The sequence below is a fragment of the Macaca thibetana genome, chromosome 16 (genome assembly GCF_024542745.1).
Source record: "Macaca thibetana thibetana isolate TM-01 chromosome 16, ASM2454274v1, whole genome shotgun sequence".
Lineage (NCBI taxonomy): Eukaryota > Metazoa > Chordata > Mammalia > Primates > Cercopithecidae > Macaca > Macaca thibetana.
Genome location: NC_065593.1, coordinates 2503989 through 2573365, shown reverse-complemented (window position 1 = coordinate 2573365; position 69377 = coordinate 2503989). Strand labels below are relative to the sequence as shown.

The following is a 69377-nucleotide window of genomic DNA, read 5'->3' as shown; positions in this document are numbered from 1 at the left end:
GATCCGGCCACTGCACTCCAGCCTGGGCGACAGAGCAAGACTCCGTCTCAAAAAAAAAAAAAAAAAAATACAAAAATTAGCCAGGCATGGTGGTGCATGTCTGTAATCCTAGCTACTTGGGAGGCTGAGGCAGGAGAAGCTCTTGATTCAGTGAGACAAGATCGCACCACCGCACTCCAGCTGGGACACAGAGCAAGACTCTGTCTTTAAGAGAAAAAAAAAAAAAATTAATTAGTAGAATTTTCTGGGAGGAGCGGTTATAGGTTTACAGAAGAATTGAGCCCAAAGAACAGAATCCCCATACATCCTCTCTCTCACACCCCTACACTCATTTCCCTATTAGTAACATTTTGCATTATAGCGTGATACTTCTGTTACAACTGATGCGCCAATGTGCACAAGGAGTTCCATAGTTCACATTACAGCTCATTCCTGGTGTTGTACATTCTGTGGGTTTGGACAAATGCGTAATGCCGTATCCACCATTGTCATGTCATAGAGAGTAGTTTCGTGGCCCTGAAAGTCCCCTGTGCTCTGCCGGTTCATCCCTCCCTCCCCCAACCCCTGCCAACCACTGAGCCTTTTACTGTCTCCATAGTTTTGCTTTTCCAGAATGTCATGTGTATGGAATCATACAGTATATGGCCTTTTCACAGTGGCTTCTTTTTCTTAGTAATATGCATTTAAGGTTCTTGAATGTTTTTTCATGGCTTGATAGCTCATTTGTTTTTAGCGCTGAATAATATCTAATTCTCTGGATGTACCACAGTTTATTTATCCATTCATCTATGTAGGACATTTTTTTCTCTTTTTTTTTTTTTGAGACGGAGTCTCACTCTGTCTCCCAGGCTGGAGTGCAGTGGCGCAATCTCAGCTCACTGCAACCTCTGCCTCCCAGGTTTAAGCGATTCTCCTACCTCAGCCTCCTGAGTCGCTGCGATTACAGGCGCGCGCCACCGTGCCCGGCTAATTTTTGTTGTTGTTGTTGTTGTTGTTGTTGTTTTCTGAAATGGGGTCTCCTGTCACCCAGGCTGGAGTGCAGTGGCGCCATCTCGGCTCACTGCAAGCTCCACCTCCAGGGTTCACGCCATTCTCCTGCCTCAGCCTCCCGAGTAGCTGGGACTACAGGTGCCTGCCACCACGCCCGGCTAATTTTTTGTATTTTTAATTTTTTTTAGTAGAGATGGCATTTCACCGTGTTAGCCAGGATGGTCTCGATCTCCTGACCTCGTGATCCGCTCGCTTCGGCCTCCCAAAGTGCTGGGATGACAGGCGTGAGCCACTGCGCCCGGCCTAATTTTTGTATTTTTAGTAGAGATGGGGTTTTGCCATGTTGGCCAGGCTGGTCCTGAACTCCTGACCTCAGGAGATCCACCTGCCTCAGACTCCCAAAGGGAACACATATTTTTTATTTTATTTTATTTTATTTTACTTTTTTAGAGACAGGGTCTCCCTCTGTTGCCCAGGAAGCTATTAAACCCCTGATCTCAAGTGACTGCCTGCCTCAGCTGCCCAAGTAGCAGGGATTACAGACACAAGCCACCTCCCCTGGCTCTATTTAGCAACATCTTAGTTCCAAGTTTTGGCAATTATGGGTAAAGCTGCTATAAACATATGTGTGCAGGCTTGTGTGGACATACGTTTTCAACTCATTTGGGTAGACACCAAGAGCTGCGTTCCAGCCTGGGCAACAAGAGTGAAACTCCATCTCAAAAAAAAAAAAAAACAGAAATGTAGGCCGGGCATGATGGCTTGCACCTATAATCCCCGAACTTTTTGGGAGGCCAAGGCAGGCAGATCACTTGAGGTCAGGAGTTCAAGACCAGCCTGCCTAACATGGAGAAACCCCATCTCTACTAAAAATACAAAAATCAGCCACGCGTGGTGGCGCAGCCTGTAATCCCAGCTACTCAGGAGGCTGCGGCACAAGAATCACTTGAACCCAGGAGGCAGAGGTTGCAGTGAGCCCAGATTGTGCCACTGCACGCCAGCCTGGGTGATGAAGTGAAACTCTACCAAAACAGAAATTACTCTCTTGCAGTTCTGAAGGCTCCAAGTCAGGAATCAAAGTGTTGAAGCCTCGAAGGGGGATCTTTCCTGGACTCCACCAGCGTCTGGAGGCTACTGGCCATCCCGGTGTTACCAAAACACCAGGGGTTCCATCTAGGGCCTGCTGCTCACCTCACAGAAAGCCAATCACTGAGACAAACGATTATTGTCAAGGACGAAGGCTTTAATCAGGTGCTGCAGCTGAGGGGATGGGAGGGATTTACCCCAGGAATGCAGGGGCTGGTTCAACATAAGAAAATCAATTAAAGTCTTATACCGCATTAGTAGAACAAAGGGAAAAACAGGTATTCCAGCTGACACAGAAAAAGCATCTAAGAAATTTTAACATTTCATGATTAAAACACAGAGAAAACTATGAAACGAGGGGATTTGTCTCAACATGATAAAAGATATTTGTGAAAAACCCACAGTTATCATCATACTTAATGGTGAAAGACTAAAAGCTTTTCCTCTAAGTCCAGGAACAAGACACAGATGTTCATCTTTACCACTGCTACTCAATGTTTTGTTTTGTTTTGTTTTTGAGAGGGAGTCTTGCTCTGTCGCCCAGGCTGGAATGCGGTGGCGCGATCTTGGCTCACTGCAGCCTCTGCCTCCCGGGTTCAAGCCATTCTCCTGCCTCAGCCTCCCCAGTAGCTGGAACTACAGGTGCACACTGCCACGCCTGGCTAATTTTTGTGTTTTTAGTAGAGACGGGGTTTCACCATGTTGGCCAGGATGGTCTTGATCTCCTGACCTTGTGATCTGCCTGCCTCGGTCTCCCAAAATGCTGGGATTACAGGTGTGAGCCACCGCGCCCGGCCTAGTCAATATTTTACTAGAAGTTATAGCCAGTGCCTTTAGGTAAGAAAAAGCACTAAGAGGCACCAAATTGAGAAGGAAGAAATAAAACCATCTGTATAAATACAGAAAATCCCAAAGAATACAAACGCACAAATTACTAGAGCTAATAAGCAAATTCAGGAAAGTTTCTGGACACAAGATCAACTCACAAAAAACAGTTGTGTGGTTTCTTGTTTGTTTTTTTGAGGAGTTACGCTCTTGTCACCCAGGCCTGAGTGCAATGGCACGATCTTGGCTCACTGCAGCCTCTGCCTCCCGGGTTCAAGCCATTCTCCTGCCTCAGCCTCCCCAGTAGCTGGGACTACAGGCACGCGCCACCACGCCCAGTCAATTTTTGTATTTTTAGTAGAGACGGGGTTTCACCACGTTGGCCAGGATGGTCTTGATCTCCTGACCTCGTGATCCACCCGCCTTGGCCTCCCAAAGGGGTGGGATGACAGGTGTGTGCCACTGCACCCGGTCCAGTTGTGTTGTTATACACTAGCGAGGAGCAACTCAAAAATGTAATTAAGAAAACCGCTGGGCGTGGTAGCTCACACCTCTAGTCCCACACTTTGAGAGGCCTAGGCGGGTGGATCCCTTGAGCCCAGAAGTTCAAGACTTTCCTGGGCAATGTGGTGAAACCCCCTCCCTACAAAAAATACAAAAATTAGCCGAGCGTGATGGCATGTGCCTGTAATCCCAGCTACTCAGGAGGCTGACGTGGGAGGATCACCTGAGCCCTGGAAGTCAAGGCTGCAGTGAGCGGTCACGTCATGCATCATTGCACTCCAGCCTGAAAAAGGAGTGATGCAACATGTTACAACATGAACAAACCTTGAAAACGTCATTCTAAGTGAAATAAGCCAGATACAAAAGGACAATATTGCATGTTTCCACTTATAGAGATATCTACAAGAATCAAATTCGTAGTGTAAACGTAATCTGAGGCTGGAGCCAAACCGGGAACGAAGACACAAGGCAAATGGCAGTGAGAATATCCTTTATTAGGACTCGCGGGCGAGGTTCCTCCGTCCAAAGGTGCAGGCAGAGGAAGTCGCGCTGAGGGAGGAGGGTAGGGGCTTCTTATAGCACCAGAGGTAGGGAAGCGTCTGTAATCACAGCTACAGGCAAACAGGGCCTGGGGGGTCTTGAAACTACTAGGGCAGGAGTCAAGTAAGGGTCCTGAGGAAGGGGTCTTTGGAAACTGTCAACTGAAATTGCTGTTTACGAACTTGTGGAATGCAGGTGAGCTGCAGGTCATGGGGGAGTGTGGTTGCCCAGCCAGAACTGATGCATGTAAGTCTTCGGGTGTGTACAAGGGTGAAGGGAGTCTTTAACAAAAGGCCTGCTACGCCGGGTAATGCCGCCATGTTGGGTCTAGATTCCTGCCTAACACATAGAGACGGAAAATAGAAGAGTGCTTACAAGGGTCTGGGCAGAGGGAGGAAAGGGAAGTTTGTTTTATGGGTAGAGTTTCAGTTTGGGATGTCGAAAAAGTTCTGGAGATAAATAATGCTGATGGTTACATACCAATGGCTACATGAATGTACTTAATGCCCCTGAATTGTATGTGTGAGAAATGGTTAAGATGGTACGTTTTACGTCTATTTTATACCATCCCCCCTAAAAAAAATTGTTTTTAAGAGTCAAGATCTCACTCTGTCTCCCAGGCTGGGGTGCAGTGGAGCAATCAAAGCTCACTGCAGCTTCGAACTCAGCCAGCTTCCCTGGCGCAAGCGATCATCCCGCTTCAGCGTCCGGAGTAGCTGGGTCTACAGGCGGTGCCACCACAGCCAGCTCATTTTTAATTTATTTCATTTTATTTATTTATTTATTTATTTATTTATTTATTTATTTATTGAGGTGGAGTTTTGCTCTTATTGCCCAGACTGGAGTGCAATGGCGCAGTCTCGGCTCAGGCAACCTCTGCCTCCTGGCTTCAAGGGATTCTCCTGCCTCAGCCTCCTAAGTAGCTGAGATTACAGACATGCACCACAACGCCCAGCTAATTTTGTATTTTTAGCAGAGAGGATGTTTCTCCACTTTGGGCTGGTGGAACTCCCGACCTCAGGTGATCCGCCCGCCTTGGCCTTCCAAAGTGCTGGGATGACAGGCGTGAGCCACCGCGCCCAGCCTGATTTTTACTTTTATTATTATTTTTGTTTTCCCCTTGGTAGGGACCGGATTCCGCTATGTTGCCTGAGCTGGTCTCCAATTCATAGAACAAAGGATCCTCCCGCCTGGGCCTGGGCGTGGGAGCCCAGAACGCTGAGATTACCGGATTACAGGCGGGCACAGCACACCAGGAACAAACACGTCCCACTTTAAAACTTCAGGTTGTGATTGGCTGTCATTCAGTATTATGCTAATTAAGCATTCCTTAAATTAAATTAATTTAGTTTAATTTAAATACATTTTTAAAACAAGTTTTAAAAATTACGTTTCCACCTAAAACGTTAATTTAACTTTTAAAAGTTTTTTAAAATTACGTTTCCACCTGAAACGTTAATATGATGTCGTTAAGTCATGATATTGGAAAAGGTGTTACTGCCAAACGATTTTCCTATTTATTTCCTAATGGAATCGGAAATAGCGAAAGTATCTTGCCGTCAGTTAAAAGTGTGTGGCGAAGGCCGGGCGCGGTGGCTCAAGCCAGTAATCCCAGCACTTCGGGAGGCCGAGACGGGCGGATCACAAGGTCAGGAGATCGAGACCATCCTGGCTAACACGGCGAAACCCCGTCTCTACTAAAAACACAAAAAAAATTAGCGGGGCGAGGTGGCGGCGCCTGTGGTCCCAGCTACTCGGGAGGCTGAGGCAGGAGAATGGCGGGAACCCGGAAGGCGGAGCTTGCAGTGAGCTGAGATCCGGCCACTGCACTCCAGCCTGGGCGACAGAGCGAGACTCCCTCTCAAAAAAAAAAAAAAAAAAAAAAAAAAAAGTGCGTGGCGGATGTAGACCCAGCAGAGGCTGGGCGTAAAAGCTTAAGACTGGAGTTCCAGGGATCGTTTCTGTAGTTTATTATTACGGAAGTTTCTCTCAATATGTAGAGCAGCGGAAAACCGGGAGGAAGAGGCGTAGTGTTCTGTTCTGAGGCCGAAGCGGTGTTTTGGCGTGGCTTCGGTGCGACTGCTGTCTGCGGTAGATGGTCGTTCTTCTCTCCACTTTGGAGAGCAAAAGGGAGAGGACGCGGTCTGAGCGGTTTCCTTTCTTAATGGTCTGACGACAGATAATAATTTAGTAGCTGTTGGTTTCTTTCACCTCATTAATGAGCTCATTTCATCTATGGGCAAGTTCTGTTCCCTTTTTTTGCGTTGGTAAACCTGGTGTTTCGTCTCGGTGATTTTTCAATTTTAATCTTGACAGAGGTGATGCTGTGGTATGTTCTACCTATGTTTTCGTTTCTTCCCGCCCGCTACCTCCTCTGCCCTCGCTTTTTTTTTTTTTTTTTTTTAAAGTTGAACTTTTTCTTCTCTGCCACCAACCCTGGACGGAGTCTCGCTGTGGCGTTCAGGCTTCAAGTGCAGTGGTGCGATCTCGGCTCACTGCAACTTCTGCCTCCCGGTTTCAAGGCGAGTTTCCTACCTCAGCCTCCTGCGTAGCTGGGATTACAGGCGCGCACCACCACACCCGGCTAATTTTTTGTATTTTTAGTAGAGACGGGATTTCACCATATTGGCCAAACTGGTCTCCAACTCCTGACATCGTGATCCTCCCGCCTCGGCCTCCGAAAGTGCTGGGATTACAGGCATGAGCCACCGTGCCCGACGTGCTCCCGTTTTTTTTTTTTTTTTTTTAAACTTACCACTTTTGGAATCGGTAGCATTTGATAGTAGTAGGAGTCTGAGTTTCCCTAATTCGAAACATCTGCTGTTCCTGTGTTTTGAGCAATGCGATACAGCCAACAGTGTAGTTGGCTCTCTTTAAAGAGAGTTACAAAGGAAAGCAATTTAGTGTTCTCCTAATCACTCTTGGGTGCTATACGTACTTCTTTTATGTTTCTTTAGTAAAATTAAAAATCAGCTTTTTTTTTTTTTTTTTCAGACGGAGTCTCGCTTGGTCCCCCAGGCTGGAGTGCAGTGGTGCCATCATGGCTCACTGCAACCACCGCCTCGCGGGTTCAAGCGATTCTCCTGCCTTACCCTCCCGAGTAGCTGGGACTATAGGCGCATGCCCACCACTCCCAGCTGATTTTTGTATTTTTGGAAGAGATGGGTTTCACCACATTGGGCAGGCTGGTCTCAAACTCCTGACCTCAAGTGATCCACCTGTCTCGGCTTCCCACAGTGCTGGGATTACAGGCATGAGCCACCATGCCCAGCCTACAGATACTTTAAAAAACATTTTATTTGTCACGCCTGTAATACCATCACTTTGGGAGGCCAAGGCGGGCGAATCACGAGGTCAGGAGATCGAGACTTTCCTGGCCAACACAGTGAAACCCCGTCTCTACTAAAAATACAAAAACTTAGCCAGGCATGTTGGCACCCGCCTGTGGTCCCAGCTACTTGGAGACTGAGGCAGGAGAATCGCTTGAACTCAGGAGACAGAGATTGCAGTGAGCCCAGATCACGCCACTGCACTCCAGCCTGGGCTACAGAGCAAGACTGTGTCTCAAAAAAAAAAAAAAAAAAAGAAAGAAAGAAAGAAAGAAAGAAACACGGCCGGGCGCGGTGGCTCAAGCCTGTAATCCCAGCACTTTGGGAGGCCGAGACCGGCGGATCACGAGGTCAGAAGATCGAGACCATCCTGGCTAACCCAGTGAAACCCCGTCTCTACTAAAAAATACAAAAAATTAGCCGGGCGAAGCGGCGGGCGCCTGTAGTCCCAGCTACTCGGGAGGCTGAGGCAGGAGAATGGCGTGAACCCGGGAGGCGGAGCTTGCAGTGAGCTGAGATCCGGCCACTGCACTCCAGCCTGGGCGACAGAGCAAGACTCCGTCTCAAAAAAAAAAAAAAAAAAAAAAAAAAAAAAAAACAAAAATTAGCCAGGCATGGTGGTGCATGTCTGTAATCCTAGCTACTTGGGAGGCTGAGGCAGGAGAAGCTCTTGATTCAGTGAGACAAGATCGCACCACCGCACTCCAGCTGGGACACAGAGCAAGACTCTGTCTTTAAGAGAAAAAAAAAAAAAATTAATTAGTAGAATTTTCTGGGAGGAGCGGTTATAGGTTTACAGAAGAATTGAGCCCAAAGAACAGAATCCCCATACATCCTCTCTCTCACACCCCTACACTCATTTCCCTATTAGTAACATTTTGCATTATAGCGTGATACTTCTGTTACAACTGATGCGCCAATGTGCACAAGGAGTTCCATAGTTCACATTACAGCTCATTCCTGGTGTTGTACATTCTGTGGGTTTGGACAAATGCGTAATGCCGTATCCACCATTGTCATGTCATAGAGAGTAGTTTCGTGGCCCTGAAAGTCCCCTGTGCTCTGCCGGTTCATCCCTCCCTCCCCCAACCCCTGCCAACCACTGAGCCTTTTACTGTCTCCATAGTTTTGCTTTTCCAGAATGTCATGTGTATGGAATCATACAGTATATGGCCTTTTCACAGTGGCTTCTTTTTCTTAGTAATATGCATTTAAGGTTCTTGAATGTTTTTTCATGGCTTGATAGCTCATTTGTTTTTAGCGCTGAATAATATCTAATTCTCTGGATGTACCACAGTTTATTTATCCATTCATCTATGTAGGACATTTTTTTTTTTTTTTTTTTTTTTGAGACGGAGTCTCACTCTGTCTCCCAGGCTGGAGTGCAGTGGCGCAATCTCAGCTCACTGCAACCTCTGCCTCCCAGGTTTAAGCGATTCTCCTACCTCAGCCTCCTGAGTCGCTGCGATTACAGGCGCGCGCCACCGTGCCCGGCTAATTTTTGTTGTTGTTGTTGTTGTTGTTGTTGTTTTCTGAAATGGGGTCTCCTGTCACCCAGGCTGGAGTGCAGTGGCGCCATCTCGGCTCACTGCAAGCTCCACCTCCAGGGTTCACGCCATTCTCCTGCCTCAGCCTCCCGAGTAGCTGGGACTACAGGTGCCTGCCACCACGCCCGGCTAATTTTTTGTATTTTTAATTTTTTTTAGTAGAGATGGCATTTCACCGTGTTAGCCAGGATGGTCTCGATCTCCTGACCTCGTGATCCGCTCGCTTCGGCCTCCCAAAGTGCTGGGATGACAGGCGTGAGCCACTGCGCCCGGCCTAATTTTTGTATTTTTAGTAGAGATGGGGTTTTTGCCATGTTGGCCAGGCTGGTCCTGAACTCCTGACCTCAGGAGATCCACCTGCCTCAGACTCCCAAAGGGAACACATATTTTTTATTTTATTTTATTTTATTTTACTTTTTTAGAGACAGGGTCTCCCTCTGTTGCCCAGGAAGCTATTAAACCCCTGATCTCAAGTGACTGCCTGCCTCAGCTGCCCAAGTAGCAGGGATTACAGACACAAGCCACCTCCCCTGGCTCTATTTAGCAACATCTTAGTTCCAAGTTTTGGCAATTATGGGTAAAGCTGCTATAAACATATGTGTGCAGGCTTGTGTGGACATACGTTTTCAACTCATTTGGGTAGACACCAAGAGCTGCGTTCCAGCCTGGGCAACAAGAGTGAAACTCCATCTCAAAAAAAAAAGAAAAACAGAAATGTAGGCCGGGCATGATGGCTTGCACCTATAATCCCCGAACTTTGGGAGGCCAAGGCAGGCAGATCACTTGAGGTCAGGAGTTCAAGACCAGCCTGCCTAACATGGAGAAACCCCATCTCTACTAAAAATACAAAAATCAGCCACGCGTGGTGGCGCAGCCTGTAATCCCAGCTACTCAGGAGGCTGCGGCACAAGAATCACTTGAACCCAGGAGGCAGAGGTTGCAGTGAGCCCAGATTGTGCCACTGCACGCCAGCCTGGGTGATGAAGTGAAACTCTACCAAAACAGAAATTACTCTCTTGCAGTTCTGAAGGCTCCAAGTCAGGAATCAAAGTGTTGAAGCCTCGAAGGGGGATCTTTCCTGGACTCCACCAGCGTCTGGAGGCTACTGGCCATCCCGGTGTTACCAAAACACCAGGGGTTCCATCTAGGGCCTGCTGCTCACCTCACAGAAAGCCAATCACTGAGACAAACGATTATTGTCAAGGACGAAGGCTTTAATCAGGTGCTGCAGCTGAGGGGATGGGAGGGATTTACCCCAGGAATGCAGGGGCTGGTTCAACATAAGAAAATCAATTAAAGTCTTATACCGCATTAGTAGAACAAAGGGAAAAACAGGTATTCCAGCTGACACAGAAAAAGCATCTAAGAAATTTTAACATTTCATGATTAAAACACAGAGAAAACTATGAAACGAGGGGATTTGTCTCAACATGATAAAAGATATTTGTGAAAAACCCACAGTTATCATCATACTTAATGGTGAAAGACTAAAAGCTTTTCCTCTAAGTCCAGGAACAAGACACAGATGTTCATCTTTACCACTGCTACTCAATGTTTTGTTTTGTTTTGTTTTTGAGAGGGAGTCTTGCTCTGTCGCCCAGGCTGGAATGCGGTGGCGCGATCTTGGCTCACTGCAGCCTCTGCCTCCCGGGTTCAAGCCATTCTCCTGCCTCAGCCTCCCCAGTAGCTGGAACTACAGGTGCACACTGCCACGCCTGGCTAATTTTTGTGTTTTTAGTAGAGACGGGGTTTCACCATGTTGGCCAGGATGGTCTTGATCTCCTGACCTTGTGATCTGCCTGCCTCGGTCTCCCAAAATGCTGGGATTACAGGTGTGAGCCACCGCGCCCGGCCTAGTCAATATTTTACTAGAAGTTATAGCCAGTGCCTTTAGGTAAGAAAAAGCACTAAGAGGCACCAAATTGAGAAGGAAGAAATAAAACCATCTGTATAAATACAGAAAATCCCAAAGAATACAAACGCACAAATTACTAGAGCTAATAAGCAAATTCAGGAAAGTTTCTGGACACAAGATCAACTCACAAAAAACAGTTGTGTGGTTTCTTGTTTGTTTTTTTGAGGAGTTACGCTCTTGTCACCCAGGCCTGAGTGCAATGGCACGATCTTGGCTCACTGCAGCCTCTGCCTCCCGGGTTCAAGCCATTCTCCTGCCTCAGCCTCCCCAGTAGCTGGGACTACAGGCACGCGCCACCACGCCCAGTCAATTTTTGTATTTTTAGTAGAGACGGGGTTTCACCACGTTGGCCAGGATGGTCTTGATCTCCTGACCTCGTGATCCACCCGCCTTGGCCTCCCAAAGGGGTGGGATGACAGGTGTGTGCCACTGCACCCGGTCCAGTTGTGTTGTTATACACTAGCGAGGAGCAACTCAAAAATGTAATTAAGAAAACCGCTGGGCGTGGTAGCTCACACCTCTAGTCCCACACTTTTGAGAGGCCTAGGCGGGTGGATCCCTTGAGCCCAGAAGTTCAAGACTTTCCTGGGCAATGTGGTGAAACCCCCTCCCTACAAAAAATACAAAAATTAGCCGAGCGTGATGGCATGTGCCTGTAATCCCAGCTACTCAGGAGGCTGACGTGGGAGGATCACCTGAGCCCTGGAAGTCAAGGCTGCAGTGAGCGGTCACGTCATGCATCATTGCACTCCAGCCTGAAAAAGGAGTGATGCAACATGTTACAACATGAACAAACCTTGAAAACGTCATTCTAAGTGAAATAAGCCAGATACAAAAGGACAATATTGCATGTTTCCACTTATAGAGATATCTACAAGAATCAAATTCGTAGTGTAAACGTAATCTGAGGCTGGAGCCAAACCGGGAACGAAGACACAAGGCAAATGGCAGTGAGAATATCCTTTATTAGGACTCGCGGGCGAGGTTCCTCCGTCCAAAGGTGCAGGCAGAGGAAGTCGCGCTGAGGGAGGAGGGTAGGGGCTTCTTATAGCACCAGAGGTAGGGAAGCGTCTGTAATCACAGCTACAGGCAAACAGGGCCTGGGGGGTCTTGAAACTACTAGGGCAGGAGTCAAGTAAGGGTCCTGAGGAAGGGGTCTTTGGAAACTGTCAACTGAAATTGCTGTTTACGAACTTGTGGAATGCAGGTGAGCTGCAGGTCATGGGGGAGTGTGGTTGCCCAGCCAGAACTGATGCATGTAAGTCTTCGGGTGTGTACAAGGGTGAAGGGAGTCTTTAACAAAAGGCCTGCTACGCCGGGTAATGCCGCCATGTTGGGTCTAGATTCCTGCCTAACACATAGAGACGGAAAATAGAAGAGTGCTTACAAGGGTCTGGGCAGAGGGAGGAAAGGGAAGTTTGTTTTATGGGTAGAGTTTCAGTTTGGGATGTCGAAAAAGTTCTGGAGATAAATAATGCTGATGGTTACATACCAATGGCTACATGAATGTACTTAATGCCCCTGAATTGTATGTGTGAGAAATGGTTAAGATGGTACGTTTTACGTCTATTTTATACCATCCCCCCTAAAAAAAATTGTTTTTAAGAGTCAAGATCTCACTCTGTCTCCCAGGCTGGGGTGCAGTGGAGCAATCAAAGCTCACTGCAGCTTCGAACTCAGCCAGCTTCCCTGGCGCAAGCGATCATCCCGCTTCAGCGTCCGGAGTAGCTGGGTCTACAGGCGGTGCCACCACAGCCAGCTCATTTTTAATTTATTTCATTTTATTTATTTATTTATTTATTTATTTATTTATTTATTTATTGAGGTGGAGTTTTGCTCTTATTGCCCAGACTGGAGTGCAATGGCGCAGTCTCGGCTCAGGCAACCTCTGCCTCCTGGCTTCAAGGGATTCTCCTGCCTCAGCCTCCTAAGTAGCTGAGATTACAGACATGCACCACAACGCCCAGCTAATTTTGTATTTTTAGCAGAGAGGATGTTTCTCCACTTTGGGCTGGTGGAACTCCCGACCTCAGGTGATCCGCCCGCCTTGGCCTTCCAAAGTGCTGGGATGACAGGCGTGAGCCACCGCGCCCAGCCTGATTTTTACTTTTATTATTATTTTTGTTTTCCCCTTGGTAGGGACCGGATTCCGCTATGTTGCCTGAGCTGGTCTCCAATTCATAGAACAAAGGATCCTCCCGCCTGGGCCTGGGCGTGGGAGCCCAGAACGCTGAGATTACCGGATTACAGGCGGGCACAGCACACCAGGAACAAACACGTCCCACTTTAAAACTTCAGGTTGTGATTGGCTGTCATTCAGTATTATGCTAATCAAGCATTCCTTAAATTAAATTAATTTAGTTTAATTTAAATACATTTTTAAAACAAGTTTTAAAAATTACGTTTCCACCTAAAACGTTAATTTAACTTTTAAAAGTTTTTTAAAATTACGTTTCCACCTGAAACGTTAATATGATGTCGTTAAGTCATGATATTGGAAAAGGTGTTACTGCCAAACGATTTTCCTATTTATTTCCTAATGGAATCGGAAATAGCGAAAGTATCTTGCCGTCAGTTAAAAGTGTGTGGCGAAGGCCGGGCGCGGTGGCTCAAGCCAGTAATCCCAGCACTTCGGGAGGCCGAGACGGGCGGATCACAAGGTCAGGAGATCGAGACCATCCTGGCTAACACGGCGAAACCCCGTCTCTACTAAAAACACAAAAAAAATTAGCGGGGCGAGGTGGCGGCGCCTGTGGTCCCAGCTACTCGGGAGGCTGAGGCAGGAGAATGGCGGGAACCCGGAAGGCGGAGCTTGCAGTGAGCTGAGATCCGGCCACTGCACTCCAGCCTGGGCGACAGAGCGAGACTCCCTCTCAAAAAAAAAAAAAAAAAAAAAAAAAGTGCGTGGCGGATGTAGACCCAGCAGAGGCTGGGCGTAAAAGCTTAAGACTGGAGTTCCAGGGATCGTTTCTGTAGTTTATTATTACGGAAGTTTCTCTCAATATGTAGAGCAGCGGAAAACCGGGAGGAAGAGGCGTAGTGTTCTGTTCTGAGGCCGAAGCGGTGTTTTGGCGTGGCTTCGGTGCGACTGCTGTCTGCGGTAGATGGTCGTTCTTCTCTCCACTTTGGAGAGCAAAAGGGAGAGGACGCGGTCTGAGCGGTTTCCTTTCTTAATGGTCTGACGACAGATAATAATTTAGTAGCTGTTGGTTTCTTTCACCTCATTAATGAGCTCATTTCATCTATGGGCAAGTTCTCTTCCCTTTTTTTGTGTTGGTAAACCTGGTGTTTCGTCTCGGTGATTTTTCAATTTTAATCTTGACAGAGGTGATGCTGTGGTATGTTCTACCTATGTTTTCGTTTCTTCCCGCCCGCTACCTCCTCTGCCCTCGCTTTTTTTTTTTTTTTTTTTAAAGTTGAACTTTTTCTTCTCTGCCACCAACCCTGGACGGAGTCTCGCTGTGGCGTTCAGGCTTCAAGTGCAGTGGTGCGATCTCGGCTCACTGCAACTTCTGCCTCCCGGTTTCAAGGCGAGTTTCCTACCTCAGCCTCCTGCGTAGCTGGGATTACAGGCGCGCACCACCACACCCGGCTAATTTTTTGTATTTTTAGTAGAGACGGGATTTCACCATATTGGCCAAACTGGTCTCCAACTCCTGACATCGTGATCCTCCCGCCTCGGCCTCCGAAAGTGCTGGGATTACAGGCATGAGCCACCGTGCCCGACGTGCTCCCGTTTTTTTTTTTTTTTTAAACTTACCACTTTTGGAATCGGTAGCATTTGATAGTAGTAGGAGTCTGAGTTTCCCTAATTCGAAACATCTGCTGTTCCTGTGTTTTGAGCAATGCGATACAGCCAACAGTGTAGTTGGCTCTCTTTAAAGAGAGTTACAAAGGAAAGCAATTTAGTGTTCTCCTAATCACTCTTGGGTGCTATACGTACTTCTTTTATGTTTCTTTAGTAAAATTAAAAATCAGCTTTTTTTTTTTTTTTTCAGACGGAGTCTCGCTTGGTCCCCCAGGCTGGCTGAGTGCAGTGGTGCCATCATGGCTCACTGCAACCACCGCCTCGCGGGTTCAAGCGATTCTCCTGCCTTACCCTCCCGAGTAGCTGGGACTATAGGCGCATGCCCACCACTCCCAGCTGATTTTTGTATTTTTGGAAGAGATGGGTTTCACCACATTGGGCAGGCTGGTCTCAAACTCCTGACCTCAAGTGATCCACCTGTCTCGGCTTCCCACAGTGCTGGGATTACAGGCATGAGCCACCATGCCCAGCCTACAGATACTTTAAAAAACATTTTATTTGTCACGCCTGTAATACCATCACTTTGGGAGGCCAAGGCGGGCGAATCACGAGGTCAGGAGATCGAGACTTTCCTGGCCAACACAGTGAAACCCCGTCTCTACTAAAAATACAAAAACTTAGCCAGGCATGTTGGCACCCGCCTGTGGTCCCAGCTACTTGGAGACTGAGGCAGGAGAATCGCTTGAACTCAGGAGACAGAGATTGCAGTGAGCCCAGATCACGCCACTGCACTCCAGCCTGGGCTACAGAGCAAGACTGTGTCTCAAAAAAAAAAAAAAGAAAGAAAGAAAGAAAGAAAGAAAGAAAGAAACACGGCCGGGCGCGGTGGCTCAAGCCTGTAATCCCAGCACTTTGGGAGGCCGAGACCGGCGGATCACGAGGTCAGAAGATCGAGACCATCCTGGCTAACCCAGTGAAACCCCGTCTCTACTAAAAAATACAAAAAACTAGCCGGGCGAAGCGGCGGGCGCCTGTAGTCCCAGCTACTCGGGAGGCTGAGGCAGGAGAATGGCGTGAACCCGGGAGGCGGAGCTTGCAGTGAGCTGAGATCCGGCCACTGCACTCCAGCCTGGGCGACAGACTGAGACTCTGTCTCAAAAAAAAAAAAAAAGAAAGAAAGAAACACACACACACACACAGAGAGAGAGAGAGAGAGAGAGAGAGAGAGAGACATTTTATTTGGGCCGGGCTGGGTGGCTCACACCTGTAATCCCAGCACTTTGGGAAGCCAAGGCGGGTGGATCACCTGAGGTCAGGAGTTGGAGACCAGCCTCGCCAACATGGAGAAACCCCATCTCTACTAAAAATACAAAATTAGCCAGGCATGGTGGCGCATGCCTGTAATCCCAGCTACCCGGGAAGCTGAGGCAGGAGAATCGCTTGAACCTGGGAGGCGGAGGTTGCGGTGAGCTGAGATCGTGCCATTACACTCTAGCCTGGGCGACAAGAGCGAAACTCCATCTCAAACAATAAAAAAAAAATTTGTGTTTGGGCATGGTGACTCAGGCTCACACCTGTAATCCTAGAACTTTGGGAGGCCCAGGTAGGAGGATTGCTTGAGGCCAGGAGTTCAAGACTAGCCTGGGCAACATAGCAAGATTCCCATCTCTACAGAAAAGTAAATTTAAAAAAAATTATGACATTTTGAGGTCCATCCATGATGAAAAAAATTTTAAAAAAAGAAAGAAAATTGGCCAGGTGCACACCTGTAGTCCCAACTAGTCAGGGTGCTGAGGTGGGAGTATCTCCTGAGCCCAGGAGTTCAAGGCTGCAGTGAGCTGTGATCGTGCCACTGCTCTCCAGCTTAAGATACGGGAAAAACCAAAGTGTTTTTCTTTTCTTTTTTTTTTCTGCTGTCATTGTATGAAATAGTCTATAGGTTTCCATTATATCCAGTTATAGAGGGTGCTACTGAGTTACGGATTTTCTGCCTGCTGGATCTGTCCATTTCTGATAGAGGGACACTGAAGTCGCCAGCTATAATAGTTTCTCCTTGCAGTGCTATCGCTTTTTGCTTCACATATTTTGATGTCCTGTTGTTAGGATCATACATGTTAAGGATTGTTATGTCTTCTTTGAGCATTGACTCCTTAATAATTGTGTAATGCCCTGTACTTATCCCTGATGACTTTTCTTTTTCCTTTTCTTTTCTTTTTGAGACAGGGTCTCTGTCAACCAGGCTGGAGTGCAATGATCTCGGCTCAATGCAACCTCTGCCTCCCACGCTCAAGTGATTCCCATGCCTCAGCCTGCAGAGTAGCTGGGATTACAGGCGAGCACCACCACGCCCCGCTAATTTTTGTATTTTAGTAAAGACAGGGTTTCGTCGTGTTGGCCAGGCTGGTCTCGAACTCCCGGCCTCAGGTGATCTGCCCGCCTTGGCCTCCCAGAGTGCTGGGATTACTGGTGTGAGCCACTGTGCCTGGCCTATTCCTGATGACTTTCCTTTCTTTGAAGTTTGTACTGTCTGAAATTCATATAGAGACTCCTGCTTTCTTTTGATTAGTGTTGGCATAGTAGATCTTTCTTTATCCATTAATACATACGTCTTTAAAGTGTAGTTCTTTTTTTTTTTTTTTTTTTTTTTGAGACAGAGTCTCGCTCTGGGGCCCAGGCTGGAGTGCAGTGGCCGGATCTCAGCTCACTGCAAGCTCCGCCTCCCGGGTTTACGCCATTCTCCTGTCTCAGCCTCCCGAGTAGCTGGAACTACAGGCGCCCACCACCGCGCCCGGCTATTTTTTTGTATTTTTTTAGTAGAGACGGGGTTTCACCATGTTAGCCAGGATGGTCTCGATCTTCTGACCTCGTGATCCGCCCGTCTCGGCCTCCCTAAGTGCTGGGATTACAGGCTTGAGCCACCACGCCCGGCCTAAAGTGTAGTTCTTGCTGGGCGCGGTGGCTCATGCCTGTAATCCCAGCACTTTGGGAGGCCGAGACGGGCGGATCGTGAGGTCAGGAGATCGAGACCACCCTGGCTAACAAGGTGAAACCCCGTCTCTACTAAAAATACAAAAAATTAGCCGGGCGTGGTGGCGGGCACCTGTAGTCCCAGCTACTCGGGAGGCTGAGGCAGAAGAATGGTGTGAACCCGGGAGGCGGAGCTTGCAGTGAGCTGTGATCGTGCCACTGCATTCCAGCCTGGGTGACAGAGGGAGACTCCATCTAAAAAAAAAAAAAAAAAAAAAAAAAAATCTCCCAAGGCCACAGGCAGTGGCTGACACCTGTAATCCCAGCACTGAGAGGCCGAGGCGGGCAGGTCATGAGGTCAAGAGATCCAGACCATCCTGGATTTACCAGCATGGTAAAGCCCCATCTCTACTAATAATACAAAAATTAGACACGCGTGTTTGCGCATGCCTGTAGTCCCAGCTACTCAGAAGGCTGAGGCACGAGAATCACTTGAACCCAGGAGGCAGAGGTTGCAGTGAGCCCAGATTGTGCCACTGCACACCAGCCTGGGTGATGAAATGAAACTCTGTCAAAACAGAAATTACTCTCCCGCAGTTCTGGAGGCTCAAAGTCAGGAATCAAAGTGTTGAAGTCTCGAAGGGGGATCCTTCCTCGACTCCTCCAGTGTCTGGAGGCTACTGGCCGTCCTAGTGTTACTAAAACACCAGGGGTTCCATCTAGGGCCTGCTGCTCACCTCACAGAAAGCCAATCACTGAGACAATGATTATTGCCAAGGAAGAAGGTTTTAATCAGGTGCTGCAGCTGAGGGGATGGGGGATTTACCCCAGGAATGCAGGGGATGGTTTAATATAAGAAAATTGATTAAAGTCTTATACCGCATTAGTAGAACAAAGGGAAAAACACAGTCATTCCAGCTGACACAGAAAAAGCATCTAAGAAATTCTAACATTTCATGATTAAAACACAGAGAAAACTGTGAAACGAGGGGTATGTCTCAACATGATAAAAGGTATTTGTGAAAAACCCATAGTTATCATCACACTTAATGGTGAAAGACTAAAAGCTTCCCCCTAAGATCAGGAACAAGACACAGAGGTTCACTTTTACCACTGCTAGTCAATGTTTTTTTCTTTTTTTTTTAGACAGAGACTTCCTCCGTCGCCCAGGGTGGAGTGCAGTGGCACAATCTTGGCTCACTGCAGCCTCTGCCTCCCGGGTTCAAGCAATTCTGCCTCAGCCTCCCCAGTAGCTGGGATTACAGGCGTGCGCCACCACACCTGGCCAATTTTTGTATTTTTAGTAGAAACGGGGCTTTCACCATGTTGGCCAGGATGGTCTTGATCTCCTGACCTCGTGATCCACCTGTGTCGGCCTCCCAAAGTGCTGGGATGACAGGCGTGAGCCACCGCGCCCGGTCCAGTTGTGTTTTTATACACTAGCAAGGAGCAATTCAAAAATGTAATTAAGAAAACTGCTGGGCGTGGTAGCTCACACCTCTAGTCCCACACTTTGAGAGGCCTAGGCGGGTGGATCCCTTGAGCCCAGAAGTTCAAGACCATCCTGGGCAATGTGTTGAAACCCCCTCCCTACAGAAAATACAAAAATTAGCCGAGTGTGATGGCATGTGCCTATAATCCCAGCTACTCAGGAGGCTGACGTGGGAGGATCACCTGAGCCCTGGAGATCAAGGCTGCAGTGAGCCATCACGTCATGCATCATTGCACTCCAGCCTGAAAAAGGAGTGACATTCTGCAACATGTTACAACGTGAATGAACCTTGAAAACAAATATAAGTGAAATAAGCCAGACACAAAAAAGACAATATTGCATATTTCCACTTACAGAGGTACCTACAAGAATCAAATTCATAGAGACGGAAAGCAGAAGAGTGCTTACAAGGGTCTGGACAGAGAGAGGAAAGGGAAGTTTGTTTTATGGGTAGAGTTTCAGTTTGGGATGTCAAGAAAGTTCTGGAGATAAATAATGGCGATGGTTACATACCAATGGCTACAGGAATGTACTTAATGCCCCTGAACTGTATGTGTGAGAAATGGTTAAGATGGTACGTTTTACGTCTATTTTATACCATCCCCCCTAAAAAAAATTGTTTTTAAGAGTCAAGATCTCACTCTGTCTCCCAGGCTGGGGTGCAGTGGGGTGACCAAAGTTCACTGCGGCTTCCAACTCAGCCAGCTTCCCTGGCTCAAACGATCATCCCGCTTCAGCCTCCCGAGTAGCTGGGACTACAGACGGTGCCATCACGCCCAGCTCATTGTTGATTCCCCCCGCCCCTTGGTAGAGACGGGATTCTGCTATGTTGCCTAGGCTGGTGTCGAACTCGTGGAACAACGGATCCTCCCTCCTGGGCCTGGGCGTGGGCTCGCAAAACGCTGGGATTCCCGGATTACAGGCGGGCGCACCACGCCAGGAGCAAACACTTCCCGGTTTAAAAATTCAGTTTGTGATTGGCTGCCATTCAGCATTATGCTAATTAAGTATGCCTGTTTTTTAAACTTCTTAAAACAATTTTTTAAAATTCCGTTTCCACCTAAAACGTTAAAATTTGTCAAGTGATAATATTCGAGAAGATGTTGCCAAACTATTTTTCTATTTGTTTCCTAATGGCATCGGAAATAGCGAAAGTATCTCGCCATTAGTTAAAAGTGAGCAGCAGATGTAGACCCAGCAGAGGCTGGCACTAGAGCGTTAAGACTATACTTTCAGGGATCATTTCTATAGTTTGTGACTAGAGAAGTTTCTCTGAACGTGTAGAGCACCGAAAACCACGAGGAGGAGACGTAGTGTTCTCTCCTGAGCGTGAAGCAGGCGCTTGGTGTTGCTTCCGTGCAATTGCCATCAGCCATTGATGATCGTTCTTCTCTCCGCGTTGGAGAGTAAGAGGGAGAGAACGCTGTCTGAGTGGTTTTTCTTTATCGCTGGTTTCAAAGACAGACCGCAGAGTGGTTGCTTTCAGGCGTTTGTGGGTGTTAGCATAGGTCTGCCGTCGCAACCAACCAAGTTGTTTGCTTTCGTTTTACGAGCGACAGAACCTGTGTGCACCGCCTGTCTGGGTGGTTTTTCAATTTCAGGCTTGGTGGAGAGGATTCTGCTGTACGTCCTGTTGTCTCTCCATTTTTTCGCCTTCTCGCTGCCTCTTTTGACGTCGTTTCCCCCTGCCACTCCACCCCCAGACGGGGTCTCGGGGTCTCTTGTTCTGCCTGTCGCCCAGGCAGGAGTGCAATGGCGCGATCTCGGCTCATGGCCAACGTCCGCCTTCCGGGCTCAAGGGATCCTCCTAAGTCCTCCCGAGTAGCCGGGGTTACAGGCCAGGCTTTGCTTTTCTTTTGTAGAAACGGGGTGTCACCATGTTGTTCAGGCTGGTCTCCAACTTCTGACCTCAGGTGATCCGCCGCCTCGGCCTCCGAAAGTGCTGGGATTGCAGGCGTGAGCCGCCGTGCCCGGTCTTATTTTATTTTAGAGACAGGGTCTTCCCATATTGCCCAGGCTGATCTCAGGCTCGTGAGCTGCAAGGAATTGGCCTTGGCCAAAGTGCTAGGATTACAGGCGTGACCCACCACGCCCAGCCACGCGTTGGCTCATGCCTGTAATCCCAGCACTTTTTTTTTTTTTTTTTGGAGACGGAGTCTCGCTCTGTTGCCCAGGCTGGAATGCAGTGACGCGATCTCGGTTCACTGCAGCCTCCGCCTCTGGGCTTCAAGAAGGCTGGAGTTCGGCCGGGCGCGGTGGCTCAAGCCTTGTAATCCCAGCACTTTGGGAGGCCGAGACGGGCGGATCACGAGGTCAGGAGATCGAGAGACCATCCTGGCTAACACGGTGAAACCCCCTCTCTACTAAAAAAATACAAAAAACTAGCCGGGCGAGGTGGTGGGCGCCTGTAGTCCCAGCTACTCGGGAGGCTGAGGCAGGAGAATGGCGTAAACCCGGGAGGCGGAGCTTGCAGTGAGCTGAGATCCGGCCACTGCACTCCAGCCTGGGCGACAGAGCGAGACTCCGTCTCAAAAAAAAAAAAAAAAAAAAAAAAAAAAAAAAATACAAAAATTAGCCAGGCATGGTGGTGCATGTCTGTAATCCTAGCTACTTGGGAGGCTGAGTGGTTTTTCTTTATCGCTGGTTTCAAAGACAGACCGCAGAGTGGTTGCTTTCAGGCGTTTGTGGGTGTTAGCCCAGCCTCAGGTGCCTTCTAGCAGCTGGAATAGACTCTCGGCAGGGCGCAGTGGCTCACGCCTGTAATCCCAGCAGTTTAGGAGGCCGAGGTGTTCGAGACCAGCCTGGCCAACATGGAGAAACCCTGTCTCTAATAAAAAATATAAAATTACCTGGGCGTTGTCGCACATGCCTGTAATCCCAGCTACTCGCGAGGCTGAGGCAAGAGAATCGCTTGGACCCGGAAGGCGTAGGTTGCGGTGAGTCCAGGTTGTGCCATTGAACTCCAGCCTTTTTTTTTTTTTTTTTTGAGACGGAGTCTCGCTCTGTCGCCCAGGCTGGAGTGCAGTGGCCGGATCTCAGCTCACTGCAAGCTCCGCCTCCCGGGTTTACGCCATTCTCCTGCCTCAGCCTCCCGAGTAGCTGGGACTACAGGCGCCCACCACCTCGCCCGGCTAGTTTTTTGTATTTTTTAGTAGAGAGGGGGTTTCACCGTGTTAGCCAGGATGGTCTCGATCTCCTGACCTCGTGATCCGCCCGTCTCGGCCTCCCAAAGTGCTGGGATTACAAGGCTTGAGCCACCGCGCCCGGCCGAACTCCAGCCTTCTTGAAGCCCAGAGGCGGAGGCTGCAGTGAACCGAGATCGCGTCACTGCATTCCAGCCTGGGCAACAGAGCGAGACTCCGTCTCCAAAAAAAAAAAAAAAAGTGCTGGGATTACAGGCATGAGCCAACGCGTGGCTGGGCGTGGTGGGTCACGCCTGTAATCCTAGCACTTTGGCCAAGGCCAATTCCTTGCAGCTCACGAGCCTGAGATCAGCCTGGGCAATATGGGAAGACCCTGTCTCTAAAATAAAATAAGACCGGGCACGGCGGCTCACGCCTGCAATCCCAGCACTTTCGGAGGCCGAGGCGGCGGATCACCTGAGGTCAGAAGTTGGAGACCAGCCTGAACAACATGGTGACACCCCGTTTCTACAAAAGAAAAGCAAAGCCTGGCCTGTAACCCCGGCTACTCGGGAGGACTTAGGAGGATCCCTTGAGCCCGGAAGGCGGACGTTGGCCATGAGCCGAGATCGCGCCATTGCACTCCTGCCTGGGCGACAGGCAGAACAAGAGACCCCGAGACCCCGTCTGGGGGTGGAGTGGCAGGGAAACGACGTCAAAAGAGGCAGCGAGAAGGCGAAAAAATGGAGAGACAACAGGACGTACAGCAGAATCCTCTCCACCAAGCCTGAAATTGAAAAACCACCCAGACAGGCGGTGCACACAGGTTCTGTCGCTCGTAAAACGAAAGCAAACAACTTGGTTGGTTGCGACGGCAGACCTATGCTAACACCCACAAACGCCTGAAAGCAACCACTCTGCGGTCTGTCTTTGAAACCAGCGATAAAGAAAAACCACTCAGACAGCGTTCTCTCCCTCTTACTCTCCAACGCGGAGAGAAGAACGATCATCAATGGCTGATGGCAATTGCACGGAAGCAACACCAAGCGCCTGCTTCACGCTCAGGAGAGAACACTACGTCTCCTCCTCGTGGTTTTCGGTGCTCTACACGTTCAGAGAAACTTCTCTAGTCACAAACTATAGAAATGATCCCTGAAAGTATAGTCTTAACGCTCTAGTGCCAGCCTCTGCTGGGTCTACATCTGCTGCTCACTTTTAACTAATGGCGAGATACTTTCGCTATTTCCGATGCCATTAGGAAACAAATAGAAAAATAGTTTGGCAACATCTTCTCGAATATTATCACTTGACAAATTTTAACGTTTTAGGTGGAAACGGAATTTTAAAAAATTGTTTTAAGAAGTTTAAAAAACAGGCATACTTAATTAGCATAATGCTGAATGGCAGCCAATCACAAACTGAATTTTTAAACCGGGAAGTGTTTGCTCCTGGCGTGGTGCGCCCGCCTGTAATCCGGGAATCCCAGCGTTTTGCGAGCCCACGCCCAGGCCCAGGAGGGAGGATCCGTTGTTCCACGAGTTCGACACCAGCCTAGGCAACATAGCAGAATCCCGTCTCTACCAAGGGGCGGGGGGAATCAACAATGAGCTGGGCGTGATGGCACCGTCTGTAGTCCCAGCTACTCGGGAGGCTGAAGCGGGATGATCGTTTGAGCCAGGGAAGCTGGCTGAGTTGGAAGCCGCAGTGAACTTTGGTCACCCCACTGCACCCCAGCCTGGGAGACAGAGTGAGATCTTGACTCTTAAAAACAATTTTTTTTTTAGGGGGGATGGTATAAAATAGACGTAAAACGTACCATCTTAACCATTTCTCACACATACAGTTCAGGGGCATTAAGTACATTCCTGTAGCCATTGGTATGTAACCATCGCCATTATTTATCTCCAGAACTTTCTTGACATCCCAAACTGAAACTCTACCCATAAAACAAACTTCCCTTTCCTCTCTCTGTCCAGACCCTTGTAAGCACTCTTCTGCTTTCCGTCTCTATGAATTTGATTCTTGTAGGTACCTCTGTAAGTGGAAATATGCAATATTGTCTTTTTGTGTCTGGCTTATTTCACTTATATTTGTTTTCAAGGTTCATTCACGTTGTAACATGTTGCAGAATGTCACTCCTTTTTCAGGCTGGAGTGCAATGATGCATGACGTGATGGCTCACTGCAGCCTTGATCTCCAGGGCTCAGGTGATCCTCCCACGTCAGCCTCCTGAGTAGCTGGGATTATAGGCACATGCCATCACACTCGGCTAATTTTTGTATTTTCTGTAGGGAGGGGGTTTCAACACATTGCCCAGGATGGTCTTGAACTTCTGGGCTCAAGGGATCCACCCGCCTAGGCCTCTCAAAGTGTGGGACTAGAGGTGTGAGCTACCACGCCCAGCAGTTTTCTTAATTACATTTTTGAATTGCTCCTTGCTAGTGTATAAAAACACAACTGGACCGGGCGCGGTGGCTCACGCCTGTCATCCCAGCACTTTGGGAGGCCGACACAGGTGGATCACGAGGTCAGGAGATCAAGACCATCCTGGCCAACATGGTGAAAGCCCCGTTTCTACTAAAAATACAAAAATTGGCCAGGTGTGGTGGCGCACGCCTGTAATCCCAGCTACTGGGGAGGCTGAGGCAGAATTGCTTGAACCCGGGAGGCAGAGGCTGCAGTGAGCCAAGATTGTGCCACTGCACTCCACCCTGGGCGACGGAGGAAGTCTCTGTCTAAAAAAAAAAGAAAAAAACATTGACTAGCAGTGGTAAAAGTGAACCTCTGTGTCTTGTTCCTGATCTTAGGGGGAAGCTTTTAGTCTTTCACCATTAAGTGTGATGATAACTATGGGTTTTTCACAAATACCTTTTATCATGTTGAGACATACCCCTCGTTTCACAGTTTTCTCTGTGTTTTAATCATGAAATGTTAGAATTTCTTAGATGCTTTTTCTGTGTCAGCTGGAATGACTGTGTTTTTCCCTTTGTTCTACTAATGCGGTATAAGACTTTAATCAATTTTCTTATATTAAACCATCCCCTGCATTCCTGGGGTAAATCCCTCCCATCCCCTCAGCTGCAGCACCTGATTAAAACCTTCTTCCTTGGCAATAATCATTGTCTCAGTGATTGGCTTTCTGTGAGGTGAGCAGCAGGCCCTAGATGGAACCCCTGGTGTTTTAGTAACACTAGGACGGCCAGTAGCCTCCAGACACTGGAGGAGTCGAGGAAGGATCCCCCTTCGAGACTTCAACACTTTGATTCCTGACTTTGAGCCTCCAGAACTGCGGGAGAGTAATTTCTGTTTTGACAGAGTTTCATTTCATCACCCAGGCTGGTGTGCAGTGGCACAATCTGGGCTCACTGCAACCTCTGCCTCCTGGGTTCAAGTGATTCTCGTGCCTCAGCCTTCTGAGTAGCTGGGACTACAGGCATGCGCAAACACGCGTGTCTAATTTTTGTATTATTAGTAGAGATGGGGCTTTACCATGCTGGTAAATCCAGGATGGTCTGGATCTCTTGACCTCATGACCTGCCCGCCTCGGCCTCTCAGTGCTGGGATTACAGGTGTCAGCCACTGCCTGTGGCCTTGGGAGATTTTTTTTTTTTTTTTTTTTTTTTTTTTTGGAGTCTCCCTCTGTCACCCAGGCTGGAATGCAGTGGCACGATCACAGCTCACTGCAAGCTCCGCCTCCCGGGTTCACACCATTCTTCTGCCTCAGCCTCCCGAGTAGCTGGGACTACAGGTGCCCGCCACCACGCCCGGCTAATTTTTTGTATTTTTAGTAGAGACGGGGTTTCACCTTGTTAGCCAGGGTGGTCTCGATCTCCTGACCTCACGATCCGCCCGTCTCGGCCTCCCAAAGTGCTGGGATTACAGGCATGAGCCACCGCGCCCAGCAAGAACTACACTTTAGGCCGGGCGTGGTGGCTCAAGCCTGTAATCCCAGCACTTAGGGAGGCCGAGACGGGCGGATCACGAGGTCAGAAGATCGAGACCATCCTGGCTAACATGGTGAAACCCCCTCTCTACTAAAAAAATACAAAAAAATAGCCGGGCGCGGTGGTGGGCGCCTGTAGTTCCAGCTACTCGGGAGGCTGAGACAGGAGAATGGCGTAAACCCGGGAGGCGGAGCTTGCAGTGAGCTGAGATCCGGCCACTGCACTCCAGCCTGGGCCCCAGAGCGAGACTCTGTCTCAAAAAAAAAAAAAAAAAAAAAAAGAACTACACTTTAAAGACGTATGTATTAATGGATAAAGAAAGATCTACTATGCCAACACTAATCAAAAGAAAGCAGGAGTCTCTATATGAATTTCAGACAGTACAAACTTCAAAGAAAGGAAAGTCATCAGGAATAGGCCAGGCACAGTGGCTCACACCAGTAATCCCAGCACTCTGGGAGGCCAAGGCGGGCAGATCACCTGAGGCCGGGAGTTCGAGACCAGCCTGGCCAACACGACGAAACCCTGTCTTTACTAAAATACAAAAATTAGCGGGGCGTGGTGGTGCTCGCCTGTAATCCCAGCTACTCTGCAGGCTGAGGCATGGGAATCACTTGAGCGTGGGAGGCAGAGGTTGCATTGAGCCGAGATCATTGCACTCCAGCCTGGTTGACAGAGACCCTGTCTCAAAAAGAAAAGAAAAGGAAAAAGAAAAGTCATCAGGGATAAGTACAGGGCATTACACAATTATTAAGGAGTCAATGCTCAAAGAAGACATAACAATCCTTAACATGTATGATCCTAACAACAGGACATCAAAATATGTGAAGCAAAAAGCGATAGCACTGCAAGGAGAAACTATTATAGCTGGCGACTTCAGTGTCCCTCTATCAGAAATGGACAGATCCAGCAGGCAGAAAATCCGTAACTCAGTAGCACCCTCTATAACTGGATATAATGGAAACCTATAGACTATTTCATACAATGACAGCAGAAAAAAAAAAGAAAAGAAAAACACTTTGGTTTTTCCCGTATCTTAAGCTGGAGAGCAGTGGCACGATCACAGCTCACTGCAGCCTTGAACTCCTGGGCTCAGGAGATACTCCCACCTCAGCACCCTGACTAGTTGGGACTACAGGTGTGCACCTGGCCAATTTTCTTTCTTTTTTTTTAAAATTTTTTTCATCATGGATGGACCTCAAAATGTCATAATTTTTTTTAAATTTACTTTTCTGTAGAGATGGGAATCTTGCTATGTTGCCCAGGCTAGTCTTGAACTCCTGGCCTCAAGCAATCCTCCTACCTGGGCCTCCCAAAGTTCTAGGATTACAGGTGTGAGCCTGAGTCACCATGCCCAAACACAAATTTTTTTTTATTGTTTGAGATGGAGTTTCGCTCTTGTCGCCCAGGCTAGAGTGTAATGGCACGATCTCAGCTCACCGCAACCTCCGCCTCCCAGGTTCAAGCGATTCTCCTGCCTCAGCTTCCCGGGTAGCTGGGATTACAGGCATGCGCCACCATGCCTGGCTAATTTTGTATTTTTAGTAGAGATGGGGTTTCTCCATGTTGGCGAGGCTGGTCTCCAACTCCTGACCTCAGGTGATCCACCCGCCTTGGCTTCCCAAAGTGCTGGGATTACAGGTGTGAGCCACCCAGCCCGGCCCAAATAAAATGTTCTCTCTCTCTCTCTCTCTCTCTCTCTCTCTCTCTGTGTGTGTGTGTGTGTTTCTTTCTTTCTTTTTTTTTTTTTTTTTGAGACAGAGTCTCAGTCTGTCGCCCAGGCTGGAGTGCAGTGGCCGGATCTCAGCTCACTGCAAGCTCCGCCTCCCGGGTTCACGCCATTCTCCTGCCTCAGCCTCCCGAGTAGCTGGGACTACAGGCGCCCGCCGCTTCGCCCGGCTAGTTTTTTGTATTTTTTAGTAGAGACGGGGTTTCACTGGGTTAGCCAGGATGGTCTCGATCTTCTGACCTCGTGATCCGCCGGTCTCGGCCTCCCAAAGTGCTGGGATTACAGGCTTGAGCCACCGCGCCCGGCCGTCTTTCTTTCTTTCTTTCTTTCTTTCTTTCTTTCTTTTTTTTTTTTTTTTTGAGACACAGTCTTGCTCTGTAGCCCAGGCTGGAGTGCAGTGGCGTGATCTGGGCTCACTGCAATCTCTGTCTCCTGAGTTCAAGCGATTCTCCTGCCTCAGTCTCCAAGTAGCTGGGACCACAGGCGGGTGCCAACATGCCTGGCTAAGTTTTTGTATTTTTAGTAGAGACGGGGTTTCACTGTGTTGGCCAGGAAAGTCTCGATCTCCTGACCTCGTGATTCGCCCGCCTTGGCCTCCCAAAGTGATGGTATTACAGGCGTGACAAATAAAATGTTTTTTAAAGTATCTGTAGGCTGGGCATGGTGGCTCATGCCTGTAATCCCAGCACTGTGGGAAGCCGAGACAGGTGGATCACTTGAGGTCAGGAGTTTGAGACCAGCCTGCCCAATGTGGTGAAACCCATCTCTTCCAAAAATACAAAAATCAGCTGGGAGTGGTGGGCATGCGCCTATAGTCCCAGCTACTCGGGAGGGTAAGGCAGGAGAATCGCTTGAACCCGCGAGGCGGTGGTTGCAGTGAGCCATGATGGCACCACTGCACTCCAGCCTGGGGGACCAAGCGAGACTCCGTCTGAAAAAAAAAAAAAAAGCTGATTTTTAATTTTACTAAAGAAACATAAAAGAAGTACGTATAGCACCCAAGAGTGATTAGGAGAACACTAAATTGCTTTCCTTTGTAACTCTCTTTAAAGAGAGCCAACTACACTGTTGGCTGTATCGCATTGCTCAAAACACAGGAACAGCAGATGTTTCGAATTAGGGAAACTCAGACTCCTACTACTATCAAATGCTACCGATTCCAAAAGTGGTAAGTTTAAAAAAAAAAAAAAAAACGGGAGCACGTCGGGCACGGTGGCTCATGCCTGTAATCCCAGCACTTTCGGAGGCCGAGGCGGGAGGATCACGATGTCAGGAGTTGGAGACCAGTTTGGCCAATATGGTGAAATCCCGTCTCTACTAAAAATACAAAAAATTAGCCGGGTGTGGTGGTGCGCGCCTGTAATCCCAGCTACGCAGGAGGCTGAGGTAGGAAACTCGCCTTGAAACCGGGAGGCAGAAGTTGCAGTGAGCCGAGATCGCACCACTGCACTTGAAGCCTGAACGCCACAGCGAGACTCCGTCCAGGGTTGGTGGCAGAGAAGAAAAAGTTCAACTTTAAAAAAAAAAAAAAAAAAAAAAAGCGAGGGCAGAGGAGGTAGCGGGCGGGAAGAAACGAAAACATAGGTAGAACATACCACAGCATCACCTCTGTCAAGATTAAAATTGAAAAATCACCGAGACGAAACACCAGGTTTACCAACGCAAAAAAAGGGAACAGAACTTGCCCATAGATGAAATGAGCTCATTAATGAGGTGAAAGAAACCAACAGCTACTAAATTATTATCTGTCGTCAGACCATTAAGAAAGGAAACCGCTCAGACCGCGTCCTCTCCCTTTTGCTCTCCAAAGTGGAGAGAAGAACGACCATCTACCGCAGACAGCAGTCGCACCGAAGCCACGCCAAAACACCGCTTCGGCCTCAGAACAGAACACTACGCCTCTTCCTCCCGGTTTTCCGCTGCTCTACATATTGAGAGAAACTTCCGTAATAATAAACTACAGAAACGATCCCTGGAACTCCAGTCTTAAGCTTTTACGCCCAGCCTCTGCTGGGTCTACATCCGCCACGCACTTTTTTTTTTTTTTTTTTTTTTTGAGAGGGAGTCTCGCTCTGTCGCCCAGGCTGGAGTGCAGTGGCCGGATCTCAGCTCACTGCAAGCTCCGCCTTCCGGGTTCCCGCCATTCTCCTGCCTCAGCCTCCCGAGTAGCTGGGACCACAGGCGCCGCCACCTCGCCCCGCTAATTTTTTTTGTGTTTTTAGTAGAGACGGGGTTTCGCCGTGTTAGCCAGGATGGTCTCGATCTCCTGACCTTGTGATCCGCCCGTCTCGGCCTCCCGAAGTGCTGGGATTACTGGCTTGAGCCACCGCGCCCGGCCTTCGCCACACACTTTTAACTGACGGCAAGATACTTTCGCTATTTCCGATTCCATTAGGAAATAAATAGGAAAATCGTTTGGCAGTAACACCTTTTCCAATATCATGACTTAACGACATCATATTAACGTTTCAGGTGGAAACGTAATTTTAAAAAACTTTTAAAAGTTAAATTAACGTTTTAGGTGGAAACGTAATTTTTAAAACTTGTTTTAAAAATGTATTTAAATTAAACTAAATTAATTTAATTTAAGGAATGCTTAATTAGCATAATACTGAATGACAGCCAATCACAACCTGAAGTTTTAAAGTGGGACGTGTTTGTTCCTGGTGTGCTGTGCCCGCCTGTAATCCGGTAATCTCAGCGTTCTGGGCTCCCACGCCCAGGCCCAGGCGGGAGGATCCTTTGTTCTATGAATTGGAGACCAGCTCAGGCAACATAGCGGAATCCGGTCCCTACCAAGGGGAAAACAAAAATAATAATAAAAGTAAAAATCAGGCTGGGCGCGGTGGCTCACGCCTGTCATCCCAGCACTTTGGAAGGCCAAGGCGGGCGGATCACCTGAGGTCGGGAGTTCCACCAGCCCAAAGTGGAGAAACATCCTCTCTGCTAAAAATACAAAATTAGCTGGGCGTTGTGGTGCATGTCTGTAATCTCAGCTACTTAGGAGGCTGAGGCAGGAGAATCGCTTGAAGCCAGGAGGCAGAGGTTGCCTGAGCCAAGACTGCGCCATTGCACTCCAGTCTGGGCAATAAGAGCAAAACTCCACCTCAATAAATAAATAAATAAATAAATAAATAAATAAATAAATAAATAAATAAAATGAAATAAATTAAAAATGAGCTGGCTGTGGTGGCACCGCCTGTAGACCCAGCTACTCCGGACGCTGAAGCGGGATGATCGCTTGCGCCAGGGAAGCTGGCTGAGTTCCAAGCTGCAGTGAGCTTTGATTGCTCCACTGCACCCCAGCCTGGGAGACAGAGTGAGATCTTGACTCTTAAAAACAATTTTTTTTAGGGGGGATGGTATAAAATAGACGTAAAACGTACCATCTTAACCATTTCTCACACATACAATTCAGGGGCATTAAGTACATTCATGTAGCCATTGGTATGTAACCATCAGCATTATTTATCTCCAGAACTTTTTCGACATCCCAAACTGAAACTCTACCCATAAAACAAACTTCCCTTTCCTCCCTCTGCCCAGACCCTTGTAAGCACTATTCTACTTTCCGTCTCTATGAATTTGATTCTTGTAGGTACCTCTGTAAGTGGAAATATGCAATATTGTCTTTTTGTGTCTGGCTTATTTCACTTATATTTGTTTTCAAGGTTCATTCACGTTGTAACATGTTGCAGAATGTCACTCCTTTTTCAGGCTGGAGTGCAATGATGCATGACGTGATGGCTCACTGCAGCCTTGATCTCCAGGGCTCAGGTGATCCTCCCACGTCAGCCTCCTGAGTAGCTGGGATTATAGGCACATGCCATCACACTCGGCTAATTTTTGTATTTTCTGTAGGGAGGGGGTTTCAACACATTGCCCAGGATGGTCTTGAACTTCTGGGCTCAAGGGATCCACCCGCCTAGGCCTCTCAAAGTGTGGGACTAGAGGTGTGAGCTACCACGCCCAGCAGTTTTCTTAATTACATTTTTGAATTGCTCCTTGCTAGTGTATAAAGACACAACTGGACCAGGCGCAGTGGCTCATGCCTGTAATCCCAGCAGTTTGGGAGGCCGAGGCGGGTGGATCACGAGGTAAGGAGATCAAGACCATCCTGGCCAACATGGTGAAACCCCGTCTCTACTAAAAATACAAAAATTGACTGGGCGTGGTGGCGCGTGCCTGTAGTCCCAGCTACTGGGGAGGCTGAGGCAGGAGAATGGCTTGAACCCGGGAGGCAGAGGCTGCAGTGAGCCAAGATCGTGCCATTGCACTCAGGCCTGGGTGACAAGAGCGTAACTCCTCAAAAAAAAAAAACAAGAAACCACACAACTGGTTTTTGTGAGTTGATCTTGTGTCCTGAAACTTTCCTGAATTTGCTTATTAGCTCTAGTAATTTGTGTGTTTGTATTCTTTGGGATTTTCTGTATTTATACAGATGGTTTTATTTCTTCTTTCTCAACTTGGTGCTTCTTAGTGCTTTTTCTTACCTAAAGGCTCTGGCTACAACTTCTAGTAAAATGTTGACTAGGCCGGGCACGCTGGCTCACACCTGTAATCCCAGCATTTTGGGAGGCCGAGGCAGACAGATCACAAGGTCAGGAGATCAAGACCATCCTGGCCAACATGGTGAAACCCCGTCTCTACTAAAAATACAAAAATTAGCCAGGCGTGGCAGTGTGCACCTGTAGTTCCAGCTACTGGGGAGGCTGAGGCAGGAGAATGGCTTGAACCCAGGAGGCAGAGGCTGCAGTGAGCCAAGATCGCGCCACTGCATTCCAGCCTGGGCGACAGAGCAAGACTCCCTCTCAAAAACAAAACAAAACAAAACAAAACATTGAGTAGCAGTGGTAAAGATGAACATCTGTGTCTTGTTCCTGGACTTAGGGGAAAAGCTTTTAGTCTTTCACCATTAAGTATGATGGTAACTGTGGGTTTTTCACAAATATCTTTTATCATGTTGGGGCAAATCCCCTCGTTTCATAGTTTTCTCTTTGTTTTAATCATGAAATGTTAAAATTTCTTAGATGCTTTTTCTGTGTCAGCTGGAATGACTGTTTTTTCCCTTTGTTCTACTAATACGGTATATGACTTTAATTGATTTTCTTATGTTGAACCACCCCCTGCATTCCTGGGGTAAATCCCTCCCATCCCCTCAGCTGCAGCACCTGATTAAAGCCTTCGTCCTTGACAATAATCGTTTGTCTCAGTGATTGGCTTTCTGTGAGGTGAGCAGCAGGCCCTAGATGGAACCCCTGGTGTTTTGGTAACACCGGGATGGCCAGTAGCCTCCAGACGCTGGAGAAGTCGAGGAAGGATCCCCTTTCGAGGCTTCAACACTTTGATTCCTGACTTTGAGCCTTCAGAACTGCAAGAGAGTAATTTCTGTTTTGGTAGAGTTTCACTTCATCACCCAGGCTGGCGTGCAGTGGCACAATCTGGGCTCACTGCAACCTCTGCTTCCTGGGTTCAAGTGATTCTTGTGCTGCAGCCTCCTGAGTAGCTGGGATTACAGGCTGCGCCACCACGCGTGGCTGATTTTTGTATTTTTAGTAGAGTTGGGGTTTCTCCATGTTAGGCAGGCTGGTCTTGAACTCCTGACCTCAAGTGATCTGCCTGCCTTGGCCTCCCAAAGTTCGGGGATTATAGGTGCAAGCCATCATGCCCAGCCTACATTTCTGTTTTTCTTTTTTTTTTTTTTTTTTTGAGACGGAGTTTCACTCTTGTTGCCCAGGCTGGAACGCAGCTCTTGGTGTCTACCCAAATGAGTTGAAAACGTATGTCCACACAAGCCTGCACACATATGTTTATAGCAGCTTTACCCATAATTGCCAAAACTTGGAACTAAGATGTTGCTAAATAGAGCCGGGGGAGGTGGCTTGTGTCTGTAATCCCTGCTACTTGGGCAGCTGAGGCAGGCAGTCACTTGAGATCAGGGGTTTAATAGCTTCCTGGGCAACAGAGGGAGACCCTGTCTCTAAAAAAATAAAATAAAATAAAATAAAAAATATGTGTTCACTTTGGGAGGCTGAGGCAGGTGGATCTCCTGAGGTCAGGAGTTCAGGACCAGCCTGGCCAACATGGCGAAACCCCATCTCTACTAAAAATACAAAAATTAGGCTGGGCACAGCGGCTCATGCCTGTCATCCCAGCACTTTGGGAGGCCGAAGGGGGCGGATCACGAGGTCAGGAGATCGAGACCATCCTGGCTAACACAGTGAAACGCCATCTTTACTAAAAAAAAAGAAAAAATACAAAAAGTTAGCCGGGCGTGGTGGCAGGCGCCTGTAGTCCCAGCTACTCGGGAGACTGAGGCAGGAGAATGGCGTGAACCTGGGAGGTGGAGCTTGCAGTGAGCCAAGATGGCGCCACTGCACTCCAGCCTGGGTGACAGGAGACTCCATTTCAGAAAACAACAACAACAACAACAACAACAAAAATTAGCCGGGCACGGTGGCGCGCGCCTGTAATCGCAGCGACTCAGGAGGCTGAGGTAGGAGAATCGCTTAAACCTGAGAGGCAGATGTTGCAGTGAGCTGAGATTGCGCCACTGCACTCCAGCCTGGGAGACAGAGTAAGACTCCATCTCAAAAAAAAAAAAAAAAAAAAAAAAAAAAAAAATGTCGGCCGGGCGCGGTGGCTCAAGCCTGTAATCCCAGCACTTTGGGAGGCCGAGACGGGCGGATCACGAGGTCAGGAGGTCGAGACCATCCTGGCTAACACGGTGAAACCCCGTCTCTACTAAAAAAAATACAAAAAACTAGCCGGGCGAGGTGGCGGGCGTCTGTAGTCCCGGCTACTCGGGAGGCTGAGGCAGGAGAATGGCGTGAACCCGGGAGGCGGAGCTTGCAGTGAGCCGAGATCTGGCCACTGCACTCCAGGCTGGGGGACAGAGCGAGACTCTGTCTCAAAAAAAAAAGAAAAACAAAAAAAAGAAAAAGAAAAAAAAAATTGTCCTACATAGATGAATGGGTAAATAAACTGTGGTACATCCACAGAATTAGATATTATTCAGTGCTAAAAACAAATGAGCTATCAAGCCATGAAAAAACATTCAAGAACCTTAAATGCATATTACTAAGAAAAAGAAGCCAAGGTGAAAGGCCATATACTGTATGATTCCATACACATGACATTCTGGAAAAGCAAAACTATGGAGATGGTAAAGGGCTCAGTGGTTGGCAGGGGTTGGGGGAGGGAGGGATGAACAGGCAGAGCATAGGGGACTTTCAGGGCCACGAAACTACTCTCTATGACGTGACAATGGTGGATACAGCATTACACATTTGTCCAAACCCACAGAATGTACAACACCAGGAATGAGCTGTAATGTGAACTATGGACCTTATTTAACAACTCCATGTGCACATTGGCACATCAGTTGTAACAGAAGTATCACGCTATAATGCAAAATGTTACCAATAGGGAAATGAGTGTAGGGGTGTGGGAGAGAGGATGTATGGGGATTCTGTTCTTTGCGCTCAATTCTTCTGTAAACCTATAACCGCTCCTCCCAGAAAAGTCTACTAACTAATTTTTTTTTTTTTTTTTAAAGACAGAGTCTTGCTCTGTGTCCCAGCTGGAGTGCGGTGGTGCGATCTTGTCTCACTGAATCAAGAGGTTCGCCTGCCTCAGCCTCCCAAGTAGCTAGGATTACAGACATACACCACCATGCCTGGCTAATTTTTGTATTTTTAGTAGAGACGGGGTTTCACTGTGTTGGCCAGGCTGGTCTTGAACTCCTGACTTGAGGTGATCTGTCCACCTTGGCCTCCCAAAGTGCTAGGATTACAGGCATGAGCCACTGTGCCTGAACTCTACTAAATTTTTTAAAATACACTGGCATAATGACAAGTCACTGGCTGTACACACACAAACAGAATAGCATGGATTATGATCCCAGTCTTAAAAAATCTTGCTGGGCGCAGTGGCACACGCCTGTAATCCCAGCACTTTGGGAGGCTGAGGCGGGCGGATCACGAGGTCAGGAGATTGAGACCATCCTGGCTAACACAGCAAAACCCTCTCTACTAAAAATACAAAAATTAGCCGGGCGTGGTTGTGGGCGCTTGTAGTCCCAGCTACTTGGAAGGCTGAGGCAGGAGAATGGCGTGAACCCAGGAGGCGGAGCTTGCAGTGAGCCGAGATCACGCCACTGCACTCCAGCCTGGGCGACAGAGCGAGACTCCGTCTCAAAAAAAAAAATCTTATCTGTCAGCTGGACGCGGTGGTCCACGCCTATAATCCCAGCACTTTGGGAGGCCAAGTTAGGCGGATATCTTGTGCTCAGTAGTTGAAGATCAGCTTCGGCAACAGGATGAAACTGCATCTCTACAAAAAATACAAAGCAATTAGCCAAGCATGGTGGCACGCATCTGTAGTCCCAGCTACTTGGGAAGCTGAGGTGGGAAAATGGCTTGAGCCCAGGAGGTGGAGGTTGCACTAAGCCGAGATCATACCACTGCCTCCCAGCCTGGGTAACAGAGCCAGACCCAGTCTCAAAAAACCGAAAAACTTACCTGTCCATCCATTCGTTCATCCTATATAGATGGATAGATAGATTGAGGCTGTGTGGAGAGAATTCTATGATGATATTCATGAAATATAAAACCGCACAGATGGGGGAGATTTATTTCTTTTTTTCTGTATACTTTCTTTTTTTTTTTTTTTTTTTTTTTTTTTGAGATGGAGTTTCACTTTGTCACGCAGGCTGGAGTGCAGTGGCGCGATCTCGGCTCACTGCAAGCTCCGCCTCCCGGGTTCACGCCTCAGCCTCTAGAGTAGCTGGGACTACAGGCGCTCACCACCACGCCCGGCTAATTTTTTTGTATTTTTAGTAGAGACGAGGTTTCACTGTGTTAGCCAGGATGGTCTCAATCTCCTGACCTCGTGATCCGCCCACCTCAGCCTGCCAAAGTGCTGGGATTACAGGCGTGAGCCACCGCGCCTGGCCTTTTCTGTATACTTTCTAAGTGGCTTGGAATTTTCCTGTTCAGCATGTTTATGAAACAAGTACTTTAAAAAAATTTTTTTTTAATTTAATGAAGTAGTGTGACATTTCTTGCACTTCTGAGTTTGTGAGCAAATATTCATAAATTTATATTTGGATGTTTGAGTTTGTTGTGAGAAAAAGACCACAAATCCATATGTGAACACCCAAAAACCCAGTGTAGTTATTAATGAGAGGTAGGATAATTGTTTGTTTGTTCATTTGTTTGTATTTTCAGAGATAAGAGTCTTGCTCTGTCACCCAGGCTGGAGTGCAGTGGCATGATCACTGCCTGCTGCAGCCTCAAACTCCTGGGCTCGAGTCATCCTCCCACCTCAGCCTCCCAAGTAGCTGAGACCAGAGGTGCTCGACACCATACCTGACTTATTTATTTATTTACTTATTTATTTATTTATTGTAGAGGCAGGATTTCACTATGTTGCCCAGGCTGGTCTTGATCTCCTGGCTTCAAGTAATCCTTCCAACTCAGCATCCCGAAGCGCTGGAATTACAGGTGTGAGCCACCATGTCTGGCCCCTGGATTTTTTTAAGTGCATTTTATCATATTATTTTTTCACTTCCCCCTCCTCTTCCACTCCCCCTCCTCCTTTTCCTTCTATTTCATTTTGTAATCATGTCATTCCCTTGCTCACTGCTCTCAGTACCAGGCACTAGGGAAATAAAAATTCCTGAAATTGTATGACTTATTAAATGGTCGCAGCCCCTGTGCGAGGTCCACAGTTCCCCAACCAAACGGGAAAAACAGGTTCACAAACTAGGTACCTTATATTCACATTCTTTAATGCTTACAGCAACGCATTTTGAAGGTGGTAGGATTAAGAGCCTTAACCTAGGAATGGAGCCCGGGTTCGAATCTGAGTCTGGGGCGCTGGGAGTGCGGTTCCTCCCAGGGCTGCCGGGTTTCTTAGTCTCATCCCAAGGCAGCCCCAACGGGCAGAGCCCCATCCTATGCCCCCTCTGCCCTCTTGCGGCGGCTCCCGGAACTACAGTCGCCTTCCGGTCCCAGAAGCGAATGAGGGGTCCTCGCGGGGGATGTGCTAAGGACGGCCTGAGGCAGGGCCACTCCACACCCGCCGCGCCCAGGCCACACAGACACAGAACGCAGGAGAGAGACTGACCCACCCACGCACCGGTACCCATAGACGCAGAGACCGAGGCAGAAATGACGGGATCTGCCGCAGATCGGCCAGGAGCCGGGACAGACAGCGGCTCCGCAGACTGTGGTGGGACTGGGCTGAGGCCACTCTCCTGTTTTCACCACACCCTCCCTTAACTATAACTACCTAATAAAACTTATAATTGTTCTATAAATAGATGGGGGGGTGTTTGTTTGTTTGTTGAGATAGGGTCTCCCTCTGTCCCCCAGGCTGGACTGCAGTGGTGCAATCTCGGTTCACTGCAACCTCCGCCTCGTGGGCTCAAGCAATCCTCTGCCTCGGCCTCCCGAGTAGCTGGGACCACAGGCTTGTGCCACCACTCCCAGCTAACTGATGTATTTTTTGTAGAGACACGGGGTCTTGGTATGTTGCGGAGGCTGGTCTTAAACTTTTGGACTCAAGCCATCCTCCTGCCTCAGCCTCCCAGAGTTCCTGGGATTACAGGCGTGAGCGGCCACACCTGGTCAATACTTGTACTTAAAGGGGGACCTTATCTATTGCTACTCTTAAGTGGAAATTTTGTGTCACTTTCATAGCCAATAACAATGAAAGTGAATAGAATGAAAACAAAACAACGTTATTAAATGCTGTTGGATGCTTCCCCACAGAGGCTGTGCAGGATGAGTGCTTTGTTCAAAAAGGAGTTTTAGCAAAGTGTGAGGACAGTTTTGCAAACATGTTTCATATTCCAACTCAGTAGACACAATTTTTCACAAAGTAACATTCTTCCTTTTCTGATATTTTCTATTCTATGTTATTCCATCTATTTCGTTTTATGTTTTAAAGCACGCAAATGTGGGTAGAGGCAAGAAGTATAAAAACAGGTGGGGATCGAGGCTGAGTGGTGGTAGTGGGGGCTCATACCTTCCACTTTTGTGCATGTTCAGATTTAATTTGCAAATTAAAAAGAAGTTGTTTTTTGTTTTTGTTTTTGAGATGGAGTTTCGCTCTGTCGCCCAGGCTGGAGTGCAGTGGCGCAATCTCGGCTTGCTGCAAGCTCCGCCTCCTGGGTTCACGCCATTCTCCTGCCTCAGCCTCCCTAGTAGCTGGGACTGAAGGTGCCCGTGACCACGCCCGACTAATTTTTTGTGTTTTTAGTAAAGATGGGGTTTCACCATGTTAGCCAGAATGGTCTCGATCTCCTGACCTCGTGATCTGCCCGCCACAGCCTCCCAAAGTGCTGTGATTACAGGCGTGAGCCACCGTGCCTTGCCTTAAAAAGAAGTTTAAAAAAAAAACTCGTTTGGATTCAGTATACTAACTTTATAGCTCACTAATTGGAAAAACTGAGTGCAAAATACAGAAAGCTCTAACACTGTACAGATATTTTATCTGGGCATAATCCACAGAATGAAAGTGAATGAAGAAGGAAATTGCCTTCCCACTATAGTTGATTATCTACTGAGGTGGCCACCAAGAACTTCTTCCCGCCCTGTACACTCCACCACCCCCACATCCGGAGGTGAAGCCTATTTCCCCTCCCCTTGCATCTGGCCTTGCCCTGTGGCTCTTTTCACCTCTGGAATGCACCCCGACTAGAATGCACCAGAAGCAATGTTCTGGGACTTCCAAGTTAAGACCTCAAGAGGACTAGCAGCTTCTGATTGCTATCATTTGGGATGCTCCTTCTGGAAATGACCCACCATGTTGGGAGGAAGCTCAAGAAGCAACACAGAAAGACCCATGCAGAGAACTGAGGCCCTGGGCTAACAGCCCCAGCTAAGCTTCTAGCTGGCAGCCAGCAGCAACTGCCGGCCACATACTTCCTATCCATGCCTACGGCTTCACACCTCAAAAACACAGGATGGCTGGGCGCGGTGGCTCACGCCTGTAATCCCAGCACTTTGGGAGGCTGAGGCAGGCGGATCACGAGGTCAGGAGATGGAGACCATCCTGGCTAACACGGTGAAACCCTGTCTCTACTAAAAATACAAAAAATTAGCCGGGGCCGGGCGCGGTGGCTCAAGGCTGTAATCCCAGCACTTTGGGAGGCCGAGGCGGGCGGATCACAAGGTCAGGAGATCGAGACCACAGTGAAACCCCGTCTCTACTAAAAATACAAAAAAAAAAAATTAGCCGGGCGCGGTGGCGGGCGCCTGTAGTCCCAGCTACTCAGGAGGCTGAGGCAGGAGAATGGCGGGAACCCGGGAGGCGGAGCTTGCAGTGAGCCGAGATCGCGCCACTGCACTCCAGCCTGGGCAACAGCATGAGACTCCGTCTCAAAAAAAAAAAAAAAAAATTAGCCGGGTGCGGTGGCAGGCACCTGTAGTCCCAGCTGCTTGGGAGGCTGAGGCAGAAAAATGGCATGAGCTCGGGGGGAGGTAGAACTTTCAGTGAGCCGAGATCACGCCACTGCACTCCAGCCTGGGCAACAGAGCGAGACTCTGTCTCAAAACAAACAAACAAAAACAGGATGCCCAGTTAAAATTGATTTTTGAAAAAATAGTGAAAAATTATTATCACTGTCATTTTGATTTTGATTTTGATTTTGAGATGGAGTCTGGCTCTGTCACCCTGGCTGGAGTGCAGTGGCACAATCTTGGCGCACTGCTACCTCTACCTCCTGGGTTCAAGCAATTCTCCTGCCTGAGCCTCCCAGGTAGCTGAGACTACAGGTGAGCACCACCACTCCCGGATAATTTTTATATAATTTTTTTTTTTTTTTTTTTTTTTTTTTTTTTTTTTTTTTTTTTTGAGTAGTTGCCCAGGCTGGAGTGCGGGCCGGATTTCACTGCAAGCTCCGCCTCCCGGGTTCATATCCGGGCCAGCCTCCCGAGTAGCTGGGACTACAGGCACCTCGCCCGGCTAGTTTTTTGTATTTCTTAATAGAGACGGGGTTTCACCGTGTTAGCCAGGATGGTTTCGATCTCCTGACCTCATGATCCGCCCGTCTCAGCCTCCCAAAGTGCTGGGATTACAGGCTTGAGCCACCGCGCCCGGCCTAATTTTTATATTTTTAGTAGAGACGGGGTTTCACCATATTGGCCAGGCTGGTCTCAAACTCCTGACCTCGTGATCTGCCCACCTCGGCCTCCCAAAGTGCTGGGATTACAGGCGTGAGCCACTGTGCCTGGCCTATTTTAGAAGAACTCAAACTAAAACAGGAAGAGCTGGGTAAACACTAACTTTAATGATGGCCATTATTCCAATTATTCACTCACATTTCCTCTTACTGTAGAGGAAAATAAACAGGAATGTAATAATCACAGCTAACATTAATTAAGCGCCTACTGGATATGATACATGTTCCAGATGTACTAACTCACTTCTCAACAACAACCCTCTGAAATATCTTTAGGTCCATTTTACACATGGGGAAACCAAGGCACAGAGAGCCTGAGCAACTTAACATCTCATTGCCAACAAGCAACAGAGCAGAATTCACACCTAGAAAGTGGGGTTTAATAAAATGTAAAATTGTTCTATAAATAGATAAAGTGTTATTAAAAAGAAAAATAGCCGGGCGCGCTGGCTCACGCCTGTAATCCCAGCACTTTGGGAGGCCGAGGCGGGCGCATCACGAGGTCAGGAGATCGAGACCATCCTGGCTAACACGGTGAAACCCCGTCTCTACTAAAAATGCAAAAAATTAGCCGGGCGAGGTGGCAGATGCCTGTAGTCCCAGCTACTCGGGAGGCTGAGGCAGGAGAATGGCGTGAATCCGGGAGGCGGAGCTTGCAGTGAGCCAAGATGGCACCACTGCACTCCAGCCCGGGCGACTGAGCGAGACTCCATCTCAAAAAAAAAAAAAAAAGAAAAATAGAATGAATTTTGAAATGTCAATTAATGTACTTATTCATTTTATTCTTGAGACAGGGTGTCACTCTGTTACCCAGGCTGGAGTGCAGTGGTGCAATCATGGCTCACTTCAACCTCGAACTCTTGGGCTCAAGTGATCCTCTCACCTCAGCCTCCTGAGTAGCAGGTGGACACCACTCAGGGCCCACGTGTTCACATTAGGCCGCAGTGCCTCTCCAAGCCCCAGAATGATATCCAAGCCCCTTGGTCTGGTCCTCAAGTCTTTCTCTGACCTGGTCATCCCTGCCACCTGCCCTTCCTTCTCCAACTACCTTGAATCACTTGAAGAATCTCCAGGCCTCACGCCTTTCATTGCTGCTCCTTCTGCCTTGAACACCCTCCCTCCTTGTCATTCCCACTTTTCAAGTCTCACATCGGTGTGCACTGCCTCCTTCAGGAAGCCTCTCGGCACACACCCCAGAGTCTGTCAGGCTCCTCCAGGTTCCCATGGCCTCCCAGGTGTCCCCTATTTGATCACAAGCGCGGGCTTTGGAGGAGTTGATAGAGGAGTGGGCGGCCGAGTGAGAGGCACCATGAGGAGTGGGTGACTGAGTAAGAGGCACCGTCCTGCCTCATGGTTAGCTCAAAAATCGATAAACCAGCACCCAGTGGGCACCTACTGTATGCAAGGCACTGTTCTCAGTGCTGGGGCTACCCATGGAAGTAAACAGACAAAAATCCCTGCACTAACAGGCCAACTTTCTCCTGGGCAGGCAGATGATAAACACAGTAAGTAGGATGGAGGTGGTCCAAGGAGAGCACACGAGGGAGGGTGCTGGGCGTTCATGTCGTTTGCATGGCCACAAGAGCATGCTGTGGGGGCATCGATGTTCCCACCTCCCCATGAGGCCTCCCCTAGCCTCTTGCAACACACACCGGCCCCTCCAGCTTCACTTCTTTTTGTTCTGTTTTGTTTTGTTTTTTGAGATGAAGTATTGGTCTGTCACCCAGACTAGAGTGCAGTGGCACGATCTTGACTCACTGCAACCTCTGCCTCCCGGGTTCAAGCCATTCTCCTACCTCAGCCTCCCAAGTAGCTGGGATTACAGGCGCCCACCACCATGCCTGGTTATTTTTTTGTATTTTTAGTAGAGACGCGGTTTCAACATGTTGGCCTGGCTGGTCTCCAACTCCTGACCTCAGGTGAGCCGCCCGCCTCGGCCTCCCAAAGTGCTGGGATTACAAATGTGAGCCACCTCGCCCGGCTTTTTTTTTTGGCGGAGTTTCGCTCTTGTTGCCCAGGCTGGAGTGCAATGGCATGATCTCAGCTCACCACAACCTCTGCTTCCCGGGTTCAAGTGATTCTCCTGCCTCAGCCTCCCGAGGAGCTGGGATTGCAGGCATGCACCACCATGCCTGACTCATTTTGTGTTTTTGGTAGAGACGGAGTTTCTCAGTGTTGGTCAGGCTGGTCTCAAACTCCTGACCTCAGGTGATCCGACTGTCTCGACCTCCCAAAGTGCTGGGATTACAGGCGTGAGCCACCGCGCCAGGTTTGGCTTCATCTCTTTTTTTTTTTTTTTTTTTTTTTTTTTTTGAGACGGAGTCTCGCTCTGTCGCCCAGGCTGGAGTGCAGTGGCCGGATCTCAGCTCACTGCAAGCTCCGCCTCCCGGGTTCACGCCATTCTCCTGCCTCAGCCTCCCGAGTAGCTGGGAGTACAGACGCCCGCCACCGCGCCCGGCTAGTTTTTTGTATTTTTTAGTAGAGACGGGGTTTCACCGTGTTAGCCAGGATGGTCTCGATCTCCTGACCTCGTGATCCACCCGTCTCGGCCTCCCAAAGTGCTGGGATTACAGGCTTGAGCCACCGCGCCCGGCCGGCTTCATCTCTTTAATAGGCACTCACCCTGTGCTAGACAATGGACTTTCCGCGTTGTGTTTATTGTTTACTGCCTATCCCTCTGTGTCAGCTTCCTGAGGCAGTGATTTTGCTCATCCTTGTCCCTGCTATATCTCCGGTGCCCAACTCAGTATGTAGCACACCGTAAGTACTCAGGAAAGAGTTGTGGAGTATACATTTTGCAGAAGGGGAAACTGAATCTCAGGGAAGGAGGATGATTTGCTCGAGGTCACATGAAAATTAGAAATCAGGACAGGGATTTGAGCAGGGTCTGTGGCTCCGAGACCGAGGCTCCTCTCTGGGTGACTCTTTCCTGGATTCTGGCCTCATTTGCACCCCCAGGGCCCTCGACCTGAGCCTGGGGCAGAGCTGGGACCCAGGCGGGCGAGGCTGAGCTGCTAGCTGAGAGTCGCCAGCAGAGAGCGCTGTCTACACGTGTCCAGGCGCAAGGAGGCACCAGTAGGGCTGAGCCGGGGGAGAAAGAGGGAGCGGCGGGTAGTGGGGTGGTGGGGTGGTGGGGTGGTGGGGCGACAGGATGGGGAGGAGACTGAGGCAGGGGGGCTGTGGGAACCTGCAGGAGAACTTTTCCAGCTGGATGAAAGCAGGTTTCCCAGGAGTTTATTTTTTAACTGTATGCTGAAAAATAAATGGGAGGTGGCCTTTGAGATAGCGAAATGTGTTCCAGGTGGAGGGAGCAGCATGTGCGAAGGCCCAGAGCCGGCCTCCGGATCTTTTCAGTATGCATCTTGGTCAGGGGACGATGGTCGGCCAGGGCATGTGCATGGCTGCCTGGAGTGCTGCAGCACTGGCCTTGGTGAGTCTTCCGGCACAGATGGAGGGGTAAAGGAGGTACTCCTGCCGAACTTTAATTACACCCAGGCGTGGTATCCCAGCACCTTGGGAGACCAAGGTGAGAGGATTGCTTGAGGCCAGGAGTTCGAGACCAGCCTGGGCAACATAGTGAGATGCGATCTCTACAAAAAGTTTAAAAATTAGCCAGATGGGCCGGGCGCGGTGGCTCAAGCCTGTAATCCCAGCACTTTGGGAGGCCGAGGCGGGTGGATCACGAGGTCAGGAGATCAAGACTATCCTGGCTAACATGGTGAAACCCCGTCTCTACTAAAAATACAAAAAACTAGCAGGGTGTGGTGGCGGGCGCCTGTAGTCCCAGCTACTTGGGAGGCTGAGGCGGGAGAATGGCGTGAACCCGAGAGGCGGAGCTTGCAGTGAGCCGAGATCACACCACTGCACTCCAGCCTGGGAGACACAGCGAGACTCCGTCTCAAAAAAAAAAAAAAAAATTAGCCAGATGTGGTGGCATACACTTGTAGTCCCAGCTACTCTGGAGGCTGAGGTGGAAGGATCATGTGAGCACAAGAAGTGGAGGCTGCAGTGAGCTGAAGCAGCCACTGCACTCCAGCCTGGGTGACAGAGCAAGACCGTGTCTAAAAAACAAACAAACAAGTAAATCCCCTAGTCTCAGATATTCTGTTAGAGCAACATGAAACACACTAAGACACTAAGACAGGGAGGAAGGGGCTGGGTGGGCTCCCACAGTCCTGTCCAGTCACTGGGCCTATGCAGCACAGCACTTCCCGGGTGCATCCGCACCGAGCCTTTCCAGAGTGCTGCTGCCATCTGTCCTCCAGTTATGAAGGGAACAAGAGACCCAGAAGGGGTGGGGTCGGCCCATGGTCTCCCTTGCTCACAGCTTTGGGCTGGAGCCCTTGTACAGAGCTGCCTCCTGGTCAGCCAGGAAAGGCTCACTGGAGGAGGAGGGGTAGGTCAGGCCTCTTCCCAGCCTCAGAACAGGACATGGGTGGGGGATGTTGGTGTCTTCTACACTGGGGCCTGCCCATCTTCTTCCCCCAATGTTCCTCCATCCTGCTCTGAGCGCTGTGCAGAGGACCCTGGACTATGGGGTTCATCCTTTCCTAGGGAGGTTTCAAGGGCCCACATAGCCCGCTCCCCGCACCCCATGGAGGCGCAATGATAGCACAATTACCGGCACTGTTAACCCGCTGGAGTTGGAACCTGGAGTCCTGGAAGGTCAGAGGTCAAGCTGGGGGGCTGGGGGGGGAACTGCCTGCACTGGCCACTGCAGTGCAGAGAAGCTGAGGTGACCTCAATCTGAGAGACTGGAGACCATGGCTGGGTGAGGGTGCATGGGAACTGGGTGGGTGGGGACTGGGTGGATGGAAACTGGGTGGATGGAGACTGGGTGGATGGAGACTGGGTGAATGGGGACTGGGTGGATGGATACTGGGTGGATGGGGACTGGGTAGATGGATATTGGGTGGATGGAGACTGGGTGGTTGGGGACTGGGTAGATGGGTACTGGGTGGATGAGGACGGGTGGATGGGGACTGAGTGAATGGATATTGGGTGGATGGGGACTGGGCAGATGGATACCGGGTGGATGGGGACTAGGTGGATGGAGACTAGGTGGATGGGGACTGGGTGGATGGAAACTGGGTGGATGGAGACTGGGTGAATGGAGACTGGGTGGATGGGGACTGGGTGGATGGAGACTGGGTGGATGGGGACTAGGTGGATGGAGACTAGGTGGATGGAGACTAGGTGGATGGAGACTGGGTGAATGGAAACTGGGTGGATGGGGACTGGATGGATGGAGACTGGGTAGATGGATACTGGGTGAATGGGGACTGGGTGTTTTTGAGACAGAGTCTCGCTCTGTCACCCGGGCTGGAGAGCAGTGGGGCTATCTCGGCTCACTACAACCTCTGCCTCCCGGGTTCAATCGATTCTCCTGCCTCAGCCTCCTGAGTAGTTGGCATTACAGGCACCTGCCATCTCACCCGGTTAATATTTTTGTATTTTTTTTTACTAGAGACAGGGTTTCACCATGCTGGCCAGGCTGGTTTCAAACTCCTGACCTTGAGTAATCCACCCACTTCAGCCTCCCAAAGTGGTAAGATTACAGGCCTGAGCCACCACGCCCGGGTGTTTGTTTTTTGATACAGGGTCTCACTCTGTCACCCAGACTAGAGTGCAGTGGTGCTATCATAGCTCATTGCAGCCTCAATCTCCTGGGCTCAAGTGATCCTCCCACTTCAGCCTCCTGAGTAGCTGGGACTACAGGTGCACACTGCCATGCCTGCCTAGTTTTTTATTTTGTAGAGATGGGGTTTCACCATGTTACCATGGTCTTGAACTCCTAAGCTCAAGTGATCCACCCACCTCGGCCTCCCAAAGTACTGGGATTACAGGCATGAGCCAACATGCCCAGCCTGAATGGCCGCTTTTGATGGAGCACTTACTATGTGTCGCTAAACCCCTCTGAACCTCAGTTTCCTCCTTTGTAGTGTGGGACTTGCTCGAGGACTCACTGCTGGCTTTGGGGAGCACAGAGAGAACTCAGGTCTTTGTGATTCTGAAGTCTAGGTTCTTCCATCAGCAACTGCCATTTCCAGAATTGGTCCCACCCCAGGGGGATCAGTCAGGTGATGTGAGATCCTGCTCGGGGATGTGGAAAGGGAATGGGGGCCGGGCGCGGTGGCTGAAGCCTGTAATCCCAGCACTTTGGGAGGCCGAGACGGGCGGATCACGAGGTCAGGAGATCGAGACCATCCTGGCTAACACGGTGAAACCCCGTCTCTACTAAAAAAATACAAAAAACTAGCTGGGTGAGGTGGCGGGCGCCTGTAGTCCCAGCTACTTGGGAGGCTGAGGCAGGAGAATGGCGTAAACCCGGGAGGCGGCCACTGGCACTCTAGCCTGGGCATCAGAGCAAGACTCTGTCTCAGAAAAAAAAAAAAAAAAGAAAGGGAATGGGAAGTCAAGGCACCCTGCCTGGTCCCATGCTGATCCACCTGGGGTACCCATCTGAGAAACAGGGGTGGGGACCAGACTGGATGATGCAAATGGCATGTGGCATTGACCCTCACCCTGGCCACGGCCTCCAGGTGGGCAGAGTGCACTCCCTGTCTCTGGACTCTGGGCTCAGCCATGTAACTTGCTTTGGTCAAAGGGATGGCAGCGGATATAACAAGACCAAAGGCTTGAGGTGCACTTTCACAGTGGGGCTGTCTTCTTGTGCTTCTGCTATGAGAAGATCGTCCCCCTGCATGGCTGCCGGTCCTTCAGCCTCGCCCCACCAAGAGACACATGGAACAGCCGGAGCCCAGCCTAGAGCCTGTATCCCAGCCTAGCCTGAGGCAGAGCCACCCAGCCAAGACCAACTGACGCTCAGCTAACCTGTAGATGCATAAGGGGGAATTCAATGATTGTTCTAAGCCACTTGAGTTTTGGGGTTGTTTGTTATGTGGCATTACTGCAGTGATAGCTAACACAAGCCTGACATCACTGTACAACACTTGGACTCTGAGCTGCATTTACGTCCTGAATCCATCACTTACTGAGAATCAGGTCTTTATTATTATTATTAATTTTACTCCATCAATTTCAAGTTTTCCATAAGAGACATAGATAATGTAAAGGTCAAAAATTTGGGGCAACAAAACAGAGATAACTACAAAATCTCTGGCGAACAACAGTTGCTACCTTTGCACCAAGCTGAACTCTGAGCTTCCTGACAGGCATGGCAAAGAGAGGAAGTAGATGCACTAGTCATATGCTGGGGAGCATCCAGGTCCCACGGGCTGCATCCCACGGGCTGGTGACCTCCCCACTGGGGCCCTCTTCACATTGCTATGGGATACCCACATAATCTTTTCCCCAGCTTTCCTCCTTCCAGACCCTACTCCAGTGTTACCCCAACTTGAAGCCTTCCTGGCTGTTAGAATTTCTCACAGCAGATTGCCTCAGTCACTCATTAGTTCATCCCGTATCTACTGGCATCAACCTATGTTGTACTTAGAAAAGACGTATCAAGGCCGGGCACGGTGGCTCATGCCTGTAATCCCAGCACTTTGTGAGGCCAAGGCAGGTGTATCATGAGATCAAGAGATCAAGACCATCCTGGCCAACATGGTGAAACCCCGTATCTACTAAAAAAATACAACAAAATTAGCTGGGTGTGGTAGTGAGTGCCGGTAGTTCCAGCTACTTGGGAGGCTGAGGCAGGAGAATCACTTGAACCCGGAGGCAGAGCTTGCAGTGAGCCGAGATTGTGCCACTGCATTCCAGCCTGGCGACAGAGTGAGAGGCTGGGCACTGTGGCTCATGCCTGTAATCCTAGCACTTTGGGAGACCAAGGCGGATGGATTGCCTGAGCTCAGGAGTTCAAGACCAGTCTGGGCAACACGGTGAAACTCCCGTCTCTACTAAAATACAAAAGAAATTAGCTAGGCATGGCGGCGTCCACCTGTAGTCCCAGCTACTTGGGAGGCTGAGGCAGGAGAATGGCTTGAACCCAGGAGGCAGAGGTTGCAGTGAGCCAAGATCACATCCCTGCATTCCAGCCTGGGTGACAGAGCAAAACTCCATCTCTAAAAAAATAAAAAGAAAAAAAAGAAAAGAAAAGATGTATCGAGTGAATAATGAATAAATGAGTGAATAAGGAAATGAATTTACAGATGGGGAAGTGAATTAATGAAGTTAAAAGCAAGTACATGGAAGCAAGTGTTTGTTTACCTGAGTCTGAAGAGCAGAGTTACTTAGGGGAAGGAGCCCTAAGTGGAGGCACGGGCGTTTGAGGTGGTCTGGCCTATACATTTGTAAAGAATGCTTGAGAAGTTTCTTGAGAGGTTCTGGGAGCTGAGGACCACACCAGAATTCTAGCTGAGAACAATTTGTCAGCTGTCGCAGTGCAAAGCATGGTGGTTGAACTCAAATGCCGCCCAGCAGATGACAGGGACACTTTCCACCTAGTTCAGGAACATAGGCTAAGGCACTTCAGGGAGCTTTTGTTTGTTTGTTTTTAATTTTTTTGAGACAGGGCCTCACTCCGTCACCCAGGCTCACTGCAGTGATGTGATCTTGACTCATTGCAGCCTGGAACTCCTAGGCTCAAGGGATTCTCCTAGCCTCCTGAGTAGCTGGGATCACAGGCTTGCCCCACTATGCCCAGCTAATTTTAAAATTTTTTCTAGAGAGAGGGTCTCGCTTTGTTGCCCAGGCTGCTCTCAAACTCCTGGCCTTAAGCAGTCCTTCCACCTCGGCCTCCTAAAGTGCTCTGATTACAGGCATGAACCACCGTGCCCAGGTGGGGAGTATTTTTATGTCCCCAAATGCAGGATCTGCCTCCAGTTGATTTATCTTTAGTGAATAAGGATGAAAATGCCATCTATTTCCTGGAACATTCTCTTGGCCTTCAACCAAAAATGGTTAAAACAGATCTTGAAGAAGAGCTAGTTAAGTGGGGCAAAATGGGAGCCTGTGGTCATGAAGAAGGGAGCGTTCTTGGGATACAGAGATGAGAGTATTGTAGGCCTACAGAAGGACTGTAGGAGCCCACAAGAAAGAAAGAGCCCTAGTGAATGTGCTGTTAATCTACATCTTCTACTGTTATCCAGGGTCTCACTCTGTTGTCCAGGCTGGAGTGCAGTGGCACAATCACAGCTCACTGCAGCCTCAACTTCCCTGGCTCAGGTGATCCTCCCATCTTAGCCTCCCAGGTAGCTGGGACTACAGGCACACACCACCACGCCAGACTAATTTTTGTAATTTTTTTAATAGAGATGGGGTCTTGCCATGTTGCACAGGCTAGTCTTGAACTCCTTGGATTACAGGCGTGAGTCACCGTGCCCAGCCTTAGTCCAGTTATTGTTTCAGCCTATACCAAATGGTATAAAATTCTTATAGAAGCCAAAGCTTTCTCTTTCAATCATTAGACTATTGAGTCACAGCTACAACTCCATGGAGTTAACATTGAGGAAAGTGGGGTTATAAAGCCAAGAGAGGAGAAGAAACCTTAAGAATAAAGGATATTGGCCAGGCACAGTGGCTCAAGCCTGTAATCCCAGCACTTTAGAGGCCAAGGCGGGCGGATCAACAGAGGTCAGGAGTTTGAGACCAGCCTGGCCAACACCGTGAAACCCCGTCTCTACTAAAAATACAAAAATTAGCCGGGCATGGTTGCAGGCGCCTGTAATCCCAGCTACTCTGGAGGTTGAGGCAAGAGAATCGCTTGAACCTGGGAGGCAGAAGTTGCAGTGAGCTGAGATTGTGCCATTGCACTCTAGCCTTGGGGGACAAGAGCAAGACTTCATCCGCCCCCCCCAAAAAAAAGAGAATAAAGGATATCAGCTGGGCGTGGTGACTCTGGTGGCTCAAACCTGTAATCGAGGCACTTTGGGAGGCCAAGGTGGGCGGGTCACTTGAGGTCAGGAGTTTTAGACCAACCTGGCCAACATGGTGAAACCCCATCTCTGCTAAAAATACAAAAAAATTAGCTGGGTGTGGTGATGTGTGCCTGTAATCTCAGCCACTCAGAAGGCTGAGACAGGAGAATCACTTGAACCCAGGAGGTGGAGGTTGCAGTTAGTCAAGATCGCATCACTGTACTCCAGCCTGGGTGACAGAGCAAGACTCCATCTCAGAAAAAAAATAATAAAGGATATCCCTGAAGCAACTGAGAAGGGAGGAGGCTCGATTATAGCAATCCTGTTGAGTGGGCTGCATTTTTATACTGGGCAGCTCTTTTTTTTTTTTTTTTTTTTTTTTTTTTTTGAGACGGAGTCTTGCTCTGTTGCCCAGGCTGGAGTGCAGTGGCACGATCTTGGCTCACTGCAAGCTCCACCGCCTCCTGGGTTAACACCATTCTCCTGCCTCAGCCTCCCTAGAAGCTGGGACTACAGGCACCCGCCACCATGCCCGGCTAATTTTTTTGTATTTTCAGTAGAGACGGGGTTTCACCATGTTTGCAAGGATGGTCTCGATCTCCTGACCTCGTGATCCGCCCACCTCGGCCTCCCAAAGTGCTGGGATTACAGGCGTGAGCCACCATGCCCAGCCCTGGGCAGCTCTTTAATATACCTGCTACCATGAAAGCTGGACAAGTGAAGAGATATTTTGCTGGCTTGATCTAGCACGTACAGTTGGAAATACTGAACTCCACTTACATGACGGCAGAGTTGACTTTGCCCACTGGTGTTCCCACAGTAATTTAAATGCAGGAGCAGGAGGTCTTGCAGGCGCTTTTTCCATGAAAAGCATGCCCATATGATTAAAGCTGTGCTGGTGGGCTGGTTTGGCTGTGAACTCAGCACCAGATTTGAGATAGATAACCAACTGCAGTTAATCCCTGGGGTCAGTGGATTCCAAATTTCTTTTTTTTTTCTTTTTTTTCCGAGATGGAGTCTCGCGTTGTCGCCCATGCTGGAGAGCGGTGGCTTGATCTCGGCTCACTGCAAGCTCCACCTCCCAGGTTCATGCCATTCTCCTGCCTCAGCCTCCCAAGTAGCTGGGACTACAGGAGCCCACCACCACGCCCCGCTACTTTTTTGGAGTTTTAGTAGACGGGGTTTCACCGCGTTAGCCGAGATGGTCTCAATCGCCTGACCTCGTGATCTGCCTGCCTCTGCTTCCCAAAGTGCTGGAATTACAGGCGTGAGCCACCGCGCCCAGCCGGATTCCAAATTTCAAATCCTTCCATTTTGCTGGTCTGTTTCTTACACACTAGTTTAGAGATCTTTAGGCAGGCAGCGATTAAAGCATTGTGGAGGAAATCTATTCTGCTAACTGGTTATCCGGAATACCTGATCTAGCACTGCTATGGCAAAAATAAGGCAGAATCTAAGAAGCCAATGGTGAATACCATTACTCCATCCCATGTGGAGGATCAGGGCTGCCAGATGACATTAACATTTTTCTGTTCCAAAGAAAGATGTTTTCCAAGAGGTAGAAAAAAGAGGAGTGGTTTATGATAAGTGGAATCCAAATGGCATTCAAGTGGCTCCAGTTCCTTTCTATCATTCTTTCCATGATGTTTATAAATTTATCAATCTGGGCTGGGTACAGTGGCTTACACCTGTAATCTCACCACTTTGGGATGCTGAGGCCAGAGGATCACTTGAGTTTGAGAACAGCCTGGGCAACATAGTGAGACGCTGTCTCTACCAAAAAAAAAAAAAATTATTTTTAATTAGCCAGGCATGGTGGCACACACCTATAGTCCCTGCTACCCAGAAGGCTGAAGCAGGAGGATCCCTTGATACCAGGAGATCAAGGCTGCAGTGAGCTGTGATGGCACCACTGCACTCCAGCCTGGGCAACAGAGTGAGACCCTGTCTCCAAAAAAAAGAAAAAAAATTATCGACACGGTGAAACCCCGTCTCTACTAAAAAATACAAAAAACTAGCCGGGCGAGGTGGCGGGCGCCTGTAGTCCCAGCTACTCGGGAGGCTGAGGCAGGAGAATGGCGTGAACCCGGGAGGCGGAGCTTGCAGTGAGCTGAGATCCGGCCACTGCACTCCAGCCTGGGTGACAGAGCGAGACTCCGTCTCAAAAAAAAAAAAAAAAAAAAAAAAAAATTATCAATTTGCTCACTTCTGTACTTCACTCTGCAGAAACAAAAAATTAGCAGTGTTTTCTAGAACAACTTAAGCAAATTATACTGAAAGTTGATGTGTTGTTTTTTCTTTTTTACCATTATTCAATTTTTAGTTATTGAAAGTATTTTATAATTGATTGCATGTAGCTGGCAGTAAGTAATATACTTTACAGAAAAAACATAAAATAAGTAAATGAAACAAGTAAGACTAAGGAGTGATGGATGGGCTATGGAAATTGCTTTTATTTTATACAAGTTTATTGAAAACCTCCTGCACTTATCCCTGAGAGAGGATGCAGATATGGCCCCTGCTTATGAGAAGCACAGGTCTGAGGGGGGAGGCAGATCCAGACCCAGCCAATCATCGCTGAAGGTGATCAGTGCTGTAACAAAGGAGTCCCAGGGACTGAAGGGCCCAAGAAAGCCCCAGTCCATCATGGAGGTCAGGGAAAGCTCCCTGGGGATGGAAAGAAATGGGTTGTATAGGAATTTGCCAGGGGAAGAGGTGGGAGAAGATGGAGCAACACGAGCAAAGGGTGAGGAATGAGAACTAAGCAAATGCGAAGGAGAAATAAATGGAGCTTCTAGAAATTTGACACCTTGTAACATATTAACAACTCAATGGAGAGTTTAAACGAGAGTTTAGACAAAGCTGAATAAAGAATTCATAATCTGGAAGATGGATTTGAAGAAATTATCCAGAATTCAACCCAGAAAGAAAAATAAATGGAAAATAGGGGGGAAAAAGAATAATTCTGAGAAACTGAAGAAGGAGGAGGAGCAGGAGGACGTGGCAGCAGCAGCAGTAGCAAGGAGAAGGAGAAGAAAAAACAGAAGAAGAAGAAGGAGGAGGAGGAGAAGGAGGAGGAGGAGAAAACAAACAAAAAAAGTGGTTAGGAGCCAGGGAGAATACAACAGGAAGATCTAACAACATAGGTAGCAGTTCCAGACAGAGAAGAGAAAACGAGACAAATGCAGTATTTGAAAACATAAAGTCTGACATTTTTTCTCCATATCTAATAAGCACCACCAAATGCATAGATTCTAGAGATCCAGTGAATCCCAACCAAGCAAGATAGGTAGGAAGAAATTCATGCCTGGACATATTGTAGTGAAAATATAGAACACCGAAGTCAAAGAAGAGACCCTAGAAGCAACCAGAGAGAAAGGACAGCAGACTCTTTAAGTGTTTCAGTGTTACAACAGTGAGATATTCAAAGGCAGGCAGTATAGGGAAATGGGGCTCCAGGAGAGCCAATTATTAAGGGTGATTTTGAGCCAGAACACGATGAGATTAGTGTTTTAGAATCTGAGTATAGAAAGTCAGGTGCACTGCTCAAACCTGTAATCTCAGCACTTTGGGGGGCCAAGGTGTGTGGATCACTTGAGACCAGTAGTTTGAGACCAGCCTGGGCAACAAAGTAAGAGACGCTGTTTCTTTCTCTTTTTTCTTTTTCTTTTTTTTTTTTTTGAGACACAGTCTCACTCTGTCACTCAGGCTGGAGTACAGTGGTGCGATCTCGGCTCACTGCAACCTCCACCTCCTGAGTTCAAATGATTCTCCTGTCTCAGTCTCCCAAGTAGCTGGGACTACAGGTGCCCACCACCAGACCTGGCTAATTTTTGTATTTTTAGAAGAGATGGGGTTTCACCATATTGGCCAGGCTGGTCTCGAACTCCTGACCTTGTGATCCACCTGCCTTGGCCTCCCAAAGTGCTGGAATTACAGGCGTGAGCCACCACGCCTGGCAAGAGACACTGTTCCTACAAAAAAATAAACAAAAAAAGTAGCTGAGCATGGTGGCATGCACCTATAGTCCCAGCCACTCGGGAGGCTGAGGTAGGAGGATCACTTGGGCCCAGGGGGTTGAGGCTACAGTGTTCGCACCACTGCACTCCAGGCTAGTGTGCAGACTGGAGTGATGGAGTGAGACTCTGTCTCAAAAAAAAAAAAAAAAAAAAAAAGAAGAAGAAGAAGAAAAGATGCAGTTCTACTCAGTGTCATCTGATTGCTACCCTGCAGAAGTGCAGCCCCAGAGTTGTGAGCTTCTGATATCCCAAAAGAAATGGAAACAGGTGGCCCCTGGATGAAGGAGGAGGTCAGGGGTGGCTGGAGGGCAGGTCCTGGGGAATGGAGGGGCTGGAAGAAGACGGAGGGGTAAGGTGTGGCAGACACTATTATAATAGCTGACTGACCCATGTGTGCCATTCCCAATTCCCCTCTTCCCTGCTGCTTTCCACTGTGGAGGTTGGAAAAGATAAACTAATTACCTTCTCAGCCTTTGTTGCAGCTAGGAGTGACCATGTGACACGGTTTTGGCCAATGACATCTAAGGAGTCTCATTAGATCTCATTGTGTGGGTCGGGGGTGGGCGTGGGGGGTGAGGGGGTGGGGTGCCTGGGAAATTATTGACAAAATTGACAAATGCTTTCAATTAACCCTGAAAGTTATCATTCCTTTTCCCTTCTGTCTTAAATGCGGAGGGAGATGCAACGCCAGGAGCAGCATCAGCCGCGCTGTAAACAAGAGGGAAACGCCAAGGGCATTACAGAGGACGTCAGCCCTGCCATCACCGGGCTGGGGAAACAATGCCAACCATGGCTGGTCTCCAGGTTCACAGTGATAGGGGAAATAAACCCTTATTTGTCTAAGCCATTGTGATCTGTTTTCCTTTTTTTTTTTTTTTTTCAGCCAAACACTTTACAGAAGAGGGATATTTGTTAAAATTCAGAAGGGGAGGGAAAAGGAGAGACTGCGCAGGAAACCGTGGTGGGTAAATGTCAAAGAATTTGTTTGCAGGTGGGAGAGGCCTGAGCACGATTTTGTCACAATAGCAGATTGAGCACAGGCACAGCGCTTTATACTGATCAACGTGTTTTTAAAAATTTTTTTTTTTTTTTTTTTTTTTTGAGACGGAGTCTCGCTCTGTCGCCCAGGCTGGAGTGCAGTGGCCCGATCTCGGCTCACTGCAAGCTCCGCCTCCCGGGTTCACGCCATTCTCCTGCCTCAGCCTCCCGAGTAGCTGGGACTACAGGCGCCCACAACCGCGCCCAGCTAATTTTTTGTATTTTTAGTAGAGACGGGGTTTCACCGTGGTCTCGATCTCCTGACCTTGTGATCCGCCCGCCTCGGCCTCCCAAAGTGCTGGGATTACAGGCGTGAGCCACCGCGCCCGGCCTTTAAAAATATTTTGTAGGGGCCGGGCGCGGTGGCTCAAGCCTGTAATCCCAGCACTTTGGGAGGCCAAGACGGGTGGATCACGAGGTCAGGAGATCGAGACCATCCTGGCTAACACAGTGAAACCCCGTCTCTACTAAAAATACAAAAAAAACTTAGCCGGGCGAGGTGGCAGGCACCTGTAGTCCCAGCTACTCGGGAGGCTGAGGCAGGAGAATGGCGTGAACCCGGGAGGCGGAGCTTGCAGTGAGCTGAGATCCGGCCACTGCACTCCAGCCTGGGCGACAGAGCGAGACTCCGTCTCAAAAAAAAAAAAAAAAAAAAATTTGTAGGCCGGGCGCGGTGGTTCACTCCTGTAATCCCAGCACTTTGGGAGGCCGAGGCGGGCGGATCACAAGGTCAGGAGATCGAGACCATCCTGGCTAATAAGGTGAAACCCCGTCTCTACCAAAAATACAAAAAATTAGCCAGGCGTGGTGGCGGGCTCCTGTAGTCCCAGCTACTGCAGAGGCTGAGGCAGGAGAATCGCTTGAACTTGGGAGACCGAGGTTGCAGTAAGCTGAGATCGCTCACTTGAGATCGCGCCACTGCACTCCAGCCTGGCGACACAGCGAGACTCCAGTTCAAAAAAAAAGTAGAGACGGAGGTCTCACGATGTTGACCAGGCTAGTCTCGGACTCCTCACCTCAAGCCATCCTCAGGTCCAGGTCTCCCAAAGTGCTAGGATTAAGGCCTGAGTCACCGCGCCCAGCAGAACGCATTTAGGGCCGGGCGCGGTGGCTCAAGCCTGTAATCCCAGCACTTTGGGAGGCCGAGACGGGCGGATCACGAGGTCAGGAGATCGAGACCATCCTGGCTAACACAATGAAACACCGTCTCCACCAAAAATACAAAAAAATTAGCCGGGCGTGGTGGCGGCGCCTGTAGTCCCAGCTACTCGGGAGGCTGAGGCAGGAGAATGGCGGGAACCCGGGAGGCGGAGCTTGCAGTGAGCCGAGATCGCGCCACTGCACTCCAGCCTGGGCGACAGAGCGAGACTCCGCCTCAAAAAAAAAAAAAAAAAAGAACGCATTTAGTTCTCACTGCAACTTTCTGAGGCAGGCTGTGCTGTTATCTTCACCACACAGAGGGAACTGTGGCTTAGACAAGAAAAGCGCCAGCCAGCCGGTGGTCAGGCAGGATTTGAACTCAAGCACACGGTGCCCATCCAGTCCCGATGGACTCTGACTCCTCCGACAGCGGAGGGAGCGAGTCGCCTGGTGAACAATGAGTGTCTCAGGGTCCCGAGTATAAGATGGGGCGTCTGATGTGTCGCGGGGTCCTGCCTGGCCGTGTCCGGGTCTCCGGGAGGGCCAAGGCAGAGGACGACGATCCGGGGCAGGGTGGCCGGCACTGCTCTCCCTGAGGGCCGGGGCTGCGCGCTGCGCGGTCTGTGCGAGGGGTACGCCGGGCTCCGCCTCGCCTTCCTGCCCCGTCTCCCAGTCCTCCGCCCTGGCCCTGCCAAAGGGAGCCCGGCCCGGGCCCTCGGCTACCGGCGGGGATGCGGGGTCCTGCTGATGCCGCAGCCCTGGCAGGGGACGGGGCGTGGAGGGAGTGGGCCGGTGCTGGCGCAGCCGCAGAACTGTGCCGGAGGGACTGTGACCCCGATGGCCCTCTCTGAGCCTTGGTTTCTTCCTCCGTAAAATGGGGCTTGAGTAGCGCCTCCGCGACGGGGAAGAGGGCTCGCAGGGACAGCGCGCCAGAGAGCCCAGGGCAGCGCGAGGAAGGCGCCTGCGGCTCCCTCCCAGGCCCATCCCACTGCCGATCCCGCCCAGGGGTGGCCCCGAGCATTTCCTGAAGGACCTCAGGAAATACCAGGCCCCCGCCCCCCACCCTCCCGCCACCCCCGCCCCCGCCCCCGCCCTCGCCCGTCCGCCCGCTCGCGTCCAGCTCCCTGGCCGCCCCTCCCCCGCCTCCTTCCGGCCGGGCCCCTGCTCTCATCTTGGCCTGCTGAGGCTGCAGGGCTTGGCCCGGCCTTTGAGAATCTCCCGCCGCCTTCCCGAGCCTTCTAGATGTATCTGCGCCGCCTCCTCTCTCCCTCCCCTTCCTTCCAGCCCTTCATTCCCTCACTGCGGGCAGGCCCGCAGGCCCCGCGCAAACGTGGGGAAAGGTAGGTTGAGGGGGCTGTGTCCGATAATGGGCAGCCACACCCAGTAGGCCAATCAGCTGCAGGAAAGAGGCCAAAGGAGTTGGAAGAGATTCTGGGAACCCAGAAAAGGAATCAGGGAAGGCTGCCTGGAGGAGGCGACATTTAAGTTTGGACTGGAAGAGCAAGGCGGGTCAGACAATAATTCATGTATTTACCAAGCATTTATTGGGCACTTATTGTGTTCAAGACCCTGGGGTTGGGGCAGGAGGCAAGATAACTGTGTCCTCATGGGTTTTGCAGTAGGGAAAACAGTGGAGGCAACCATCTTACAAACTGCTGGAGCTGAGACCACCAGAGGGGACAATAGAATGTTAGTTCCATCTGATCAATGAGACCAGAGAGGACTGGGATGAAATGACTTGCCCACAGTCACAAGTGGTAGAACTGGGATTCGAACCTGTGCTACATGGAACATGAGCCCCTAACCACAGGAATCTCTGTGGCTTTTCAAAACAAACACGCTGCTGCACACAGGAGCAGCTGCCAGCCTGCCCTGCAGCAGCCATAGCCATGCTGCAGGCCCCACCGGGGGGCAGGTGCTGGCAGAGGGGACAGCCAGCCATTGGTGGGAGACCTTGCCCTGGGGAGAGGCAGCAGCGGAAATTGCTGTGGGATGGTGGAGGCTGTGGTGGCCATGATGTGGTTGCTTCAGGGGCCCTGTGGTTCCAGCCGGGGCACTGTGCCTGCCTCTTGTGGCTTCTTCACCCACAGAGAACCCTCACTGGGGCCATGTCCTGCTTCCTGGAGCTGAGATTGAGTCTGGGAGCCCAGGTGGAACCCTTCTCACTCTCCGGGGAACTCCCACTTTTTATCTCCTGGGAGGCTGGGCTAGCATTTCTGCCTTATAGAAGAGGAAACCAGGGTCAGAAAGGCATGATGGCTGGTCCAGGGCCACACAGCAGAAGGGCTGTGTCTGCTCAATGACTGAAGATATGCGGCTCTTTTCTTGATACTCCATTCATTCATTCATTCATTCACTGTAACACGTGCACATATCCTTTGGATACTGACTATCCCCTTGCACAGCAACCTGAAGCCTTCCAGTTAAGCTTGAGCACCCGAGGACCAGTGACTGTGCCTGGGGGCTTCATCCAGCAGCTGCAGCCTGCTGGCACCTGCCCCAGAAGGCCGCCGTAGTGCTAGGGTAGGCTGTAAAGTGCTATCCCACCAGTAGCCTTGATGCATGACTGACCTGGTGAGAGTTAGTGAAAAACAGTTCCGCATCATCACCCAAGGTTCTCCAGCTGTCCGTAGTGTTATGTGCTAATTCCCATACCCTTTATTGGCTTCTTCCCTTTCCTGTGTCATTTCCCTGACAACCTAAACGTGATTCTTGGGATCGCATTCAAACCAAAAACCTTGCACTGGAATTTTTGTTCCAGACTGGGCTTCTGAGGGTAGCAAACGAAGACATTCATTTATTCAGTCTTCAAACACGATTGACGTAACCTGAGCCCGCCCCCATGCTGGGCTCTGGGGATGTGGGCAAGATTCATCGGCGTTTCCTGGCCTCCAGAGCCCTTTGCTTGGTGGGAGAGGCAGGAACAGCTTCTGATGATTCTAATCCAGTGTGGTTAATGACATTATCACATCATCTCCAGGGAGAGTGACCCCTTCTGCCTGGGAGGTCAAGCGGCTTCTCCAAAGATGTTCCCCTCCCGCTTGGCTTTGAAGGATGAGGAGGCGTTCCCCAGCGGGACCAGGGGGCTAAGGAAATGGCATTATTGGCAAAGAGAACAGCACGTGCAGACCAGGAGCAGGAGCAAGGAGGGGCTGACAGATGGTGGCACTAGGGATGTTGGCAGGGTCAGACCGTGCCAGACTTGAAGGCCAGGGGAGACTCTGGGACTGTGGCATGGTAATGGGAAACCACCACTGAAAGTTTTGGAGCAAGGGCAGGATTTGGTTTTAGGAAACGCACTTTCTCTGAAAAGACCTACAGGTTTAATGTCCTTCCTTCCTCATTGTAACTCCCAGCAAGTCAAGGGAGGCCACCCTGGTGCAGCTGAACTGCAGCATCGCTGTATGTGGAGCTCTTATTAACACTTCATTCACTGGGTCTTCACACCCTTGAGTGAGGCATCCTTTTTAGTAACCTCTTTTTATAAGTGGGGAAACTGATGCACGGTACAGGAACTCAATCAAGGTCCCATAGCTAGGAAGCAGGGACAGGCACGTTGGCTCACGCCTGTAAATCTCAGCACTTTGGGAGGCCGAGGTGAGCAGATCACCTGAAGTCAGGAGTTCAAGACTGGCCTGACTAAGATGGCAAACCTTATCTCTACTAAACATACAAAAATTAGCGTGGTGGCACATGGCTGTAATCCAAGCTACTCGGGAGGCTGAGGCAGGAGAATTGCTTGAACCCAGGAGGCAGAGGTTGCAGTGAGCCGAGATCATGCCACTGCATCTAGCCTGGGCAACAGAGCAAGATTCTTAAAAAATCTTTAAAATGTCTTAAAAAAAAAAAAAAAAAAAAAGCTGGGCGCGGTGGCTCATGCCTGTAATCCCAGCATTTTGGGAGGCCAAGGTGGGCGGATCACGAGGTCAGAAGATTGAGACCATCCTGGCTAACACGGTGAAACCCTGTCTCTACTAAAAATACAAAAAATTAGCTGGGCATGGTGGCGGGTGCCTGTAGTCACAGCTACTCGGGAGGCTGAGGCAGGAGAATGGTATGAACCCAGGAGGTGGAGCTTTCTGTGAACTGAGATCACGTCACTGCAATCTCGGGGGACAGAGTGAGACTCCGTCTCAAAAAAAAAAAAAAAAACACACAAACAAAAAAACAAGAAGCAGCAGCAGCAGCTGTGTTTCTTTGGCTTTAAGCCCATCCTCTACGTTGCCCCACTGCCATGGTTTTCAGAGGCTGGAGGGCTCCAGGAACCACCTTCTCTCCCCAGCACAGCCCTGGGGATGGGTGGGTGGGCAGAGAAGGGACAAGCAGCCCAAGTCACAGCCAGGGACGGAGACAGCGTGGCTTCTTTCGGAGATATGAAGAAGCAGGAGTGTTATTCTTGGCCAGGATGGGAAACGGGTTGGAATCTTGGCGCCTATGCTCACTAGCCATGTGGTCTGTGGCAAGCCACATCCACTCTCTGTGTCTTGCCTTACCCATCTGTAAAATGGTGGCTCCTCATAACCCCCACCTCATAGGGCTGTTGTGAAGATTGCACGTACTGAAGACTCAAATTCTCAGTACACTGCCAGGCACGTAGGAAGAATGTTGTTTTATAGTCCCCATTTAGGAGTGGGTGGACAGGAGCACAGACTCTGGGCTCCAATCCCCAAACTGCCATCTACTAGTCCATTTGTGAGCTGGCTGGTAAATTCACCTCCCTGTGCCTCAATTTCTTCATCAGTAAAATGGGATAACAATGGTGCCTTCCTGGTTGGGTTGTTGTGAAGGGTAAATGAGATGCCACGTGAAAGTGCAGAGGAGAAGGGCTACCATAAGGGGTTCCATGTGGGTGCTGCTGTTATTATTGGGTACCTACTGCATGCTATGTGCCTGCATACAGGACTTGACCTTTGAGGCCTGCTTGTTCATGGCTGTTTCACAGATGTCGAAGTGGAGGCTCGGCAGGGTTGGAGGTTACCGGAGTCTCCCAGCTGGTAAGGGCGGTGTCGGGACTGGAACCCCAGCCAGGCTGACTCAGACATCCCTAGGGCCTGCGCCTAGCACGGCAGCTGTGACTCAAGTTTGCAGGAAGAGGAGGAGGAGGGTGGGGTAAATGGGTGCTTGAGGGAAGCCACGACCTCTATTCCCTCAGAAATGGAAGTGCTTGGTGAGGTTTGAGGTGTCTGAGCCGAAGAGCAGCCAGTGACAGGCCTGGGGATCGTCTGACACAGCCCACTTGACAAGGCCTTGGAAACTTTTGGTCTCTGCAGCAGCAACCGGATTTCAGCCTGGGCTTCGGACACCTCAGCCTGGGTACAGATGTGACTTGGGTACAGTCCTTCCCTGGCAGTGGACGGGATGCCCAGGCTGGTACAGGAGTCTCGGGTCCTCTCTGACTCTACCCCAATCTGCTGTGTGATTTTGGGCCCAGGCAGGGACCCCTCTGGGCTCTGTTACTGGAGAAAAGACAAGTGGCTGGGACAGGTGGGTCCCCAGCCCTCCTTGCCTGGAGGTCTGCGAGTTGGAGGGCTCTGGGGTAAAGCCAGAGCCAAGCCAGGGGAGAGCCTAGTAGGCCACCTGGGCTCATGTCTGGTGAACAGGGTACCCTCTAGCCAAAGCAGGGGCAAGACAAGGCACATGTCCCTCATATGGGAGCTGGGGCTGACCCCCTCTCCCAGCCCTGCACACCTCAAGCACATGGCCTTGGCCTATCTGCCCTGTGGGTGGACACTTTCCAGCCCTGGGTCCTGGACTCCACCAATCAGCAGGAACCTAGACTCCTGAGGGGTGCAGCCTGGATGGGAGGTCAGGGAACTGGGTTCCTGAGCACATCTCTGGGCCATTCTTCTCTCCATTGGTTTCCCAAATGTGGACTGAGCACACACTGTGAGTCAGGCCTGAGCTAGGTTCTAGGGATGCTACTGTCAACAAGACAGATGAAGGTTCCTGCCCTCATGGAGGGGAGGGAGACAATAAGCAAATAAATAAATTCATGATGTAATGTCAGCCAGGGAGCGATGCTGCTAAGCAGGGCGGGGGTGGGGAGTGACGCAGGCTGCTGTTGGGGAGGCACCGTTGTAGTGGTCAGGAAGACTGCTCTGAGAGGCAGACTGAGGGAAAGAGGAAGGACATCTAGATGTCTGAGGGAAGGGCCATTTAGGCAGAGGGAACAGCACAGGGCTCAGTGTGTGTGTGGAGGGGTGAGGTTGGAGGGGGCTCCGTGTGCAAGGGTGCCAGTGGGGAAGGGGGACAGGCTGTGAGTGGACAGGGCTATAGACTTCATTCTAACTGCGACACAAAGGACTTGCAGGGTTTGGGAGGGGGACATGATCTCATTTGGTCTTCCCAATAACTCCCTGCCAGAAAGAGACAGAGCTCCAAATTGCAGTGAGGAAGCTGAGGCTCAGAGGACATCCCAGCACATGTCTAGGGTGTCATATCATCATTGGAGGAGCTGGGACTCAAACCCAACTCTGGAAACTGTTTTGTTCTCAGCTCCGTGATAACATTGTGTGAGGTGCCGGGTGCAGCTCCCAACTCCTCCCTGCCCAACCACCACGCTCTGTTAGCCTGTGGTCTACAGAGTGACTTCCACCAGGGATGCCTTGCCTTCTTCTTCTTCTTTTTTTTTTTTTTTTTGAGACAGGGTGTTTCTCCATTGCCCAGGCTGAAGTGCAGCGGTGCGATGGTAACTCACTGCAACCTCAACCTCCTGGGCTTAACTGATCCTCCCACCTCAGCCTCTCAAGCAGCTGAGGTTACAAATGCACACGAACACGTCTGGCTAATTAAAGAACAATTTTTTTCTTTTTTTTGTAGAGATGGGATCTCATTGGGTTGCCCAGGCTGGTCTGAAACTCCTGCCCTCAAGTGATCCCCCCATCTCAGACTCCCCAAGTGCTAAGATTGACCCACTACTCCCATCTGGGATGCCTTATCTTTTATCCCTTTACTCTACAAATATGTGCTTAGGCTTTGCTGTCTGTGGCCAGAACCTTGCAGGGGTGAGAGACACAGGGAAATGAGAGCTGGTCCCAGCCCTCCCTTAGAAAGCTGCTGGACCGGCCGGGCGCGGTGGCTCAAGCCTGTAATCCCAGCACTTTGGGAGGCCGAGACGGGCGGATCACGAGGTCAGGAGATCAAGACCATCCTGGCTAACATGGTGAAACCCCGTCTCTACTAAAAATACAAAAAATTAGCCGGGCGTGGTGGCGGGCACCTGTAGTCCCAGCTACTTGGAGGCTGAGGCGGGAGAATGGCGTGAACCCGGGAGGTGGAGCTTGCAGTGAGCCGAGATCGCGCCACTGCACTCCAGCCTGGGCGACACAGCGAGACTCCGTCTCAAAAAAAAAAAAAAGAAAGCTGCTGGACCACAGGGTGGCAAAACAAGTTGTCTGTCACATCCGGGAGCAGATGCTATGAGGATAAGCAGCCAGAGAAGACCCCTAACTTGATCTGTGGCCATCAGAGAAGGCACCCAAGGCAGGATGCCTCCCTGAATCCTAAAGCCAATTAGCAGTCAGCCAGGAGAGCTGCTAGAGGGTGTCTATGGGGGAGTGGAGAGGATGTTCCAGGCAGAGGGAACAGCAGACTGGAAGGCTCCGAGGTGAGTGTGAGCAGGCAGTCTTAGGGACCCCAGGCAGTTGGTGAGGATGCAGTGCTCAGGGGAGGTGTGCCGACAGGTGAGCTGTCAGGGTCAGGTCCCTGGGGGCTGGCTTGTCCTTTCCGCCATTGTCTGAGTGAGTGGGTGACTGGTATCTAGTGGTCCAGATGAAGATAATGGAGATACAATTGTGTTCTTCTTTCTGCTCAGTGCCTCTCAGTTAAGCACATTTGCAAAAATTAATAATAACATATGCTTTTACATCCTCCACTTAAATTTCCTTTGGAGTAAAGAAAGTAATGGAGGGAAAGGAAGAACAGCAGGAAGGAGTGAGAGAGGGAGAGAGGGAGGGGAGAAAGAAACAAAAGAAGGAAAATAATTCGGGGGAAAAAATTGTCCTTTTCTGGGCTAAGATAGCCCCAGTCTTTGCATTTTCTCACCCACTGAGTCACCAGCCTCCTGCCCTCTTTCAGGACTGTACATCTTGGCCTCTTACCTACTGTGTCTGCGTCAACCTCCCTCACAGCCTGATGGCCCCTGCGGCAGCCCCACCCCAGTTGTAGGGGCTAAGAAAACTACAGTTGCATGAAAGAGCAGAAGTGAGTGAGAGGCAGAAGTGGCGGGGAGAACCAGTCTGGAGAGGTGTTCCGAGATCTCTAGACCAGCCAGTGGATCCTGATGCCTCACATGGTCAGCCTTGTCTAGAGCCCCTTCCAGCATGGAGGCCAGCCCTCCTGGCATTCTTCTAATGACACTGAGCTATGAGTTATGTGTGCCAAGTCTGTGCTGGGTTTTGTACCAAGTGCTTTCCATTCATCAGTTCAGGGTAGTGAAGCAGGTAGCTCCAGGCTCAGAGAGGAACAGGGACTTGTCCCAGTTTACACAGCTGGAAAGTGGCTGAGTCTGGATTCAAACCCAGACTTCCTTGTCTCTAGGACCTGTATTTTTTTTTTTTTTTTTTTTGAGACAGAGTCTCGCTCTGTCGCCCAGGCTGGAGTGCAGTGGCGCAATCTCGGCTCACTGCAAGCTCCGCCTCCCGGGTTCACGCCATTCTCCTGCCTCAGCCTCCTGAGTAGCTGGGACTACAGGCGCCCGCCACCGCGCCCGGCTAATTTTTTGTATTTTTAGTAGAAACGGGGTTTCACCGTGGTCTCGATCTCCTGACCTTGTGATCCGCCCGCCTCGGCCTCCCAAAGTGCTGGGATTACAGGCGTGAGCCACCGCGCCCGGCCAGGACCTGTATTTTCAACTACTGCCTATGCCTCTATAAGGAGCCAGCTTATGGCTACGTTCACACAAAGAGAAAAACATCCAAATGGGAAGGCTGGAGAATTCAAACAATCTTCCCACACGTCAGACAGTCCTGTTTCCCTCTCCCTTCATAGAAAGTCCTGGATTATATTGAAACAGGGTCTTTCTCTGTTACTCAGGCTGGAGTGCAGTGGTGTGATCACAGCTTACTGCAGCCTTGATGTCCCTGTCTCCCTGATCTCAGGCGATCCTCCCACCCCAGCCTCCTGAGTAACTGTGACTATCCCTAGTAGCTGAGACTACAGGTGTGCACCATGCCATCACCCCTCACTAATTATTTTATTTTTTGTAAAGACAGGTTTTTTTTCGCTGTGTTACTCTGGCTGGTCTTGAACTCCCAGGCTTGAGTGATCCACTGACTCCCGAAGTGTTGGGATTACAGGCATGAGCCACTGCACCCGGCCTGACATCTCAGTCTTGATTTGTAGTTTTTGCCCAAAACGATCGAGTGTAATGCAGGCCAGAAGTGGTCAGGGGGCAGGGACAGTCCCCAGCATGGTGGCAAGTCTTCTTTCTGCAACATTTTTGGAATACAAGCATGCTATTACACACAAAACATGATTGGGAGGGCACTGGATGAATACAACTAAGATTTAAGCATTATTTCAACAAATATATACACAGAGCTAAATCAGTATCAGGAAGTAGTGGAGAAGCACTCAGAATAAGTACAGATCTCCACAGCTGTAAGAGTCTTGTTACTTTTTTTTTTTTTTTTGAGACGGATTCTTGCCCTGTTGCCTAGGCTGGAGCGCAGTGGTACGATCTTGGCTCGCTGTAACCTCCGCCTCCTGGATTCAAGTGGTTCTTCTGCCTCAGCCCCCCAAGTAGCTTGCATTAAGGAGCATGTACACAAAGCAAGGGAAGGGTCCCTGAAGAGATCCCGGCCCATAGGGTCAGTGCCTCATTCCTACATAATATAAAAAGCAGCCTGGGACAGGTGCCCACCACCACATCTGGCTAATTTTTGTATTTTTTAGTAGAGATGGGGTTTCACCAAATTGGCCAGGCTGGTCTCAAACTCCTGACCTGGTGATCCACCCTCGTCGGCCTCCCAAAGTGCTGGGATGACAGGCGTGAGCCACCCCACCCGGCCACATTCTTTTTTTTTGTTTTTTTTTTTTGAGACAGAGTCTCGTTCTGTTGCCCAGGCTGGAGTGCAGTGGCACGATCTCATCTCACTGCAATCTCGGGCTCCCGGGTACAAGCAATTCTCCTGCCTCAGCCTCCCGAGTAGCTGGGATTACAGGCGCCTACCACCATGCCCAGCTAATTTTTGTATTTTTTTTTGGTAGAGATGGGGTTTCACCATGTTGGTCAGGCTGGACTCAAACTCCTGACTTCATGATCCGCCCACCTTGGCCTCCCAAAATGCTGGGATTACAGGCATGAGCCACTGTGCTTGGTCAGCTGTTTATCGATTTTGAGTATGTTATTGATTTTGTGAATGGAGAAAGGATCATCGGGTAGGGTTCTTTGATCTAGAGCAAAAGAAATGGATTCTGATTCACCAAAGGGGAAAAAAGAGCGGGGTAGATTTAGTGGAAAGAAGTGGAGTAGCTCAGAGAATCAAAGGCAAGCCAGCACGGTGGCTCACACCTATAATCCCAAATACTTGGGAGGCTGAGGTGGGAGGATCACTTGAGCCCAGGAGTTTGAGGCTGCAGTGAGCCATGATCATGCCACGGTGCTCCAGCCTGGGTAACAGAACAAGACTGTCTCAAAACAAATAAAACAAAACAAAACAAAGGCCAGGCTTGGACAGGCCACCACCCAAGGTAGCTCCAGGATCTCAGAAATGAGAATTAACAGGCAAGTTTTTTGTTTGTTTTTTGAGGTGGAGTCTCACTCTGTCACCCAGGCTGGAGTATAGTGGTGCGATCTCGGCTCACTGCAACATCTGCCTCCCACATTCAATGGATTCTCCTTCCTTAGCCTCCTGAGAAGCTGGGACTACAGGCGTGCACCACCATGCCCTGCTAATTTTTGTATTTTTAGTAGAGACAGGGTTTCACCATGTTTGCCAAGCTGGTCTTGAACTCCTGACCTCAGGTGATCCGCCTGCCTCAGCCTCCCAAAGTGCTGGGATTACAGGCATGAGTTACCGTGCCTGACCAACAGGCAAGTTTTTGAAGGCAACACTGCTGTGGGTGGTCCACAGGGTGGATAGATGCTGGGCAGTTAATTCAATGGAGGACCTCTCCAGGTGGCTAGGGTGTTGGCTGACAACATGCAAATCCCCAGAGCTCTCACCTGCGGCTGGCATGTGAAACCCCACTGAACATGAAGCAATTTTGTTCTTTAAATCCTACCTTTGGATCTGAGAACCAAATATAGGCTGAGATACCTGGCCTACCAGTAACCTTTAGTCTAGACTATGGAATTTCCCTTTTAGAAACTTACCCTGCAGATAAATTTGCGCAGGAATGCAAAAATATATATGAGAAACAGAATGCAGGGTATAATGTACTTCATCTGCTGGGGACTGGTTAAATATAGGAAGGCTTTAAGAATGAGGTTGGAGGCCGGGCATGGTGGCTCATGCCTGTAATCCCGGCGCTTTGGGAGGCCAAGGCAGGTGGATCACGACATCAGGAGATTGAGACCATCCTGGCTAACACAGTGAAACCCTGTCTCTACTAAAAAAAAAAAAAAAAAAATACAAAAAATACAAAAAATTAGCCGGGCGAGGTGGTGGATGCCTGTAGTCCCAGCTACTTGAGAGGCTGAGGCAGGAGAATGGCATGAACCTGGGAGGCGGAGGTTGCAGTGAGCTGAGATCACACCACTGCACTCCAGTCTGGTCAACACAGTGAGACTCCGTCTCAAAAAAAAAAAAAGAATGAAGATTGGGCGCAGGGGCTCATGCCTGTAATCCCAGCACTTTGGGAGACTGAGATGGGTAGATCACCTGAGGTCAGGAGTTCGAGACCAGCATGGCCAATGTGGCGAAACCCCATCTCTACTAAAAATAAAAAAAGTAGGGGCCAGGAGTGATGGCTCACGCCTGTAATCCCAGCACTTTGGGAGGCCGAGGTGGGTAGATCACTTGAGGTCAGGAGTTTGAGACCAGCCTGGCCAACATGGTGAAACCCCATCTCCACTAAAAATACAAAAAAACTGGGCATGGTGGCACATGCCTGTAATCTCAATTACTCGGGAGGCTGAGGCAGGAGAATTGCTGAACCTGGGAGGGAGAGGTTGCAGTGAGCTGAGGTTGCAGGTCACACCACTGCACTCCACCCTAGGCAACAGAGTGATACTCCATCTCAAAAAAAAAAAAAAAAAAAAAAAGCTGGGCGTGGTGGCTCACGCCTGTAATCCCAGCACTTTGTGAGGCCAAGGCGGGTGGATCCCGAGGTCAGGAGATCGAGACCATCCTGGCTAACATGGCAAAACCCTGTCTCTACTAAAAATACAAAAAAACTAGCCGGGCATGGTGGTGGGCGCCTGTAGTCCCAGCTAGTCGGGAGGCTGAGGCAGGAGAATGGCGTTAACCCGGGAGGTGGAGCTTG

General features: G+C 49.7%; 1 long non-coding RNA gene, 5 other non-coding genes and 1 pseudogene across 6 annotated transcripts; 5 read left to right on the top strand and 2 right to left on the bottom strand.

Moving 5' to 3' along the window:
• The first annotated feature begins 5881 nt into the window (after positions 1-5881).
• On the top strand, positions 5882-6098 carry LOC126940099 (small nucleolar RNA U3). The gene has a single exon (XR_007720614.1). It is a non-coding gene; the product is annotated as a small nucleolar RNA U3 (small nucleolar RNA).
• Positions 6099-13681: 7583 nt separating this feature from the next.
• Positions 13682-13898, top strand: LOC126940098 (small nucleolar RNA U3). Its single transcript, XR_007720613.1, has one exon. It is a non-coding gene; the product is annotated as a small nucleolar RNA U3 (small nucleolar RNA).
• Positions 13899-20163: 6265 nt separating this feature from the next.
• LOC126940093 (small nucleolar RNA U3) lies at positions 20164-20379 on the top strand. Its single transcript, XR_007720608.1, has one exon. It is a non-coding gene; the product is annotated as a small nucleolar RNA U3 (small nucleolar RNA).
• A 2638-nt stretch (positions 20380-23017) lies between these two features.
• On the bottom strand, positions 23018-23233 carry LOC126940092 (small nucleolar RNA U3). Its single transcript, XR_007720607.1, has one exon. It is a non-coding gene; the product is annotated as a small nucleolar RNA U3 (small nucleolar RNA).
• Positions 23234-29509: 6276 nt separating this feature from the next.
• LOC126940097 (small nucleolar RNA U3) lies at positions 29510-29726 on the bottom strand. The gene has a single exon (XR_007720612.1). It is a non-coding gene; the product is annotated as a small nucleolar RNA U3 (small nucleolar RNA).
• Positions 29727-49284: 19558 nt separating this feature from the next.
• On the top strand, positions 49285-52991 carry LOC126939486 (kynureninase-like; annotated as a pseudogene).
• Positions 52992-58089: 5098 nt separating this feature from the next.
• Positions 58090-65320, top strand: LOC126939077 (uncharacterized). The gene is made up of 4 exons (XR_007720300.1): positions 58090-58288; positions 61849-61942; positions 62101-62261; positions 65025-65320. It is a non-coding gene; the product is annotated as an uncharacterized LOC126939077 (long non-coding RNA).
• The last annotated feature ends 4057 nt before the right edge of the window (positions 65321-69377 follow it).